The sequence below is a fragment of the Gossypium arboreum genome, chromosome 11 (assembly GCF_025698485.1).
Source record: "Gossypium arboreum isolate Shixiya-1 chromosome 11, ASM2569848v2, whole genome shotgun sequence".
NCBI classification, from domain to species: domain Eukaryota; kingdom Viridiplantae; phylum Streptophyta; class Magnoliopsida; order Malvales; family Malvaceae; genus Gossypium; species Gossypium arboreum.
In genome coordinates, this window is record NC_069080.1 from 132,692,270 (window position 1) to 132,764,358 (window position 72,089).

The window sequence follows — 72,089 nt, forward strand, 5'->3', positions numbered from 1 at the left end:
CCACCCATTCCGCAAATTCCTATAATGCGGACATCGTCTTCCCCAGTATTTATTTTCGAATACAACTCCTCCAAACGTAAACTAATTCCAACCAACTCATCATGAGCAATCGGATATGTCTGACATAACTTTGCTGATATCTTCTTAACAACGTCTCCAATAAACTCTGATTCGTGCCTACAATGAAATTAAAATCCGATATGCACTCTTTGATTTTTAGTTGAGTGAATCATGAAGGATAATATGGTTGGAAGCAAACAAAAAGCATGAATAAGACAGTAAGATATATTATAGCATCAAAATACACAACTTGCTCGTTAGTTGAAATATGGGGATTCTTAATTAAACACAAAATTATAAAAATTAACATGCAATCCAATAAAAAAACAATTTTGTAGTCTTTAAAATTAGGAAATAGAGAAGAAAAGAAAGAAATACCTATTATTTAAAGTCAATCCCCGTTTTTCAAAATAAAAATAGTTTCAACAGTGTGAAAATTGCGGGATGATAGATGAGTGATAGATGTTGTCTCCAGGAAGAATCCAAGAAAGAGTCCACAAAAAATGGACGGTTTGTGTTTTACATTATCATATTTACTTTATAATTATAAAGTATTAACTAATTGTGTTTTACATGCTTAACTAGTTTCTTATGTAACATACTTCTAATTATTTTTATTTCATTAATTATATATTTATTTTTATTAATTAGTGTATTTAATTATTATTATTTAAAGATATATGATTATTTATTTAAAATGTATATTATTTTATGTAATGTAAAATAATTAAAATATTCTATTATACTTAATATATAATCTGGTACTTGAGTTTGACACTTTTTTCTAATGTGATACTTATGTTATTTTTAGTCCAATCAAGTACCTATATTTGACAAAAGTTATATATTTTGACATCAAAAACTAATGGTGTTAACTTTTAGTGTTTAATTTGAGTTTTAGGGTTAGTTTGATGAAAATTAATTGCTAATTATGTATTTTCATCAAATCAACTCTAAAACCGAATTAAATCACATCCATTGGACTGTATTTGACAAATTAAATACAAAATTAAACAAATCCATAATTAACACTAAATTTATTCTATTAACAAAATCATGAAAAATTCAAATTTAATAATATTAACAATTAACTTTCATCAAATAAATTTCTAGACCTGAATTAATCACTAAAAAGTTAACATCGTTACTTTTGAATACCAACGTATTTTACTTTTGTCAAATACATGTAACAAATTGAAAAAAAAAAGTACCACATTAGAAAAAGTGTCAAACTCAAGTATCAAATTATGCATTAAGTCATTTTATTACAAGATATTGTTTAATTATAAATTTCAATATTTAAATTACAAAAAAGTGTAATTCAAAGACAAATATAAAGTGCAATTCAATATTTATCTAATTTTATTTACTCAAAAAGTGACATTCTTCACTCTTTTTTCTTTTTTTTTTGTGAATTACAATAACAGGGTAAAATTTAAACAACAATTGTGACTAACATGACTCGAATCCAAACTACATCTGGGGTAGTGAATATCCTGACCATCAGACCATCGTACATTAGATTTAAATTTTCTCACTTTGTTGTTTTATTCAACAAAATTATCTATGAAACATGAACCTTCATTTTTTTATTCTCGATATAATATTTATTTTTCATAATGTTTATAATATTTTATATGTAATACTATAATTTACTACAAATATTTCATACTTATAGTAACGTTATTTAATATGTGACTTTGTTTTGTTTAAAAATTAAGAATAAAATTATAAAATAAATTTTTTATAATTAAATATTTGTATTTATCAAACAATTTAATTATATTTCAAGTATAACAGCCCCATTGAAACAACACTTCCCAAGCTTTCCAAGAAATAAAAATATGATCACAAGTCTCTTCAACTTCATTGCACCGACAACATTTGATAGAACCTTAACTGTTAGAATACCTCGATCCCTTAAAAAAACATTTTGAAGGGATACCTTTCTGGAATAACAGCAGAAATATGGTTTCGTCAATATGGTATCTTTTGTTAGCAGGAATTGAAGCCATTTAACTACAAAATGTAGCTATTTAAATACCATTTAAGCAACACAAAAACAGAGTACAGGTTCCCATGGCGTTTGATGACAAAGATAAAAGATGATTATATTTCGCCCTATTACCTGCTTCTTCACGGAGCAATCCAACTTTCTCCGCACTTTTGTCTCAAAGTTGGATTATATTTTTTCAACCTATATTGAAAATATAGGTGTAAGTTTGTACATATAACAAAATATTTAAAAAATATTTTGGGAGGTAGAGGTATCCTAATTGTAGAGCCACCTATCTGTTGGCAAAACCATTCTGGGATTTCACTTCCAGGTATAATAACATCAGTCTCTTGGTAAATAAAACCATAAATTCCCAAGTACGAGAGGGAAAGAAAGAGAGATTAGTTAACCTTATGATGTTTTATCAACAATGTTAATGCATTGATGTTCTCAGTCAATCTGTAGCAGTTAATGGCTTTAATGAAAGCTAAATCCAATAAATTGCATTGTTACAAGCAGCAGCTCGAACACATGAAGCAGCTAAATCTAAATATGGGCATTGAGACATGACCCTTCAAGAACTCTTTAATACATGAAAAAAACCTTTTGAAAAAAAAAAATCACATTTTAAATATATACTCATATCTAACACGCACATTAACTTTAAATTACTTAAACCTAAAAATACTAGAATTAATATTTTCATTTATATTTTGTGCTTTGGCTATTTATAAAATTTACGCATTTTTAGTGAACCAATAAAAAAATTGAATGGCATGTCATAATCTAGTTAGTAAAGTATGAACATTTGCCGACAAAAGTTTTCCCGACACTTTTAACTCCTGTTGTAGGTAAGATTGATTTCCCATCTCTTGTATCCCACCACCCCCGTATTCGAACTTTGTTTAGGCATCGATTTTATTATTATTATTTTTCCTTTTTAGATGCTAAAACGAGCTTGAAAGAATTTTGCATGTGATTTTAGAATGTTTAAGGTGGGAAGTTGTGGTGATCTTTGTTTTTAGTGTATTACCCTAACCTATATTAGGGCCTGGGGTAGGGAGTTAGAAGATCGTCTTAGTCATATCTTTCTCGATTTTGCATGGATGTTGGTAATATCATTGCCTCTATTACACGAACCCATTCATTTTCTCTAAGTACCTACATTTAACACTTATGTTTAATACATATCTAGATATGTATATATTGAATAAGTTTGGGTCAGATAAATTGATTTGAATAGACTTTTATGCATTCCTAGTGAGGGAGGATTTAGTGATAACTTCAATTATTATGTATTAAATGGAAAAATCTAATTCAAAATAAAACTTGAGATTTAGTTATTTCGTGTAATTTGTCTTTAAGAACTGTAGCACCCCAAACCTAGCCCAGACGTTATGACCGGATCCGACATGCCACATCGAAGCGTTCAAAACATTTTATATTGTTGATCCAGAAAAAAAAAAAACTTACTTAGTGTTTTAAAAGATAATTTCCTTATAGGTTAAAGTGAATGGAAGCTGTGCACCAGGTAGGAAACCGGAAAAGAGGTGGTGAGTCCATCGGACTGCTTAAGTACCAAGCTCCCTTCGGATCCAATCCTAGACATGCATACCGCCATTGCCACACCTTAACGTCATGGATATTTCTAGGAAACCGGTTCGATTAAGTCATTCTTAGGAAAAGTGATTAATTTTGGAAAATACTTTCATTTCGGAAGCTTTGCTTGTTGTCGTGTTATTTTGAAATCAACTGTTGTTTTTGAAAACGAGCCCTAAAGCTATCCAATTTCAACAGTTAAAATAAGTATTACCTATCTTAGTAATACATATTAAAAACCACCAAAAATAAATAAGCGGCCTTATTACATTTAAAAGCCTAAAACCTCAAACATAATTAAAAGGATGTCCGGTTCACCAGAAGAAAATCAAACTTTCATAACGGGTGGCCACTCTGAATTCCCTCACAGCTCCAAACCCACTATGGTTGGGGATTACCTGCATGGATGAAAATAAAAGGGTTGAGTTTGGGGAAACTCAGTGTGTAAATTAACCCAACCATAGCCTATATCACCTTAAACCACGTAAATAGAATAAGTTGGCCTTAGCCTGCAATTCAAAAAATAAAGCCCATAGGCCCATAGCGTAACGTAATGTATATTACATGTTTATGCGAAACCCAACCATATCCAACCGTATACACCCCGCATTAACCTTACACCGTGTGGGGAGACAACTCGACCCACCCAACCGCTACACAAGATGAATTTGCAGCATGGCTGCTGAATGAATAATGTGACAGAGTCACCAGATATGATAATCGTGGCGAGCCACCGTATCAGATATATGTGGCGAGCCACCAGATCGATATTTGTGGCATAGCCACCGAATGCTTCCTCCATAATATAACCCATGTCCCCATGCAACAGATATATAATCATGGCATACATCATACAGAATCAGATCGCTATGCTTTTCAGTCAAAATTAACCCTACGGGTATAACGGTAATTTTGCACCTAGGGGTATAACAGTAATTTTCCATACATAAGGGTATTATAGTAATTTAGCTAATTTCAGGGTTTTCATGCATATCCTAACTATTTACGTACTATCGAACACTTATCACAAGATTACGAATTGGGCCCGTTGGCCCATGAACCCGATCTTTGGCCCATTAAGCCCAAATTATCAAAATGTACTAAATCGCTGCATCGCAGTTTATTACTTTAGATTACCAAATATACAAACCCAACTATCTTACGAGCATTCGCACACTCGCAAATTCCCAAAATACCGACTTTTCGACATTTTGGCTTTTCGGCTTTTGCCAATCTAGTCTATGAGAGGGTGTCGATTATACACATTGCTTATGATTTATATGTTGACGAGATCCTCACACGAACCGCCTACAATTGGATTACTAACACGTTAATCTAACTATTCAAATACAAACTACGTATTAACCCCTTACAATATTCGGCCAACCACACCTACAGATCATAGTAAGCTTATAAGAAATCAATAAGCAACTCATTAACAAATTTTTGTCAATGTTTACCACATAATCATAATTTCACTGCAAGCTGTCTTCCTGAGCAACAGTCACTAAATTATCTATAACTGGAGCTACGAAACTCGGAATCAAGTGCCGTTAATTTTCCCTGAAAATAGACTCCTATATCTTCTATCCATAAAATTTTCAGAAGTTTTGGTACGGCCAATCAATACCAGATTTTTCTTAAAGTTTCCCATGTTTCACTGTTTGACTAATCTGACCACTCTTCATTACGAATCAAATTTCTCATTGTACAGAATTCAAAATATGTTCTCGTTTATTCCATTTGAAACTAGACTCATTAATCTTTAATTACATAATTTATGCAACTTCTAACTCATCTCCCACAATTTATGGTGATTTTCCAAAGTCACGTTACTGCTGCTGTCCCAAGCGGATTTATTACCAAATCACTCTTTCACACCTAACTTGCATGCTTGTTATTTAAACATGTATATCACCAATCAATCATCACATATCTATGATTTTTCTTAAGTATAATCTCCATTTCATCATTTTAAAGCACAACATGTTATTCCCTTTAGCATCTAAGGCACATGCATGCTCATTTGTTTGGCTCAACTTCACCTATCTTCCATTTTTCATCAAAAGAACATGAAACAACAACCATTTCCTTCATTTTAATTCATGACTAAATGCTCACAACACAACTAAAAATCAAAATATACTTCAAGAGTTAAGGTAGAATCAAGAAGAACTCATGAACCTCAAAATAAAAGCAAACTACCATGAACTTACCTTCAATTTTCTTCCTCAAGTGACCGAATACTCAAGAGCTTTCTCCTCTCCTTTCTCTTCTCTAACTTTCAGCTATGATGAACAAGATGGACAAAACTTTGTTCTTTTCACCCCTTTTTCTTTTAATAAAACTTCATATTTCATTCATTTAATTCTTTAATACAAAAGACATGAAATTCTTATCATGAAACATTTACCTAACCCATTATCATGAAACATTTACCTAACCTATTATCAATTTGTATCAATTTGTACCATAAATTATGGATATCAAGTGTACATTTTGTCTACAACAACATGATGGCTGGCCACTTCATGTAAAATGGGAGGTTTGTCATGCAAATCCTCCTATTTTGCACTCCTATTTATTTAGCCACTTCAATTTAGCCTATAGCATTTTCAAACATTTTCACATAGGTTCTATTTCATAATTTCACCCCCTTTTTGTTATGGAACAAAAATTAACTATAATTGCCGGGTTCTATCTTAAGCTTGGGCTTTCTAGAGGCCCACTAACATAATTAAACCTATGCCAACATTCACAGGATTCCCGAAAATTGGGGCGTTACAAGAACACATTTGTTTCAGAATTTTATTTGTAAGGTTATAACATTCTCGCTGTAAAATAGAGGTGAACATTTCATAATTTCATTCTAATAAAGTCAGAACATTTGATAATATCATTCTAATCAAGTCAGAGGAAAATTGCGCACCAATCAAATGGAATTTCCTTCAATCTATCCTCTATTCAAGTTAGAGGAAAAGATGGTCCAAATGAGATGATACTTGAAAAGTTTAATGTTGAATTAAAATGAATTCATTATTCATCTCACGTTAATATCATTAAATTATTGGTTTAATGGACATTTGCTATAAAAAATTCATAATTTGACTCAAAATAAAATGTTGAGGGTTAAATTGTTGAAAAGAAAAAATAAGGGTCAAATTGTTAAAATTTATAAACTCTAAGAACTTGCCTAGTTTAAAAGGTTTTATTGACATTACAATTAGATTACTATTTTAATTTACATTTTGCAAATAACAAATTGAACATTATATGTAAAAAAAAAACATCTAATTATATATTAACATAATCTATATCCAATTTTAATTCTCAAAATTCATCCGACCATATAATCTCCATAAAATTTACATTTTAGACTTTTTTAATATTTAAAATTTTAAATTAGTAAAGGTGAAATTATATTTTAATCTCCCAAAATTGATAAAAATTTGATTCAATCATTAAAATTTATAAAGATATATGTTATTAAAATAGTTAAGTTATATTTTTACTATTGTAATAATTGTAATTTAATTTTGACTCCTCTAAAAATTCTCAAAATTAATCCGAGCATATAATTATGTAAGTGTCTGCTTCCATTTCAACCTGATAATCTTTGCTGGTCCTTCACTTGCACGATCCTTTGAGCAGACTTTCATGTTTTTATCGGTCTAAGGGATAAACATAAAAGACCAAGATTATTTTTGTTGCATTGAGATAATCTGTATCACTGGTATATTAATTTACTTCAAATAGAGAATTTTTGTTAATATCACGGAAAACACAATCGTTGAAAATCTTGCTCACTTTAAACAAGAACAAAAATGAATCTATTGAATTTTAAAAATATATTGGATATGAATATGTTTCTCACACAGAAAATATTTTCCAATTAATTAAAAGAATATACTTTATATTCATATTTGAATAAGTGTTAAAAATAAATGTCTAAACATAAATACTTTGTAAAAATATAAATTGAAGAGTTGAAATAATATTATTTGTACTTCAAGCCATGAAATTTAAATGGTACTTTTATTAAAAGGAATTAAACCTATTTAAGTACTAATTAAAGACTTATATTTAATCTTTCAAATATAGAAAAATAATTTTGACTAATTAAATTGAACACATAAATTGATCTCAAATAAAAATGATAGTTATTAACTCAAGTGAAATTATGATCTAATTCTCATTAGAGGATTTTCACATTTTAATTATGTGCTTTGTCGTGGAAGATATTCTTTTTCTCCACATTTGTGTCTCAAATTGATTATATTTACTTCTACTTATAAATAAAAATAGATGTAAGTGAATATATATATATATAATATGAAAATAAAAATTTAATAAAAATAAACTAATATAAATGTACACATTTCAACTGTGAATGAATGAATTAAGTGACTAAAATTTTAAATGGTATAAAAATTTATGTTATCAACATTTGCGATATGCATAGAATATGTGCTCATGTTCAATATGAGTATGAATAAAAATTTTAAAACTTTTTGATATATAATGGAAGGATCGTATCTCGTTCCTAAATAAATTTAGAATATTACTTTAAATGAAATTAAAAATACAAACAATATAAATGTGTAAAACAAAAAAAATCAATAGGAGGTTGGTTAAGTAGTTTACCACAGTAAATGCTTCTTCCCCGATTGGCCCATTATAAAATTGAAAAACTTCTGCATCCGTTTCGGTTGCGGCCCTTCTTCCTCCGCTTCATCGTAGATATTAGCTTTTCGTTTTATGTGAGAAGTGTTATCTACTGATCCATCGTTGTGAATAGAGTGTTGGTGGGTGTGTTCAAAATTTGGAGAAAATTGAGTGGTATGGCACTGCAACTCTTTTATTTCTTCCAGATCTTTCTCATACACTATTCTAACACCACACTTCTTCACCTTAGCATTGTCTTCAACATCTAGGTCTGAGAAAGACAGCTCAAGCTCATCGCATTTATGATCTAAGCAATCTGTTGCCCATAAATTATTGGTTTCACAATGACCATATTTATACTCTATGGAAATTGGATATAGTTGATCACGCGACCAATAATGAAGAAAAAGGTGATCTTTTATTATGGGCCCCACCTGCCAGCCTGTCCCACCAATCATTCTACGATTTCTACCTCGAAAAATAGATCCATCACGGCTGGCTTGTTCAGAATTTCTGAAATTGATACATGCACAACAACTGATAATCTCGTAATCTCTTGAAGAATCATTATTGATAAAAATGCAGCAAGAAGCAACTCCAATCCATTGACTATCTTTCGGAAGGGGTATCTTAATTGAAGAGTCACTTTTTTGTTGGCTAAACCATTCTGGGATGTCACTTCCGGGCATAAGAATAGCAAACATTTTTCTTGAATTTGCAAAAGCCTGCAAAATAAAACACAAGTCGTTTGGTAACTAAAACCATAAATTCTCAAGTATGACATTTTGTAAGGGAGAAAATAGATTAGTCGACCTTAAGATGTTTTCTGAGCAGTGTTAATGCATTGATATTCTCAGCCAATTTGAAGCAGTTAATGGCATAAACGAGAGCCTCATCCACTAAGTTGCATACTTTTGATGGACTTGCAACTACTTCAAGTGAAGCACAACCATCTATAATCACATCTGCTATAGTTGTTAGAAGCTCAGGCAAGGATTTAAGCTCTGTGCAGTATGATAATTCAAGCGATTTAAGCCTGCTAAGTTGAGTAAGAGCCAAAGGAATGGTGATGAAATTGTTACCCTTAAGATAAAGATGACTCAAAGAGGATAGACCATGAATATCTGCTTCACCAAGAGTGCACATGTTGCAATTTGACAAATCAAGAAACCAAAGCTTCGAGAGCCGAGTAAGAGATGCAGGTATGCTGATGAAATTGTTACCACTAAGATCAAGAATCATCAAACAGGATAGACCAGAAAAATCACGTGGAATATCTCCTTCACAAAGATTGCAGTCCCTTAGATTTAGGCTTCTTAATGAACTCAAACCTGACAACAAAGGCAACATCTGAGCCATGGGATTCGTCCTTCTTCCTTGGATTACCTTGAAAAGAGAAGGTAAATTTGGTCGTGACTTATACGATGGTCCCTTGCGCCCATTGAAAGATAGAATTTTAAGATTTTTCAAATGAAAAATGAAGGATGGTGGCTCTGTTATGCTTGTTTCACTCAAGTCAAGCTTTTCCAAAAACTCTATTTGCTGCAAGTTCACTGGCAAATATTCAATTTTATAACAACTAGAAAGATCAAGAGTTTTTAGATGTTCCATTTTCCCATCAATCTCCGGAAACCTTACAAGATTTGGGCAACCTGAAAGAATTAATGTTTCAAGAGATTCCATTCCAATTCTGGTTGGAAGATTCCTAAGACTTTTGCAGTCTCTTAAATTCAAAAGTTTAAGCATCTTAAGCACTCCGATTGATGGATGGACATTTACCAATCTGATACAACCTTCCATAATTAAAGCTTCAAGTTTTGGTGCTGTTTTGAAGTCTGGTGTCTTGATCAGGTTTTGGGACCCTTTAAGGTTGATCATTTTCAACTTATACAATGGCTGTTGAAGACAATAATAAATTAGACAGAAAACAGAATAGTGCTAATTTTTATTTTCTTTACCTTAATCAAAGTTTAATTATTTGTATTAAAATAAGCTAAAACGATGAGTTAATTCTTACTCTATTTCCCTTCCATAGTTGTTCAATGTGACTATATGGTAAAGGAAGTGCGACAAGGTTGTCTGGTTGGAAGCTTGAAGGCAAGTATCTTAAAGGACACCCTTTCCAATCTAAAAGCCGTAGTTCATTAGAAAGATATTTGAGATCATCACAATTTGATAGGCAAAGCACTTTGAGCAATCTCAAATTTTTCATCTTTGAGAATGTATCGACACTCAAATTGAGTATCTTACTCAGTTCCCTAATAACCATAAGCAAAACAATAACAAACTTCAAAATATACAAAAACATTAAATATCTAAAAGTTATGTTGCATCAATATTGTTTTTTTAAAGTAGTTGTATCAAATACTTATATCTTGTGCATAGCCGAATATGGTATTGAGATATCATTGAAAATATTAGACAACACTCTATCTAATACTTCATTAGAATTTTAGTTACCTAAGCCTAAAAAAACTAGAACTAATATTTTGATTCATGTTTGGTGCATTAACGTGTAATTCTATGCATTATCATCAACCAAATGATGACATCACTTGGATTTATTTTTGAAAACTTTTAACGACATTTTATAACCTAGTTCATTGACATATATTGTTAATACATCTAAAAATTAAGAATTAAGGGGGAATTTCGTTAAGTGGAAAAGTGAAAAGAAAATAAATTTTAACTGTGTTTTAGTCAGAAAGAAAAGTAAGAAAAATAATATAATAAATTAATTTCTATTATAATGCATAAAAATCAAACTTTCTAAATTTTATTTTCAAATGGTTTATTTTCTTACCTTCCCACTTCTCGCTATACCAAGCAACAGTGAGGAGAGAAATATATTTTCCATCTTTCCACTCTAGTTTTCCATCATTCTAGTTTTCTATCTCTTCAGTTTTTCATCCTTTTAATTTTCTTTCCACTCTATCAAGCAACGCCAAAAGGGTTTTTTTTGTCATTTTTTATTGGAATTTTTACAAAAAAATAATAACAATATTAATAGTACATATTGACAATTTTATACGTATGTTTTCTTACCTTTTATTGTCGATGATCATACCTTCAATCACTTCGGTAGCCTAAAAATAATCAAGAATAGACAATAAGAAAATAAAATAAATTATGTAATAGAACTTTTGAAAATTTATGCACATGTTCAACATTATCACAATCTTTTGGTTGAAATATACTAAATAAAATATTTTTTAACCAGAGTAATTCAATAACAATTTTGTATGTAATTTTTGTTGAATAGTTTACCGTGTTTTTTGTTAGGACATGATGGACATCTCTTTCTTTCCACAATCTACAACGTTTTCCAGGTTCATTAATACATCTTTCTTCAACAATTTTTCTTCCCATTTCTTGCACCAAGGTATGCATATGCAAATATCGGTTGTCATCACTGACTTTTATGAGAGATTTCTTAATGAGAACATCGATTCCAATATCGGGAAAAAACTCACAACCATCCAATACTTTCATTACCAAATCTTTCTCCTCCCCATTGAAAAAGCATGCTATATCTAGAAAAATATTCTTCTCCCTTTCTTCCAATCCATCAAAGCTAATTCTTAGTGTGTCAAGAATTTCTTTGTTAGAATCTTGTTCAAGTCTTTCAATTGCACTTCTCCATTGAATTGTATCTCTACCGCGGAAAAATGAACCCAAAACTTCAAGAGCTAAGGGGAGGCCATCAGCATAACGTACAACACGTTTAGAAATCTCAATAAAACTATATTTCAGCATTGTATCACTATCAAAAGCTTTCAAATTGAAAAGCCTAAGCGCATCGTCGGGATTCAATGTTGTAGGCTTATACACATCATCGATTCGATAAGATCGGAGCAAATGTTCATCTCTTGTTGTTACAATAATCCTACTCCCTAAACTAAACCAATCACGCCTTCCAACCAAGTATTTCAAGTGTTGTATGTTATCAACATCATCAAGAATAACAAGAACCTTTTTTCTAGACAATTTGCGGCTAATTATGGCATTCCCTTCATGAACATTGAAAAAATTGAAGCATTCATCCGGAAAGATTTGAGAAAGAAGTTGTTTCTGTAAAGAAACAAGTCCATGTTTGTTTGAAACTTCTCGAATATCAGCAAGAAAACATTTACCTTCGAAATGAGGTAACATTTGAGTGTAAGCAACTTTTGCAAGAGTTGTTTTACCGATGCCACCCATTCCGCAAATTCCTATAATGCGAACATCGTCTTCCCCAATGTTTATTTTCGAATACAACTCCTCCAAACGTAAACTAAATCCAACCAACTCATCATGAACAACCGGATATGTCTGACATAATTTTGCTGATATCTTCTTAACAACGTCTCCAATAAACTCTGATTCGTGCCTACAAAGAAATTAAATTCCGATATGCAATCTTTCATTTTTAGTTGAGTGAATCATGAAGGAAAATATGGTTGGAAGCAAACAAAAAGCAAGAATAAGACAGTAAGATATATTATAGCATCAAAATACACAATTTGCTCGTTAGTTGAAATATGGGAATTCTTAATTAAAAACAAAATTATAAAAAATAAGATGCAATAAAAACACAATTTTGTAGTCATTAAAATTAGGAAATAGAGAAGAAAAGAAAGAAATACCTATTATTTAAATGCCATCCCGAGATGTTAGCCACTTCAGTCAAAGCATTTCGCCACTTTTGGATCTTGTCTTTATCTTCCTTGTATCTTTCTTCCTGTTTGGCAAAGGCTTCTTCAACTTTTCCTTTTTGTTTTCTTAACTCGGATGGATCCACATGGTAGAAAATTGGAAATACTTTATGAGCCTTGCCATTTTTTTGTTTAACAATCTCCGCAAGCTCCTCCAAGCACCAACCAGAAAGGGCATAGGTCTCGGAAAAAACGATTACCGAGCACCATGATTGCTGAATTGCTTTCAAGAGTTCCGGTGCGATCTCTTCACCAGCCTCCAACTTTGGATCATCTCTAAAAGTGACGATCCCAGTTCTATTTAGAGCATCGTAGAGATGATCCGTAAAGCTCTTGCGGGTATCTTCACCTCTAAAACTCAAGAACACATCGTACTTGTTTCTAGAAACGGATGAGGAAGTCGAAAGTAATAACGACATGAGGATGTATGAGAAGAAAAAAAATATGTGGATGTAAAGTTCAAAACAGAAAATAGCTATGGAAGGGAGTAGGTGTACGTGGAAATTCAAGGGAAAAGCAAAGGACTTGTGTACGAAATTTCTGTTTTAGTTTCCGAAATGAATGTATCAGTATAATAATAGCTATGGAAGGGAGTAGGTGTGGAAATTCGGGGTTATAGATGCTCTTTCCAGGAAGACTCTAAGAAGGTGAGAGTCGACAAAATGGAGCCTACAATCATTAATCAAGACTAAACTTGTCTCTTTTAATGATATAAGTATCACCTAATCTACAATCCTACACGAAGGAGGAGAAAAACAGATCAAATTTCAAGGAAACAACGAAGATTTTTGTAAGCAATTTCTCTATACATTTCCCTTTTTTTTTTTTTTTCTCTTCCAAACGAAAACGCGTAGGTGTGCAAAATGGGGGATGATAGATGAGTGATAGATATTGTCTCCAGGAAGAATCCAAGAAAGAGTCCACAAAATGGAGCCTACAATAAGTACAAGTAATAATTCAAGTGTTTTACAAGAAAATTTGAGTGAAAAGTGGTAGATTGTAATGGAACATGAACGAGTTGTGTATGGTTAAAAGACTTCAACATTAACCGATTCCTTCAAACAAACCAATGAACCCACTGGCCTCCAATTCTATGGGAAGGATAAAAACCAAATTTATTAATAACTTCATCAGCCCTTCACCCACTAATCCGAAGCTCAAGGAAGGCACACAAGTCCTGCTGGAATTCTGTATTATACTCCTTGACAATTCCAAAATACATGACTAACATTCAACACCATAAGGGTAACTAAAAAGATACCCCTGTTCATAGAGAACTAGGATTCCCCAACTCCATCATACTAGAATCTTGGTCAGCTTCCAACATCAGTAGTTGGGACCATTATTCTCATCTGGTAACCAACCTGATTCTGCAGGCCGATGTTCTGGCCTGGTTCCCCACCATTTCCATTGTTTCCAAATGAAAGCGCGTAGGCGTGGAAATTGGGGGATGATAGATGAGTGATAGATGTTGTCTCCGGGAAGAATCCAAGAAAGAGTACACAAAATGGAGCCTACAGTAATTATAAGTGTTGGACAGTTTGTGTTTTACATTATCACATTTACTTTATAATTATAAAGTATTAACTAATTGTGTTTTACATGCTTAACTAGTTTCTTATGTAACATACTTCTAATTATTTTATTTCATTAATTATATATTTATTTTATTAATTAGTGTATTTAATTATTATTATTTAAAGATATATATATGATTATTTATTTAAAATGTATATTATTTTATGTAATGCAAAATAATTAAAATATTCTATTAGGCTTAACACATAATCTGGTACTTTAGTTTGACACTTTTTTCTAATGTGATACTTATGTTATTTTTAGTCCAATCAAAGTACCAGTATTTGACAAAAGTTATATATTTTGACACCCAAAATTAATGATGTTAATTTTTAGTGTTTAATTCGAGTTTTAGGATTAGTTTGATGAAAATTAATTGCTAATTATGTATTTTCATCAAATCAACTCTAAAATCCAAATTAAATCACATCCATTGGACTTTATTTGACAAATTAAATAAAAAATTAAACAAATCTATAATTAACACTAAATTTATTCTATACAAGCCCAATTTGCGGGCCCAAATTAAACCAAATCTACCCCAACCCACTAAACCCACTAAACCCAATAGACCAACTAAATACCCAGTAAACCCAAAATTCCCCAAGCCCAAAAGAACCCTAGCCCAATACATTAAAGAAAATCAGAAAAAAAGGGAAACCTAAGAACCCTAGCCGTTCAGCCTCCTGCTCTTTGTCCCATCACCACTTGCCCCACCGCCACTGTGCCACCGCCCATTTTCCTGCAAAATTAAGTAAAGAAAAGATAGTGTAATATAAAAAAGGATTTGTAGATGGCTATAAAAGCAAAAACAATATTGTAAGTGTATAGGCCAATTTTGGGCCCAATTTCAGACCCATTTACATCAGACCCAACACCCAATACAAATTAAACCCATCTATAACTTAAACCCACCAAACCCCAAATACCTATCAAAACCCGGAGCCCAACAACCTACCCAATTTACAACCCAAACCCAAATACATTACATCAAACCCACTCCCATCAGACCCCCAACATTAACCCAACTAACCTAAACCCTAACCCATTCAGCCCAATACAAAACAGCCCAAATACCCACCTAAACTAACCCAGTAGAGGCCCAAACCCTTACATCAACAAACCCTAACCTAACCCTAACCTGCAGCGCCATAACCACCCCCACTCACCCCAGATTAACCGGCCACCTACACTCTGACACCAACCAGTAACCCCATCCCCTGGCACCACTTGCCCGTAGTTATCTCTGCCGTTCACCCATCCCCTGCACAACAGACAAGACACAATAGCAGCAGAAGACAGAAATGGACAGTGTAACTAAAATGGCTATAAAAAGCTGATGAAAAAACTTTGTAGAGGATTTTTTTAGGAGAAATAATACAAGAATAATATCATAGCAAAGAAATAGGCAAAATCAGACTCAAACATTACGAATCGGAGAGCTGAAATTTAGAATCCAAGGTGATTTCAATTTCATTTTTGTTTCTTTTTTTTTTCTTTCATGCATATATATTGAAATAAGTAAAAATCGTTACAAACATATATAGAAAAAAATATAAAATAAATAAAAAGAAAAAAAATCAGAAATTTTACCTCTTCGGCCATCGTGTACGGTGGCCGACGCCGGCACCGGTGAGGCTCCAATGACAGGACCCCTGGCCGGAGTTCCACCGAAAATCGCTCTGCCCTCACTCTCTCTTCTTTTTTTTTCTTTCCCAGCCCCAAATGATTTTTTTCTGATTTAAAGGCTATTTATAGCCCTTCAAAACTGTGCCGTTTTGGCATTTGAGTTTAGGGCTGATATGGTGTCGTTTCACCGTGGGTCGGGTCGACCCGACCCGCTCCGAACAGGATCGGCGTGTTTTTTTAGCGGAAGGGCAATTTGCGCATTTGGCCCTTCCGCTTTTCTGAGAGTTCGCAATTAAGTCTATCGAGTTTTTTAATTTGGCCACATGATATTTTCGATTTTCAATTTAGTCCCCCTCATATGCACTGCGTTTTGACGAAGAGGGGTAATTGCTATTTTAGTTCTCTGCAATTTTATCCGTGTTCAAATAAGTCCTTCTTTTTGTTTCCATTTTAGAATTTATCCCGTGTTTTATATCTCATGTTCGATTTAGTCCTTCTTGTTAGTTTATTGTTTTATTTTTAAATTTCTTGCTTTCATTTTCTGTTATTTACTATTATTAATTATAATCTTTATATATTTATTTTATTTACTGTATTTACTATATATAGCAGTATATATATTTCATGTACATATATGTATATGTATTTAATATATTTATATGTATATATGTATGTAGTATCATTATTTGTTTTTTAATGTTTATAAATTATGTAAATATTTTAATATTTTATTATATATATATATTTCATATATTATATACTTGTGATTTTAATATTATATTTTATATATTATTATGTATACTTTAGTATATACATATATTTGTGAAGTATTATCAATAGTTATTATTATTATTATTGGTTTCAGATGTATATATTGTGTTTATATTTTCATACTACGTTATATATATATATATATTTTTACATTATGTGTATATTTTAAGTATTATAAGTATTTCTAATATCCTTATTATTTATACCTATGTACATACATATCTATGTAGTGTAGTAGTTAGTTCATTTTATATTGTTGTCATTTTAATGTATATGTATGTATATGTCATCTATGTGTTATGTATATTATTATGTATATATATTTTCAATATTATTAGTCGTATTCTATTTATGCTATTTCTTGTATACATTGTTATATCATCTTTATTACTATTGTTGTTAATTTTAGTATCGTTTTATATATATGTGTATATCTCTAGTATATGTAAGTATATATTTATGTAATAGGTTTCTTTTCCAATATGTACACATCATGTAAATATTTAAGTTTTATATTATTTTTTTACGTGTATATACTTTTTAATATTGTATTTTTTTATATATCGTATGTATATTTGAATGCTATATTATATTTTTCATATTATATCATGTATATATATATATTTTATGTTGTGTATATACCTTCTTCAATATTCATGTTATACATATATATATTATGTAATACTAGTTATAGATATTTTTTATTTTATGTATATATTTCAAATACTATGTATAGTATATATTCATGACTCTATTACTATATGTATTTTATGTATACACTTTTAATATTATTATTATGTATATATATTCGTTGTTTTTATTTCATGTTTAATATCGCATGCATGATTATTGTTTTTAATATTATTATCATATTTATTATTTGCTTTAATGTATTTCTAGCTCTTTTATTTATTTTTATTTCTCATCAATTTGCTTTACATTACTTCAAAAATATTATTCTTGTTTTCTAAATACATGAGGCACCGTATCGGTTTAACATTAAGTCGTCGATTTCACCGCTATGTTGGGTGAACATCAATCGACTCGTGTTAAAATGGTACGCCCTTCTCAAAAACCAAAAAAAAAAAACTAAAATTTCTCGTCTTTTCAATCGGATCACGACTAAATGTTATATTGAACTCGTATTTTTGAAAATCAAGACAACACATGTTTATAAGATACCAATTTTGGGCGTCGCGAGGGTGCTAATACCTTCCTCGCGGGTAACCGACTCCCGAACCCTAATTTTTCTCTGGATTTTGACGTAGACCTAAACTTAGCCTTCTTTTGTTTTTTAAAAAATAAGTTTATTAGGTGTCCGATCACACCTAGGAAAAAGGATCGGTGGCGACTCCCTTTTTTGATTTCAAAATCAAACTTCAGTTTTCAAACTTTTTTCAATAGATCGCCACAATTAGTGACCGAAAGCTAAATTTTTTTACGTCGCTACAGTAAGGATGGAATTCGGCATTTGTGAAATAAAAACAACTTTAGATTTTAAGCATATGAGTAAGAACAGAGACCTTAGCAATATCAAAAGCAGGAAATAGCCCAATATTAGAGATCGGAGAAACGAAAATAGCAAAATCTAAGGTGATTTAACTTTATTTTCGTTTTGTTTTAAAATCTAATTTTCTCATTTATACATATAAATTAAAAACATAAAAAATATATATAAAACAAAGGGAAGAAAAATATACCTTTTGGAATTGCGGTGGCCGGCGACGGCGGTCGGCGGTGACCCTACGGCGGTCCGATGACCCCTCTTGGCCGGGATCTGGGATTTTCCCAGAGAGAAAGGGAGAGCTCTCCCTCTTTTTTTCTGAAACATCAAAGAAATGGGGGATTTTAAAAAAATTTCTGGGTTTTATAGGCTGACCAAACGGCAGCGTTTCAGCCCTCCCCCTAAGGCATAAAACGACGCCGTTTTGGGGTGGAGTGGGCCGACCCGACCCGTCAGGCATGGGATCCACGTTTTTTTGAAGAGGAGGGGTTATTTGTGCTTTCGGCCCCTCCGCTTTCACATGACTTCGCAATTAAGTTTTTTTTAATTTTAATCTTACCCTAAAATTTATCACGTTTTGCAATTTAGTCCTCCATTCAGCGACGTCGTTTTAAGGGCTCAGGTAAATTACCTTTTTGCCCCTCTGCAGTTGCACGCGTGTTCAAACGGATCCCCTTTTTTATATTTCTTTTTAAATTGGCCCAAAAACTTCATTTTTGTTTCGAATTTAGTCCTTTTTCCAGATTTAGTTTGGTTTTTATATTATTTTACCATTTTAAATATTATTTATTGTTCTATTTTTATTATCATTATTATTGTTATTATTATTATTAGCATATTTTTACTACTATCGAACTATTTTTTAGTTTCAATTAATTCTTATACTTATATATATATCTTATATATATATTTATAGTTATTATTATTATTATTCCTAATATATATTTTATGTATACATATTTAAATACTCTATTCTACACATATTTTAATACCACGTTATATACATTTTATTATTATATCTATTTTTACCCCAATTATTAATATATGTTTTATTATATATCTTTAACATATATATACGTATACATTTATATATTATTATTATTAGTTTTTGATATTATTGTTTTGCTAATACATTTGTGTCATATATACATCCTTTTAATATATATTTATATATTATACTCCATATTATGCACATGTATATTAATATTATATCATGTATATTATTTTTATTATAGTTTTATATATATTATGTATATATTGTAAATATCATATTATGTTCTATCATATATATTTTTATGTATATTATGTATATGTTTAAATATATTATGTGTATATTTTGTTTTGTATTTCATGTACATATTATGTATATACATTTAATATTATCATATATTTATTTTCAATATATATTTATGTAATGTTTTTATTATTATTATCATTATCATCGTATTTTTACTATTATTATTATTATACCTTTCATTGTTATCGCTATTGTATTATTACTTTTATTACTATAACATTTTTTAATTACTTATACGCTATTACTTTTATACTAATTTAATATATATATATATATATATATATATATATATATATATATATATATATTAGCGTATTTATTTTGCTTATATATCATCACTCTTATTATTATCGTTTCATCACCTATTTATTTATATCTTTGTAAATTCTTTCAAATCTTAAATCATTCATTATTTGTATTATCATTATTATTATTACTAACATATATATATATACTATGTTAGAATTAAGATACCAAATTCTTATTTAAATAAAATACGATGGAAAATAAAATAAAAGTAAAATCCATATAGAACTAGACTTCTTTTATTTTATTTTAGAATAAGGTTTTAAACCTTATTAAACTCCATCTATTTTATATTGATTAGGATAAGGTGTTTCAATCCTACTAGAATATGGCTTTGCAAGCCTATAAATAGACATAGTCTATTCCTCTTGTATTTGAGTAAAAATTTTTTGACATAGTGAATTTTCTTCTCCTCTGCCCGTGGTTTTTTTCCCGAAAGGGTTTCCACGTAAAATTTATGTGTTCTTTATTTTTATTTATTTTATTCTATTTTATTTTTCTCAAATTGGTATCAAAGCTTCCGGGTTATTCATCTCGATCACGGTAATGGCGTCTTTGAAGTATGAAATTCATTGTTGGATCGCAACACCGATTTGCGTTGTGGCAAATTAAGATGCAAGCGCTTCTTGCAGATGGATCTAGAGGATGCCCTGCTAGGATAGATAAGATGCCTTCGACATTAATGATGAAGAGAAGAAGCGTAAGGATCGAAAGGCATTAACACAATTACATCTCGCATTTGTCCAACGAAATTTTGCGAGGATGTGATGAAAGAGAAAACCGCATTGCATTATGGAAGAGGCTAGAACAAATATGTATGTCGAAAACTCTAACAAGCAAGTTGCATATGAAGCGGCGTCTTTATGCTCATCGTTTGGAGGAAGGTGCGTCAGACACGAACACTTAACAGTGTTTAAAGAAATTCTCTCAAACTTGGAGGCCATGGAGGTTCAAGATGATAAGGAAGATCTAGGGTTGATTCTACTTTGTTCGTTGCCTCCGTCTTATTCAACCTTTAGAGACACGATTTTATATAGCGCGACTCTCTCACGCTTGATGAGGTTTATGATTCTTTAACCTCGTATGATAAGATGAAGCATCTTGTGGTTAAACCCAACTCTCGTGGAGAGGGTCTCATTGTTCGTGGGAGACAAGACCGGAATGTTGATGATGATCGTGGTAGAACACAGAACGGAATCCTCGTGGTAAATCTAAGGGTAGATCGAAATCTTCAAACAGAGGTAAAACTTGCAACTTCGCAAGAAGAAAGGGCACATTAAATCTGAGTGCTATAAGCTACAAAATAAGATTAAAAGGAGGCTGCGAATCAAAAGGAAAACACGGAAAATTCGGTGAAGGCGATGTTGTAGAAGACTACAGCGATGGTGAACTTCTAGTTGCTTCATCAATGATTCTAAAGTAAGCGAGGAATGGATATTTGATTCAGTGCACCTTCCACATGAGTCCCAATCGGGATTGGTTTACAACTTATGAAACAATGATTCAAGGTGTTGTTTTGATGGGAAATAATGCTTCATGTAAAATCGCGGTGTTGGAACAATTAAAGTTAAGATGTTTGATGGAGTTGTCGAACACTTAGTGACGTGCGGCATGTTCCGAATTGAAAAGAAATTTAATTTTGTTGAGTACTCTTGATTCAAAAGTGCAGATACACAAATGAAAGTGGGGTTTTAAAGATTTCAAAGGGTCCCTTGTTGTGATGAAAGGGCAAAGAAAGATTGCCAAGTTATATGTTTTCTGTGGTTCTATCATATCGGTGATGCAATTGTCGCTTCCTCTTCCTTGTCGATGATGATATTACTAAACTTTGGCATATGCGCCTAGGGCATATGAGTGAGAATGGCATGGCGTAATTAAGCAAAGAGGACTTCTTAATGGGCAAGGAATTTGCAAACCGAATTTCGTGAGCACTGTGTTTTGGGAAGCAAAGAGAGTTCGATTCACTAGAGGAATCCATAACACGAAGGAAACGTTGGAGTATATCCATTCGATCGTGGGGCCGTCCGAGTGCCTTCGAGAGGTGGAGCTAATTATATGCTAACCTTTATTGATGATTTTTCCAGAAAAGTTTGGGCGTTCTTCCTGAAGCAGAAAAGCGATGTGTTTTCCACATTTAAGTCTTGGAAAATTATGATTGAAAAACAGACGGAAAACAGATAAAATACCTCCGTCATGCACAATGGCTTAGAGTTCGCTCGATGAGTTTAATAGATTGTGCAAGTCGAAGGATCATGAGACACTTGACGATTCGTCATACTCCACAAACAAAAGCGGCGTTGCAGAACGAATGAACAGAACGATCATGGAGAAGGTTCGATGTATGTTGTCAAATGCCAACTTACCGAAGTCATTTTGGGCAGAAGCAGCCTCTACTGCATGTTTTTTGATCAACCGATCTCCATCCGTTGCCATTGAGAAAAAGACTCCACAAGAGGTATGGTCCGTAATCCCGCTAATTATTACGATTTAAAGATTTTTGGGTGTCCTGCGATGCTCATGTTGATAATGGAAAATTGGAACCGAGATCCATTAAATGCGTTTTCTTGGTTATAAAGCTGGTGTAAAAGGCTATAAGTTATGGTGTCCTGAAAATAGAAAAGTTGTGATTAGCAGAGATGTTGTTTTTGATGAAACTGCTATGCTACCTAACTTATCTCTTAAAGACTCTTCCAATAAAGAAAACCAAAAGCAGGTGGAGCATCAGATTAATACAGAATCAACTCCTCAAGCCAAGACAAAATTGAGAATAGAGTTGCTTCTTCACCACAATACTCTATCGCCAAAAACAGGACAAGAAGAGAAATTAAACCTCCAAAGAAGTATGCCGAGGTTGATCTAGTTGCTTATGCTTTAAATGTGGTGAAGATATAGATGCGAATCAAGAGCCATTTAATTATTCGAGGCGATTAGTGTGAAGACTCGAAAAAGTGGATGTTTGCTATGCAAGAGGAGATGGAATCACTCCACAAAAAGCAAACATGGGATCTTGTAAAACTTCCTAAAGGTAAAAAGGTCATTCGTTGTAAATGGGTGTTTAAAAGAAAGAAGGGACTCAGAGTTGAAGAACCCAGATATAAAGCAAGGCTTGTTGCAAAGGGTTACAGATCAAATTCCAGAGTGGACTTCACAGATGTGTTCTCTCCGGTTGTTAAGCATAGTTCGATTCGAGCTTTGCTTGGTATTGTTGCCATGCATGATTTGGAGCTTGAGCGGTTAGATGTAAAACGCATTTTGCATGGAGAACTTGAGGAAGATATTTACATGCAACAACCAGAGGGTTTTATAGTCTCGAAAAAGAGGACTATGTTTGCTTGCTGAAAAAGTCCCTTTACGGTTTGAAACAATCACCAAGACAAGGGTACAAGAGGTTTGATTCCTTTATGACTTCTCATGATTTCAAAAGAAGTAGTTTTGACAGTTGTGTCTACTTTAAGAAAAAGCAGATGGTTCTTTTGTGTATCTACTTCTTTATGTTGATGACATGTTGATAGCAAAAAAGATAAAAGAGAGATAAGAAAGGTTAAAGCCCAACTAAGTGAAGAATTTGAGATGAAAGATTTAGGACCAGCAAAGAAGATACTTGGTATGGAGATTCTCGGAGATAGAAAAGCAAGTAAATTGTACCTAAGTCGGAAGGGTACATTGAGAAAGTTCTTTGAGTTCAATATGCAGAGTGCTAAGCTCGTTAGTACTCCTTTAGCACCCATTTCGGACTTTCATCGGCCTTATCTCCTCAATCGATAATGAGATTGAGTACATGTCACATGTTCTATACTCTAGTGCAAGAGGATCTCTCATGTATGCTATGGTTTGTTCACGTCCGATTTATCATATCACGATCGGTCGATTAGCGATACATGGCGAATCTGGTAAAGAACACCGGAAAGCGCTTCAATGGATTTTAAGATACTTATGAGGCACTACTAATGTTTGCTTACGTTTGGAAGAACTAAAGATGGAGTTATAGGGTATGTTGATGCTGATTTTCTTGGAGACCTTGATAGAAGAAGATCTCTCACAGTTACGTCTTTACAATCGGAGGTTGTGCAATTAGTTGGAAAGCCACTTTGCAAACTACGATCGCTTTGTCTACCACCGAAGCTGAGTACATGGCGATTCTTGAGGCTTGTAAAGAAGCTATTTGGTTGAAGGGACTATTTAGTGAACTCAATGAAGACCTTCAAATCAAGACAATATTTTGTGACAATCAGTGCCATCTTTCTTACAAAAGATCAAATGTTTCATGAGAGAACAAAACACATTGATATTCGGTATCATTTTGTTCGTGATATTATTGCTCGTGGTGATATTGTTGTGAGCAAAATTAGCACTCATGAAAATCCTGCAGATATGATGACTAAGTCACTTCCTATAACCAAGTTTGAGCATTGCTTAGACTTGGTTGGTGTTCATTGTTGAAGTTAAACCCTTAAGGGTTTTTGGAAGAGGTGAAGAACTTGTTTATTGAAAGTTCGCGATGAAGAACTTGTTCATTGAGAATTTGTGTCAAGGTGGAGATTGTTAGAATTAAGTGACCCAAATTCTTATTTAAATAAAATACGATGGAAAATAAAATAAAAGTAAAATCCATATAGAACTAGACTTCTTTTATTTTATTTTAGAATAAGGTTTTAAACCTTATTAAACTCCATCTATTTTATATTGATTAGGATAAGGTGTTTCAATCCTACTAGAATATGGCTTTGCAAGCCTATAAATAGACATAGTCTATTCCTCTTGTATTTGAGTAAAAATTTTTCGACATAGTGAATTTTCTTCTCCTCTGCCCGTGGTTTTTTTCCCGAAAGGGTTTCCACGTAAAATTTATGTGTTCTTTATTTTTATTTATTTTATTTTTCTCATACTATGTAATTTTTATCATATTACGTATACACTTTTTATATATACTATGCATATGTATCTTTTAATATCGTACTATTATTGTATATATATATATATATATATTTCTTATAAACCTCTATTATTACGTATGTACCTTAACACATATATGTATATACTTTTATATCATTATTATCGTTATCATTGTCATTTTATTTTTCATTTTATATTTATTTATTTATTTACTTGCGTGTTCGATTATTTCATTTTCCCTACGCATATGATTACATTTACATGATACTTAGCCTCGTTATTGTTTCATCTTTTATAATTGTTCATATAATTGTTTTTGACACTATCATTATATTATTATACGTGTTAATACCATAATTTGCTTTTATATTTTACTATAAATCACAATCATGTTTTTTATTCGATACTTTAAAATAATCCTTTCATAAAAGTGATATTCCGTATTTGGCAATTCGAGACAATCGTGCCCTAACTTACTAGGTTTCGATTCTTCTCATTTAACCTAAGTCACGGAATATTCTTTTAAATCACTATACGATTTTAAAAAATGCTTATTTTCGAGGATACGAGGTGTGGTACCCTAAGTTACCGGGTACGACATTTTGTTACCTCGAAATAAGATTTTTTTTTGCAAATAAAGGTAATATTCGGTGTTCGAAAATTCGAGGGAACGCGCCCTAACTTACTGGGTTTCGATTTTCTTCGTTCACTCTAACTAACCGAATATTCTTTTAAAAGTTAAAATATATTAATTTTAAATAAAAGGCAAGCTCAGTCTCAAAGTTCGAGATGTTGTGTCCTAACTTACTGGGCATGATATTTTATTACTTTGAGATAAGAGAGTCCTTAACATCCTATTTAATTTATTCAATTATTTTTAAATTAGCATTAATACAAAAAAGGATCGTATTTTAAATTCTTTCAAGTTTTCAAACTTTTGACACTAAGACACTAATTAATCAATTAGGTACCAATTTTGGGCGTATCGAGGGTGCTAATCCTTCCTCGTATGTGAATCGACTCCCGAACTCATTTTTGATTTTCGAGACCAAAATTATCGTTTTAGTAACTCTTAACTTTTATTAAAATGATTAATTTAAGGTGATCCGATCACACCTCATCGAAAGGATTGGTGGCGACTCCCGTTTTTCGTTTTTAAATCCAAGTCGATTCCCGTTTTTCAAAAAAATAGTTACGACATATTCTATTAACAAAATCATGAACAATTCAAATTTAATAATATTAGAAATTAACTTTCATTAAATCAATTCCCAGACCCAAATTAAACACTAAAAAGTTAACATCGTTACTTTGGAATACCAAAATATATAACTTTTGTCAAATACATGTAACAAATTGAAAAAAAAAAGTACCGCATTAGAAAAATGTAAAACTCAAGTACCAAATTATGCATTAAGTCATTTTATTACAAGATATTGTTTAATTATAAATTTCAATATTTAAATTACAAAAAAAGTGTAATTCAAAATAATTCGATATTTATCTAAATTTATCTACTAAAAAAAAGTGACATTCTCCACTTTTTGTGAATTATAATAATAGAACAAAACCTAAACAACAAATATGACTAACATGACTCAAATCCAAACTACACCTGTGTGGTGAACATCCTAACTATTAGACCATCACACATGAGATTCAATTTTTTCTTCACTTTGTTGTTTTATTCAACAAAATTTTCTATGAAACATGAACCTTCATTTTTTATTCTCGGTATAATATTTAATTTTCATAATATTTATAATATTTTATATGTAATACTATAATTTACTACAAATATTTCATATTTAAAGTAACGTTATATGACTTTGTTTAAAATAATGTGTAATTTTTAAAAATTAAGAATAAAATTATAAAATAATTTTTATAATTTAGTATTTATATTTATTAAATAATCTAATTATATTTCAAGTATAACACCCACCATTGAAACAACACTACCCAAGCTTTCCACGAAAGAAAAACCAAGAAAGAAAAACCTATGTTTTCAATAGTTGCTTCAACTTAGAAATAAAATATAGATGTAAGTGAATATATATATAATGAAAATAAAATTTAATAAAAATAAAATTAATATAAATGTACACATTTTAATTACAAATGAATTAAGTGACTAAAATTTTAAATGGTATAAAAACATATGTTATCAATATTTGTAATATGCACTCATGTTTAACGTGAGTATGAATAAAAATTTAAAACTTTTAATATATAATGGAAGGATCATATCTCTTTCGCAAATAAATTTAGAATGATTACTTTAAATGAAATAAAAAATACAAACAAGACAGATGTGTAAAAAAAACAAATCAACAGGAGGTTGGTTAGGTAGTGTACCACAGTTAACGCTTGTCCCCCGATTGGTCCATTATGAAATTGAAAAATTTCTGCATCCGTTTTGGTTGCGGCCTTTCTTCCTCTGCTTCATTGTAGATATTAGCTTTTCGTTTTATGTGAGAAGTGCTATCTACTGATCCATGGTTGTGAGTAGAGTGTTGGTGGATGTGAGAAGATTGAGTGGTATGGCACTGCAACTCTTTTATTTCTTCCAAATCTTTCTCATACACTATTCTAACACCACACTTCTTCACTTTAACACTGCGTCCAGATGGCCATGCGAATGACACCTCAAGCTCATCGCATTTCTGATCTAAGCAATCTGTTGCCCATAAATTATTGGTTTCACAATGACCATATTTATCCTCCATGGAAATTGGATATAGTTTCTCACGCGACCAATAACGAAGAAAAAGGTGATCTTTCATTATGGGCTCATTAAATCCTTTACCCACCAACCAGCCGCTCCCATCAATCTGTCTACAATTTCTACGTCGAACAATAGATCCATCACAGCTGGCTTGTTCAGAATTTCTGCAATAGATAAATGCACTACAACCAATATCCTCGTCATCCCTTGAAGCATCATTATTGATAAAAGTGCAGCAAGAAGCAACTCCAATCCATTGACTATCTTTCCGAAGGGGTATCTTAATTGAAGAGTCACTTTTTTGTTGGCTAAACCATTCTGGGATTTCACTTCCGGGCATCATAATATCAAACTTTTTTCTTGAATTTGCAAATGCCTGCAAAATAAAACACAAGTCGTTTGGTAACTAAAATCATAATTTCTCAAGTATGAGATTTTGTAAGGGAGAAAATAGAGACCAATTGACCTTAAGATGTTTTTTCAGCAGTGTTAATGCATTGATATTCTCAGCCAATTTGAAGCAGTTAATGGCTTTAATGAAACCCCTATCCACTAAATTGCACACTTTTGATGGACTTGCAACTACTTCAAGTGAAGCACAACCATCTATACGCACCTCTGCTATACTTGTCAGAAGCTCAGGCAAGGATGTAAGCTCTATGCAGTTTGATAATCCAAGCAAATTAAGCATGCGAAGTTGAGTAAGAGCCAAAGGAATGGTGATGAAATTATTACCCTTAAGATAAAGATATCTCAAAGAGGATAGACCATGAAAATCTGTTCCACCAAAAGTGCACATGTTGCAATTTGAGAAGTCAAGAAAGTCAAGCTTTGAGAGTCGAGTAAGAGATGCAGGTATGCTGATGAAATTGTTACCACTAAGATCAAGATCTGTCAAAGAGGATAGACCAGAAATATCACGTGGAATATCTCTTTCACAAAGATTGCAGTCCCTTAGATTTAACCTTCTTAATGAACTCAAACCTGACAACAAAGGCAACATCCGAGCCATGGGATTCGTCCTTCCTTGGATTACCTTGAAAAGAGAAGGCAAATTTGGTCTTGACTTATGTGATGGCCCCTTACGCCCATTGAAAGATAGAATTTTAAGATTTTTCAATTGAAAAATGAAGGATGGTGGCTCTGTTATGCTTGTTTCACTCAAGTCAAGCTCTTCCAAAAACTCTACTTGTTGCAAATTCACTGGCAAATATTTAATTTTATAACAATTAGAAAGATGAAGAGTTTTTAGATGTTCCATCTTCCCATCAATCTTCGGAAACCTTACAAGACTTGAGCAACCTGAAAGAATTAATGTTTCAAGAGATTCCATTCCAATTCTGGTTGGAAGATTCCTAAGACTTTTGCAATCTCTTAAATTCAAAAGTTTAAGCATCTTAAGCACTCCGATTGATGAATGGACATCTACTAATCTGGTACAACCTTCCATAATCAAAGCTTCAAGTTTTGGTGCTGTTGTGAAGTCTGGTGTCTTGATAAGGTTTTGGGACCCTTTAAGGTCGATCATTTTCAACTTATACAATGGCTGTTGAAGACAATAATAAATTATAAAACAGAATAATGCTAATTTTTATTTTCTTTACCTTAATCAAAGTTTAATCATTTGTATTAAAATAAGCTAAAACGATGAGTTAATTCTTACTCTATTTCCCTTCCATAGTTGTTCAATGTGACTATATGGTAAAAGAAGTGCGACAAGGTTGTCTGGTTGGAAGCTTGAAGGCAAGTATCTTAAAGGACATACTTCCCAATCTAAAAGCCGTAGTTCATTAGAAAGATATTTGAGATTATCACAATTTGATAGGCAAAGCACTTTGAGCAATCTCAAGTTTTTCATCTTTGAGAAAGTATCGGCACTCAAATTGAGTATCTTGCTCGATTCCCTAATAACCATGAGCAAAACAATAATAAACTTCAAAATATACAAAAACATTGAATATCTAAAAGTTATGTTGCATCAATATTGTTCTTTTTAAGTAGTTGTATCAAATACCTATATCTTATGCATAGCCGAATATGGTATTGAGATATCATTGAAAATATTAGGCAACACTCTATCTAATACTTCATTAGAATTTTAATTACCTAAGCCTAAAAAACTAGAACTAATATTTTGATTCATGTTTGGTGCATTGACGTGTAATTCTATGCATTGTCATAAACCAAATGATGACATCACTTGGATTTATTTTTGAAAACTTTTTTAACGGCATGTTATAACCTAGTTCATTAATACATATTGTTATTAAATTAAGGGGTGTTTAGTTGAGTGGAAAAGTGGAGGGATATAAGAATGGAGTTACAAAAATAATAACAATATTAATATTACATATTGATAAATTTATATGTATGTTTTCTTACCTTTTATTGTCAATGATCATACCTTCAATCACTTCGGTAGCCTAAAAGTAATCAAGAATAGACAATAAGAAAAAAAAAATAAATCATCCAATAAAACTTTTGAAAATTTACGTACATGTTCAACATTATCACAATCTTCTGGTTGAAATATAGTAATTCAATAAAATTAAACACTTATATTACAAATCATTATTAATATTTATCATCAACGAAGGAAATTATTTTAAAGTTACTCAATGTCACTTAAGGATGGATAGGTAAACCAATTAAACTAAGATTTGGATTTACATCATATATTGATAAAAAGAAAATTTTGGATGTAATTTTTGTTGAATAATTTACCGTGTTTTTTGTTAGGACATGATGGACATCTCTTTCCTTCCACAATCTACAACGTTTTCCAGGTTCATTAATACATTTCTCTTCAACAATTTTTCTTCCCATTTCTTGCAACAAGGTATGCATATGCAAATGTTGGTTATTATTGACTTTTATGAGAGATTTCTTAATGAGAACATCGATTCCAATATCTGGAAAAAACTCACAACCATCCAATACATTCATTACCAAATCTTTCTCCTCCCCATTGAAAAAGCATGCTATATCTAGAAAAATATTCTTCTTCCTTTCTTCCAATCCATCAAAGCTAATTCTTAGTGTGTCAAGAATTTCTTTGTTAGAATCTTGTTCAAGTCTTTCAATTGCACTTCTCCATTGAATTGTATCTCTACCGCACAAAAATAAACCCAAAACTTCAAGAGCTAAGGGGAGGCCATCAGCATAACGTACAACACGTTCAGAAAGCTCAATAAAACTATATTTCAGCATTGTATCACTATCAAAAGCTTTCAAATTGAAAAGCCTAAGTGCATCGTCGAGATTCAATGTTGTAGGCTTATACACATCATCGATTCGATAAGATCGGAGCAAATGTTCATCTCTTGTTGTTACAATAATCCTACTCCCTAAACTAAACCAATCACGCCTTCCAACCAAGTATTTCAAGTGTTGTACGTTATCAACATCATCAAGAATAACAAGAACCTTTTTTCTAGACAATTTGCGGCTAATTATGGTATTCCCTTCATGAACATTGAAAAAATTGAAGCATTCATCTGGAAAGATTTGAGAAAGAAGTTGTTTCTGTAAAGAAACAAGTCCATGTTTGTTTGAAACTTCTCGAATATCAGCAAGAAAACATTTACCTTCAAAATGAGGTAACATTTGAGTGTAAGCAACTTTTGCAAGAGTTGTTTTACCGATGCCACCCATTCCGCAAATTCCTATAATGCGGACATCGTCTTCCCCAATGTTTATTTTCGAATACAACTCCTCCAAACGTAAACTAAATCCAACCAACTCATCATGAACAACCGGATATGTCTGACATAATTTTGCCGATATCTTCTTAACAACGTCTCCAATAAACTCTGATTCGTGCCTACAAAGAAATTAAATTCCGGTATGCAATCTTTCATTTTTAGTTGAGTGAATCATGAAGGATAATATGGTTGGAAGCAAACAAAAAGCAAGAATAAGACAGTAAGATATATTGTAGCATCAAAATACACAACTTGCTCGTTAGTTGAAATATGAGAATTCTTAATTAAAAACAAAATTATAAAAAATAACATGCAATAAAAACACAATTTTGTAGTCATTAAAATTAGGAAATAGAGAAGAAAAGAAAGAAATACCTATTATTTAAATGCCATCCCGAGATGTTAGCCACTTCAGTCAAAGCATTTCGCCACTTTTGGATCTTGTCTTTATTTTCCTTGTATCTTTCTTTGTGTTTGGCAAAGGCTTCTTCAACTTTTCCTTTTTGTTTTCTTAAATCGGATGGATCCACATGGTAGAAAATTGGAAATACTTTATGAGTCTTGCCTTTTTTTTGTTTAACAATCTCCGCAAGCTCCTCCAAGCACCAACCAGAAAGGGCATAGGTCTCGGAAAAAACGATTACCGAGCACCATGATTGCTGAATTGCTTTCAAGAGTTCCGGTGCGATCTCTTCACCAGCCTCCAACTTTGGATCATCTCTAAAAGTGACGATCCCAGTTCTATTTAGAGCATCGTAGAGATGATCCGTAAAGCTCTTGCGGGTATCTTCACCTCTAAAACTCAAGAACACATCGTACTTCTTTCTAGAAATGGATGAGGAAGTCGAAAGTAATAACGACATGAGGATGTATGAGAAGAAAAAATATGTGGATGTAATGTTCAAAACAGAAAATAGACGGCTCAATACCTCAGAAACAAAGTAGAAACAATAAGTATATGAGCATGAGAAAGGAGAAAAACAGATGAAAATTCGAGGGAAAAACAAAAAGAAATTTCTGTTTTAATTTCCGAAATGAATCTATCAGTATAATAATAGCTATGGAAGGGAGTAGGTGTGGAAATTTGGAGTTATAGATGCTCTTTCCAGGAAGACTCTAAGAAGGTGAGAGTTGACAAAATGGAGCCTATAATCATTAATGAGTAATAAGTGTTGGACGGTTTGTGTTTTACTTTTTTCTTTACATTATCATATCTATTTTTATAATTAATTGCTTCTAATACATTGTGATTTTATTAATATTAATTAAAATTTTTAGATATTATACTTTTAATTGAAGTAATTAGTATAAAATAATATTTTATTTAAATTATTAAATATAAATAAAATATATTAACTTATCAATTTAAATATTATAATAGAAAATTTTAAATAATAATTAAATCAATTTTAATATATTTAACATACGATATAGTTTTCCTTTACGTAGCTAATGTAAAGTAATATTATTCAAAATAATAACTACTTAACATAATTGTTAACAACCTCAAGTCCCTGTATTTTTATAAATTTAAAATTTAGTCCTTACACTATTAGCAACTAAATTATAATAAGTTTTCGTTTTGGTCACTTAACTAAAGAAGGTTACAATTTGGTCACTAAACTTTTCGAAATTATTTTTTTATCACCCAACTATTAAGTAACACTTTTTTTTATTGGCATAATAATAATTTTAGTCATCAATTGCTTTGACTATTGGTATCTATTGTCACATGGCAAAATTTTGTATTTATATTTCAACAAAATTAAAGTTTGCATACTTTATGATTTTTAACTTATCAGATATATGATACGTGAGCATGTAATGTTCTAATTTTGAAGATATGGTATGAATCACCTAGCTACTTTCCCATGATTGGATCATCCATACTCAAATTTCTCAAACATCTATCCAATATTTGAAAAATGTAAGTAATATTTTTGCAGATTTAAACATGAGCATACATTAGATTCTTCACTACTGAAGCATAGTGATTTTTTTTTCATTTTCTTAATCTTAAAATCAATGTTGGGGCATTAATCAAGACTAAACTTGTCTCTTTTAATGATATAAGTATCACCTAATCTACAATCCTACATGAAGAAGGATAAAAACAGATCAAATTTCAAGGGAACAACGAAGATTATTGTAAGCAATTTCTCTATACATTTCCTTTTTTTCTTCCAAACGAAAACGCGTAGGTATGGAAATTGAGGGATGATAGATGAGTGATTGATGTTGTCTCCAGGAAGAATCCAAGAAAGAGTCGACAAAATGGAGCCTACATTAATTATATGTGTTGGACGGCTTCTGTTTTAGATTATCATATTTACTTTATAATTATAAAGTATTAACTAATTGTGCTTTACATGCTTAACTAGTTTCTTATGTAACATACTTCTAATTATTTTTATTTCATTAATTATATATTTATTTTTATTAATTAGTGTATTTAATTATTATTATTTGAAGATATAAGATTATTTATTTAAAATGTATATTATTTTATGTAATGTAAAACAATTAAAATATTCTATTAGACTTAACACATAATCTAATACTTAAGTTTGACACTTTATTTCTAATATGGTACTTATGTTATTTTTTGATTTAATCATGTACTGTATTTGACAAAAGTTATATATTTTGACACCCAAAACTAATGATGTTAACTTTTTCGTGTTTAATTCGAGTTTTAGGGTTGGTTTGATGAAAATTAATTGCTAATTATGTATTTTCATCAAATCTGTAATGACCCAAAATTCGTGGGCACCATAAAAGTACATTATCGGGCCACCGTCTTAGTGAAACCGGTTCGTAAATAATTATTAAGAATAATTATGAGTCTAGTTATATGTCTAATTCAGTTTTATTTAGGTGAAACTAATTTAATTTAGAGTAATTAGTAAAAATGACTAGATTGAGTAAAGGTTAAAAGTTGAATTCTAAAACAATAGAAAGAAAAAGGAATTAAAATGGCAATTAAGCCATTTGTAATAAATTAGGCGGCAAAATGGATAGAAAAATCTAAGATTTTCTTAGATTTTATTAATTATTATTGTTAATATTATTATTATTTAATTTAAAATTTTGTTATTAGATTATAAATAAATTAAAATTTGTGTCAAATGTATGATGATAAAAGTGTACATGTGTGATATATGTATTTATACACATGTAAAATATATATATATTTGTATATTTTCTTAAATAATAAGTAAAAGATATTTTTATATATTAATAATTATTAAATTGATATTATATTATGAAATAAGACAAGTGCATAATTATTATTGGTACATGTGTAAAATATATATAATTTCTTATATAATAAGTAAATGATAATAATTAAATTATAAGATTTTTAAAAACAAATTGAATAATGACAAGTGTAATAAAATTATTGGTACATTTGTTATAAAATAATTTGTTTACTTAATATTAAAGTAATATAAAATAACTAAAAAATAAATAAATAGAATAAAAAGAAAGTAAAAGAAAGAAGAACAGAAAAGAAACAGAGAACAAAACGAAAACAGGGGAAGAAAAAGGAAAAGAAGAAAAAAAAGGGAAAATTGGGATTTTAAAGTTTCAAGTTTAATTGGTAAGCTAAATTTAGCCTTTTTCTCTTAAATTTGATGTTTTAGAAGCTTTAAAACAAAATTTTGTTGAAATTAATTTAAGGTTTTGGAAGTTCTTAGGTTTTTAAGCATGGGTTATGTTGAACAAAAAGAAGAATTAGGTATTTAATTGAATGAAATTTAAGTTAGAATTGAAAAAGGGATTAAATTGTAAAAGAAGCTATAGGTTTTGTGTTTTAGGAAATTTGTAGCACCCCAAACCCGGCCCAGAAGTTATGGCCAGATCTAACGTGCCACATCAAAAACGTAAAAAAAAAAATTCCATTCTAAGTCCAGAAAATCATACTTGATGTTCAAAAGATTAATTCATTAAGGGTTAAAGTGAATGGAAGTCATGCACCGTAGGAAACCGGAAAAGAGGTGGTGAGTCCATCGGATTGCTAAGTACCAAGCTCCTTCAATCCAATCCTAGACATGCATACGCCATTGCCACACCTTAACGTCATGGATATTTCTAGGAAACCGATTCGATTAAGTCATTTTTAGGAAAAGTGATTAATTTTGGAAAATACTTTCATTGCGGAAGCTTTGCTTATTGTCGTGTTATTTTGAAATCAACTGTTGTTTTTGAAAACGCGCCCTAAAGCTATCCAATTTCAACAGTTAAAATAAGTATTACCTATCTTAGTAATACATATTAAAACCATCAAAAATAAATAAGCGGCCTTATTACATTTAAAAGCCCAAAACCTCAAACGTAATTAAAAGGATGTCCAGTTCACCAGAAGAAAATCAAACTTTCAGAACGGGTGGCCACTCCGAATTCCCTCACAGCTCCAAGCCCACTATGGTTGGGGATTTCCTGCGTGGATGAAAATAAAAGGGGTGAGTTTGGGGAAACTCAGTGTGTAAGGAAAACCCATTCAAAGCCCAAGTCAGCTCAAGCCTATTGGGCCTAAGCCCATTCAGGTAACAGTGGTACTGGGCCAGAGCCCTTTTCAGATTACAATAAACTGGGCCTTAGCCCTTATTCAGATAATGATGGGCCCATAGGCCCATTTCAAAATACATGCAACATCAAGAACATATGCAAGCCCATTTGGGAGACTACTCAACCCACCAACCACTACACTCCACCGTACAGTCATACACTCCATGTGGGAATAGCTCAACCCATCCATTTAACACTCCACAGCTTGCGCTTAACTCGCTCGATTATCAATAAATTGAGGCAAAGCCTCCAAGACGTGGACAAGCCACTTTCAGTACTTCCTCCGTCAATATCCCATCCATGCATCGATAATAACAACATGGCATGCAATAAATAACAACGATCAAACATGCATTTAGGACAATTTAACCCTAGGGGTATTTCGGTAATTTATCTCCCAGGGGTAAAACTGTAAAATTTCCACTTTTAAAGGTATTTCAGTAATTTATCTATTTTAGGGTTTTCATGCATATTCCTACCTTTCACGTACTAACAGAATCACTACCGAGGGTTCTTACCGAATTGGGCCCGTTGTCCCATCATTCCAATTTTGGCCTATTAAGCCCAAAAATATCGAGGGCACAGAAATCATGCACTTTGCAGTCCAAACATTGCAGCTTACCAAAAACATTAATCGATTTACCTCACGAGCATTCGCACACTCGTAAATCTACAAAATACCGGTTTTCGGCATTTTGGCTTTTCGACTTTTGCCGATCTAGACTAAGAAAGAGGGTGTTAGTTACACACCTGTTTGCGACGATATGTTGACGAGATCCACACACGAACCGCCTACAATTGGATTACTAACACGTTAATCTAACTATTCAAATACAAACTACATATTAACCCCTTACAATATTCGGCCAACCACACCTACAGATCATAGTGAGCTTATAAGAAATCAATAAGCAACTCATTAACAAATTTTTGTCAATGTTTACCACATAATCATAATTTCACTGCAAGCTGTCTTCCTGAGCAACAGTCACTAAATTATTTATAACTGGAGCTACGAAACTCCAAATCAAGTGCCGTTAATTTTCCCTGAAAATAGACTCATATATATTTTATCCATAAAATTTTCAGAATTTTTGGTATGGCCAATCAATACCAGATTTTTCTCAAATTTTCCCATGTTTCACTGTTTGACTAATCTGACCACTCTTCATTACGAATCAAATTTATCATTGTACAGAATTCAAAATATGTTCTTGTTTATTTCATTAGAAACTAGACTCAATAATCTTTAATTACATAATTTATTCAGCTTCTAATTCATCTCCCACAATTTATGGTGATTTTCCAAAGTCACGTTACTGCTGCTGTCCCAAGCAGATTTATTACCAAATCACCCTTTCATACACCTATCTTGCATGCATGTTATTTAAACATGTATATCACCAATCAATCATCACATATCTATGATTTTTACTTAAGCATAATCTCCATTTCATCATTTCAAAGCACAACATGTTAGCCGATTTTTCCCTTTAGCATCTAAGGCACATGCATGCTCATTTGTTTGGCTCAACTTCACATATCTTCCATTTTCATCAAAAGAACATGAAACAACAACCATTTCCTTCATTTTAATTCATGACTAAATGCTCACAACACAACTAAAAATCAAAATATACTTCAAGAGTTAAGGTAGAATCAAGAAGAACTCATGAACCTCAAAATAGAAGCAAGATACCAAGAACTTACCTTCAATTTTCCTCCTTCTAATGACCAAATACTCAAGAGTTTTCTCCTCTCCTTTCTCTCCTCTAACTTTCAGCTATGATGAACAAAGATAGACAAAACTTTGTTCTTTTCACCCCTTTTTCTTTTAATAAAACTTCATATTTCATCCATTTAATTCTTTAATACAAAAGACATGTAATTCTTATCATGAAACATTTACCTAACCCATTATCATGAAACATTTACCTAACCCATTATCATGGAATATTTACCTAATCCATTGTCATGGAACATTTACCTAACCCATTATCAATTTGTATCAATTTGTACCATAAATTATGGATATCAAGTGTACATTTTGTCTACAACAACATGATGGTTGGCCACTTCATGTAAAATGGGAGGTTTATCATACAAATCCTCCTATTTTGCACTCCTATTTATTTGGCCACTTCAATTTAGCCTATAGCATTTTCAAACATTTTCACATAGGTCCTATTTTATAATTTCACCCCCCTTTTTCTTATGGAACAAAAATTAACTAAAATTGTTGGGTTCTATCTTAAGTTTGGGCTTTCTAGAGGCCCACTAACATAATTAAACCTATGCCAACATTCACAGAATTCCCGAAAATTGGGGCGTTACAAAATTAAATTGAAAGAAATTTTAAATTAGGGTTTATAATGAACATTAGATTGTTAGGGTGAATATGGAAGGAAATTGAGTGGAAATGAAGTATAAATTAAGTTAAACAAATAAAAGAGTTAATTAGGATTAAATTGGAATTAAGGAATAAATTGAATAAAAATTCAATTAATTATTAAATTAATGCTGTAATTAATAATGTAAACTGTTATTATTATTTTCGTAGCTAACAAGGAAAACGAGGCATCGGCATCCAAAGGAAAAGAAAAGATCGTTGAGGAGTAAACGAGTATTCCGGGTTTGTATTACTATAACTCAATCCATTTATTAAATGTTATATTAAATTTGTAGTCATGGGACATCTAAGATAAGGTAAGTAATAATATTTGAAATTAAGTAAGAATATGTGTGAATATTGAATTATATGTGAATTGAGATAATAGATGTTTTGAATTGATTGGATATTTGAAATTGTTGTGAAAATGAATTCGAAATTGGAAAAGTAAAATAATACCCTATAAACTTGTCAGACTAGATTGGATACAAATGGCATGCCACAGGATTGTGATGTGATGAGGAGATTTGTAGCTCGACCAAGAAGATGATCCTGTTATTATATGCTTCAGTTTAACTGAAGAGGCATTTAATGCCTTATTGGTGTATTTGGGAGGATATGATATACCGGTGTGTTTGGGAGGCTATATTATACTGGTGTGTTATGGAGGATTTATATTATTCTGGGTGTGTTTGGGTTGGATATTCTGGTGTGTTTGGATGGAATCCGCGTATCTATCAGAGTCCGAGCCTTGTTAATAGGGTAAATAATTGAAATGAAAATTTGAAAATGAGATTGATTGATTTGGCACTACTAAAAAGTACGAGAAAGAATGTATGAATTAAATTATGAATTGAATTAGTATGTAAAAAAAACGAAAAGAAAAAGAAATATGAATTTAAGATTTATGAAGTGATATATAATTATGTGTAATTAGTTTAAAGCTTATGGTTGATGTTGTAATTTATTAATGTGAAATAGTTTGGTTTATAGTAATACCACTGAGTATAAAATACTCAGCGTATGATTGTTTCCGTGCATAGGTCATTAGAGTTCAAGATCCAGTTCAGCATCCAAAAAGATCCCAACTCTAACAAGAAAATTTTGGTGATGTATTTCTTCTTTTTGTTTAAGTGGCATGTACTAGGTGGTTGTACATGAGTCATTTACTATATATATATATATATACAAAGTTAAATGATCTTGTTGTAATTAGATAATTATGAAATTTTAAAGTTATAAATTAGTAAATTTGGTATTAAATTTTGAAATGAAATGAAAGATATGAATTAGTTCCTTATTGTTAACACTTTAAATTTTAAATAATAAATAAATGGATTAAGCATGATCTAGTAGCGTTTAAAATGTAATATTCTTTGGTTGAAACATTGGTATTGGTTTGTTTTTGGTTTGAATTTGCAGGGGGTTTTAGGTAAAAATAAGCAGAAATACTATCAAAATTTTTGTCAAAAAGAATTTACGAAAAAATTTTCGGAATACTCGAGCAAGTCTCGTTTGTTGAATTATACAAGAATGATATCTCAAGAATAGTGTTTTAGTATTAACAGAATGACTATATTGAATGAAAAGTGAGTGAATACATCTTTATATAGCTGATTAACTACTTTAACAACTATTAACTGACTTGACCAACTTACTAACCACCTGTAGTTAATACTCTAACATTCTTCCCGTTTTCCTCTAAGTCTGTAACTTTGTCAGAAGTAGATAGAACTTTAAGAGCATTGCGAAATGCAGCAAAGTGCTTTGAAGTAATTGGTTTAGTAAGAACATCAGCTATTTGATTGGCTGATGGAGCAAAATTAACTTGAAGAGATCCATCAAGAACCTTTTCTCGGACAAAATGATGATCAATCTCCACGTGTTTGACTCGAGCATGGTGCATAGGGTTTGCTGCCATGGAAACCGTGGACGTGTTATCACACCAAACCACTGGAGTCGAGCTAACCTGTATACCAAGTTCCTCTACCAGTTGGCAAACCCATAACAGCTCTGACACACAATTTGCGAGACTTCGATACTCAGCTTTAGACGAGGACCGAGAGACAACAGCCTGTTTCTTAGAGTACCATGCAACTGGATTTAGACCAAGATACACTACGTAACCTGTAGTGGACAGATGATCTTCCAGAGATGAAGCCCAGTCAGCATCACAGTAATATTCCAACTGAAATGGCCCTTTTGAAAAACTCAGACCATGCTCTATGGTTCCAATCAGATAGTGCAGAACCCGCTTAACAGCTTTCCAATGCAGCTCACTCGGGGAATTCATGAATTGGCTCAGCTTATTGACACAGAAAGACAAATCAGGTCTGGTGATACAAAGATACTGGAGCATACCAACCACACTGCGATATAGATGAACGTCAACCATCGGAGAGCTTCCATCAGTGGTGACAAGTTTAGGCATGCTGACCATAGGTGTAGGCGTGACTGCTGCCCCAAGCATATCAGCCTTTTTAAGAATTTCTAGAACATATTTCTTCTGACAAAGAAAGACCCCCTGTTCATTATGGTGAACCTCAATGCCCAAAAAATAATTAAGCTGACCCATGTCCTTAAGAGCGAACTTGTGATGGAGTTGTTTGACAATAGTATCAACGATAGTAGACGAGTTACTAGTTATCACAATATCATCCACATATACCATAAGAAACAAGCAGTCGTTAGAGTAGATATGAATAAACAAAGAAGGATCTGCCTTTGACTCACGAAAACCCAGCCAATCCACAAGGAACTGCTTGAGAGTGTGAAACCAAGCCCGAGGTGCTTGTCAGAGACCATATAGAGCTTTATTTAGCTTACAAACAAGAGGCTGTTTAGCAGTACCGAGCACTTCAAAACCAGGTGGCTGGTCTATGTAAATGTCTTCAGTCAGCTTGCCATTAAGGAGGGCATTGTTGACATCAACCTGTCTTAAACACCACCCTTGCATTACTGCAATAGCTAAAACTGTCTGAATGGTCACTGCTCGCACAACAGGACTGAAAGTGTCTCTGAAATCCAGATCGGCGTGCTGTAAGAACCCCTTCGCAACTAACTGAGCCTTATATCTGTCTATAGTCCTATCGGCCTTCTTTTTTACTTTAAAAAGCCATTTGCATCCAATGGCCTTGCGATTGCTCAGAAGCGTGCAAAGACTCCAGGTACCATTAGAAATGAGTCTTGAAGCTCATTGTGAACTGCATCTTTCCAGTGCTCATGTTGCATGGCCTCATGTATATCAGATGGGGTTTCAGAGGAAAGTGCAGAAGATGAACTCAGAAACACCTTTGGCTTAAAGATGCCTACTTTACTCTGAGTTATCATAGGATGGGGGTTGAGAGGAAGTGAATGTGTGGAGCTAGACAAATGAGATTGTTGAGGGCTCGGCAGAGGAGAAATGTGAGTGCTAGACACAGGAGAACTGGTTGTAGAATTGGTTGACCTTATATTGGTAGGGTCGGGTATAAGTTCTGGAGAAATAGTGGGATTAGGTGAGAAATTGATGGGAACTGACTGTGATGGTATAGTTGATCTGACAGATGGAGATAAAACAAGTAGTTTATTACTGACCGATGGAACAGTAGTGGACTTTGGATTGGAACATAGGGTTTGAAAAGGAAATGTGGTTTCATGAAATGTCACATGTCGAGACACATAGATCTTTCCATCTGGAGCTAAGCATCTATATCCTTTGTGTAAAGAAGAATAGCCTAGGAACGTACAAGGGAGGGATCGAAACTGTAGTTTGTGTTTGTTATAGGGTCTCAAGTTTGGAAAACACAGACATCCAAACACCTTGAGGGAAAAATAACAAGGTTTATTATGAAACAACTTTTCATAAGGTGAGGGGGAGCCTAAGGGAGCTGAGGGTAACCGGTTGATAAGATATATTGCACTAGCAAAGGCATCATTCCAATAGCTCAATGGCATGGACGCATGAGCCAGCATGGACAAGCCAACTTCAACAATTTGCCGATGCTTGCGTTCAACAATTCCATTCTGAGCTGATCTGTGTGGACACGTAAACCTGTGTAGGACTCCTTGTTGAGACAAGTATCCTTTTAATGCGTGAAACTCACCCCCTTCATCAGATTGAAATATCTTAAGCTTGAAGCCAAGTAACCTCTCTGCCATTCGAAGAAACTGTGGAAATATGGTTGAAACTTCAGACTTTTGTCGCATGAAGTAAACCCAAGTATATCGGGTGCATGCATCAGTGAAAGCCACATAATACCGAAACCCATTTGAAGATATCGGTGCTAGACCCCAAACATCAGCAACTACTAAACTCAAAGGAGTGACATATTCAGAAGCAGAATGAGAGAATGGTAGATTTCTTTCTTTTCCAAGATGACATGCAATACAATCAAAAGACTCTTTATTCAGAACAAAAGGTACATTACAATGTGATAAAGCCTTGGTAAGAGTACTTGTACAAGGGTGGCCAAGTCGAGCGTGCCAAAGATTAACAGTACGTAAACACTTGTCAGTAAAACCATGAGTTTGAAATCGACGCTGATTGAAAATTGTCCTTCAGCTGAAGTCTGTAGAGGCCATGATGCACTGAGCCATGTAAAAAAACTTCCTTGGTATGCAGATCACGTACTTGACACTGTGTGGGAAATAACTCGAACATCACATGATTATCCATTGTAAATTGCGAGACTGAAAGCAGATTTTTCGTTATACCAGGAACATGCAACAAAGAACGCATATACAAAGGACGTGTTCTAGTGAGAAAAGAAGACTGACCAGTGGAGTGTACAGGAATAGCACTGCCGTTACCAACATAAATCTTACCTGGGCCATTATAGGGAGTACTCTCACCAATAGTAGTAGCTGAATGAGTGAGATGGTGTGTTGCGCCTGAGTCGGGGTACCAGGCATTATCACAAACAGTCTCTGGATTGGCAATATAAGCTTGTGGAGAAGAAGTTGACACTGTTGAAGTGGAACTAGATTGTGGAGTATTGGCATTCCATGACATTGGTGAAGTAGGTGGGATGAACCATCCAGGCTGAAGATAAGATGGAGGAGACGATCCCACCCAAGGTGAGAAAGGAGCCCTTTGTCCAAACATAAAAACATTCGCCTGAGAGGAAGGAGGTCTATAACCAGTATTCTTATAAGAGGAGTCAAATCGACGGTAGCACCGATCAACTAAGTGCCCTATTTTTCCACATAACTGACATTGTATGCGGGAGCCAGATGACCTACCACGGCCAAGACCACGAGACACTGTTGGTGGACGATATGCCGGAGGTGGATCACTGTTGGTAGCAGAACCAGGTGGCTGATGAGTAACCATATTAGCCAAGGAAGGAGACTCTAGAATTATTGTTTGATGTCGAGATTCTGCATCAATCAACATTGTCATGATCCCTTGAACAGTATAAGGTGTATGACTGGCAGTAATGATGGTGATAACTGAGACATATTCAGGTGGCAACCCATTGAGAATCGCCGTGACATGTTCCCGTTCACTAATGACCTCACCGCAACTAGCTAGATTGTCACAAAAACCCTTAATCTTCATTAAAAAATCTTTCATGGAAAGATCACCTTTTCGTTGATAGTGTAAAGCTCTGCGAAAGAACATTAGACGAGAGGTGGTCTTGCTACCATAAAGACTCGCAATTGCATTCTAGATTTGGGCGCTTGTGTCCATACCAATAAGATGTGGAAGGACAGTGGTACTTACAGAAGATAAGAGCCAAGACGCAAGCGCACTATCCTGCTGCTCAAAACGACTGAACTCTGAATTTTCTTGAGGAATCCCATCAGCATCCGGAAGTGTTGCAGGAGGTGGAACAGTACGAGAATCCAAGAACCGTTGAAGTTTGTAAGTCTTGATCTCAAGCAAGACTTGTTGTCGCCACAAGAGAAAATTGTCATCATCAAGAATCACACTAATCTTTTTAGTAGAAAAGAACCTAGTATCAAAGTTATCAACAGCAGAAACCATGGCTGGCGCAGTCAACTGAACTGAGTGCTGTGAAAACTCCATTAACAGACAAAAGAAAGAAACGAAAAATATCCAGGAACTCTAGACCTCTGATACCATGTTGAATTATACAAGAATGATATCTCAAGAATACTGTTTTAGTATTAACAAAATGACTATATTGAATGAAGAGTGAGTGAATACATCTTTATATAGTTGATTAACTACTTTAACAACTATTAACTGACTTGACCAACTTACTAACCACCTGTAGTTAATACTCTAACACCGTTCTACTTTTAATTCATGTTTTGGGCTTCGAGAGTCTAATATAGGGACTTAATTATTAAATTATACTATAAGTGTTATATTAATTGTGAATTACTCGTAAGTTGTTTGATATGTCCCGTAATACCTCGTAACCCTGTTCCGATGACGGTTTGGGGTTAGGGGATGTTACAAAATCAACTTTAAAACCCAAATTAAATCACATCCATTGGACTATATTTGACAAATTAAATACAAAATTAAACAAATCCATAATTAACACTAAATTTATTCTATTAACAAAATCATGGACAATTCAAATTTAATAATATTAGCAATTAACTTTCATTAAATCAATTCCCATACCCAAATTAAACACTAAAAAGTTAACATCGTTACTTTTGAATACCAAAATATATAACTTTTGTCAAATACATGTAACAAATTGAAAAAAAAAAAGAGTACCACCTTAGAAAAAGTGTCAAACTTAAATATCAAATTATGCATTAAATCATTCTATTACAAGATATTGTTTATTATAAATTTCAATATTTAAATTAAAAAAGTGTAATTCAAAGACAAATATAAAGGGCAATTCAATATTTATCTAATTTTATCTACTCAAAAAAGTGACATCCTTCATTTTTTTTTTTGTGAATTACAATAACAGGGTAAAATTTAAACAACAAATGTGACTAACATGACTCGAATCCAAACTACATCTAGGGTAGTGAACATCCTGGCCATCAGACCATCACACATTAGATTCAATTTTTTTCTCACTATGTTATTTTATTCAACAAAATTTTCTATGAAATGTGAACCTTCATTTTTTTTAATTCTCGGTATAATATTTATTTTTCATAATGTTTAAATATTTTATAAGTAATACTATAATTTACTACAAATTTTTCATATTTATAGTAATGTTATTTAATATATAACTTTATTTAAAATAATGTGCAATGTTTAAAATTAAGAATAAAATTATAAAATAAATTTTTTATAATTTGATAGTTGTATTTATCAAACAATTTAATTATATTTCAAGTATAACACCCACCATTGAAACAACACTTCTCAAGCTTTCCAAGAAATAAAAATATGATCACAAGTCTCTTCAACTTCATTGCACCGACAACATTTGATAGAACCTTAACTGTTAGAATACCTCGATCCCTTAGAAAAAACATTTTGAAGGTATACCTTTCTAGAATAACAGCAGAAATGTTGAAGTTGGCATGCATGCAGCACATGCAGTACATGAAGCAGCTAAGAAGCAGAACAAGCTGCAAAGCCATACTTATGCTGGCTAAAGTTCAAGCTGTTGTTCATTTTGTTACTTCAAGCACAAGTTTAGTTTTTTAGTTCAAAATGAACTGAGTTGGTATAGTTTTTAATGTAATTAGGTGCTGATAGATTGATAAATCAGCTTACCTATGTGTGCAAGTAATGTTTTCATAAATTCCAATGTAACTTCGTGGTGTTAGGTGGATGTTTAGGTGATGTAGTTGACTATAAATGTTTTGTTTTTCTTATTGAAAAGATGAGCTAAATGAGTTGAAGCCATAACTCCCTTGCTGCACATTTGTGAGCAAGTAAAAATACTGCATTGTTTTGTCCTGTATTTCTTCCTCTGCTTCAAAAATCCCCAACAATTGGTATCAGGGCCTTAATCTTAAGGGCCATTGATTTTTGCTTCTGTTGCTTGTTAAAAGAAAGAAGTTGTCAAAGCATGTCATCAAGGACTGCTTGAAGAGAAGACAACATCAGCTCAACCTTAAGAGACTCCCAAACAAGCTTGAATAAGCTGAAGGAATTTCAAGGAAAGAATGTGAGCTTTCCAATGTGCAAGCTGCAAGTTCAACAAAAATGTGTAAGCTGCAAGCTTAGCAAAATGTGTAAGCTGCAAGCTTAGCGAGAAGTGAGAGCTATGAGCTCATCAAAAGGTGCGAGCCCTGTATAGTTGCGAGCCTGTTGAAGACACCTTAAGAGACAGTAAGCAAAAAAAATGCGAGCCTGTCAAAGGTGCAAGCTCAGCCTAGTGCAAGCAACAAAGTGCAAACATGTCGGATTGCAAGCCAAAATGGCAGATTGAAGGCAAACAAACTATACTTGCAAGTTGTTTATGCAAGAAGAAACAGGATTGTAATGAACAAAGGAACAAGGCAAGATGTGTTTAAAGACAATGTATTTTTGTTGGATGAAGTATGAGAGATTGTCAAGTTCAAAAGCAGACCAGTAGTGTTGAAAATGGCCAACCATGTTGCTATTATATTTTTGGTTAAGTGCATGCAGCTTCTAAACATGCTGCAGCATGTATGCTTGTTGTAACAGCAAGGTTCACTGATTTGCGAGCTAAGCTAGGAGTATGTAGCATGCAAGCCAAGGAGGAGTGTTGAAGTTGGCATGCATGCAGCACATGCAGCACATGAAGCAGCCAAGAAGCAGAACAAGCTGCAAAGCCATACTTATGCTGGCTAAAGTTCAAGCTGTTGTTCATTTTGTTACTTCAAGCACTAGTTTAGTTTTTTAGTTCAAAATGAACTGAGTTGGTATAGTTTTTAATGTAATTAGGTGCTGATAGATTGATAAATCAGCTTATCTATGTGTGCAAGTAATGTTTTCATAAATTCCAATGTAACTTCGTGGTGTTAGGTGGATGTTTAGGTGATGTAGTTGACTATAAATGTTTTGTTTTTCTTATTGAAAAGATGAGCTAAATGAGCTGAGGCCATAACTCCCTTGTTGCACATTTGTGAGCAAGTAAAAATACTGCATTGTTTTGTCCTGTATTTCTTCCTCTGCTTCAAAAATCCCCAACAAGAAATATGGTTTCGTCAATATGGGATCTTTTGTTAGCAGGAATTGAAGACATTTAACTACAAAATGTAGCTATTTAAATACCATTTAAGCAACACAAAAACACAGTACAGGTTCCCATGGCGTTTGATGACAAAGATAAAAGATGATTATATTTCGCCCTATTACCTGCTTCTTCATGGAGCAATCCAACTTTCTCCGCACTTTTGTCTCAAAGTTGGATTATATTTTTTCAACCTATATTGAAAATATAGGTGTAAGTTTATATATATAACAAAATATTTAATAAATATTTTGGGAGGTAGAGGCATCCTAATTGTAGAGCCACCTCTCTGTTGGCTAAACCATTCTGGGATTTCACTTCCAGGTATAATAACATCAGTTTCTTGGTAAATATATAAAACCATAAATTCCCAAGTATGAGAGGGAAGATGGTTTATCAACAATGTTAATGCATTGATGTTCTCAGCCAATCTGTAGCAGTTAATGGCTTTAATGGAAGCTAAATCCAATAAAATGCATTGTTACAAGCAGCAGCTCGAACACATGAAGCAGCTAAATCTAAATATGGGCATTGAGACATGACCCTTCAAGAACTCTCTAATACATGAAAAAGAACTTTTTTTACACATTTCAAATACATACTCATATCTAATACGTGCATCTTACTTTAAATTACTTAAGCCTAAAAATACTAGAATTAATATTTTCATTTATTTTTGGTGCTCTGGAAATTTATAAAATTTATGCATTTTTAGTGAACCAATAAAAAAATTGAATGACATGTTATAATCTAGTTAGTATAGTATGAAAATTTGCCGACAAAAGTTTTCGCGACACTTTTAACTCCTGTCATAGGTAAGATACTTTTCAAGGCAATTTAAAAAGTCAGCGAAAGTAATGTTTACATTTACATGTTGTTAATTCGATATCATTATTAATTGCTTTAACCCAAATTCATAAAAAACTACCATAAAATCTGGATTTTTTAATCTTCACATTTATAATGTAAATATCTCTTACTAAAGTTCCACCAAATATGTACACCAAAGAATGTGATAGAACTTACAGAGTCGAAATTATGATTACAACAAAATAAAGGTTCTTACAAAACACAAAATTTAAGTTTTAAGCATTCTGAAATACATCCAAACGATCCGAATAAGCTTTCATCCTTACTGCTATAGGATGAAAGCTGAATAAGCAATCAACACCCATACATTAGGCACCAAGGATGAACATGAAGCACACAGAAATTTAAATCCCCTTCTAGCTTGTTAATAAGAAGCAGAAACCAAAATTGTTCGATACGTATCTAGGTATGTATATAAAGGGATTACATCATTTTCGGTCAAATAAGTTGGTTTGAACCGACTTTGTAAAGGGATTACACCAGTTTCGGTGAGATAAGTTGATTTTAATAGACTTTTATGCATTCCTAGAGGGAGAATTTAGTGACAATAAATCCAATTCAGAATATAACTTGAGATTTAGTTATTTTGTGCAATTTTCTTTAACAACATTTAAACGAATCAATTGTTTGAATCTTAATATTTCAGATTTTTTTTTTTGTAAGATTATGACATTTTCATTGTAAAATAGAGGTGAATATTTGATAATTTCATTCTGCTAATGTTCAATCATTTAAATCAATCATAATTGTGCACCAATTATAAGAAAAGTAAGAAGAAAACTGCGCACCAATCAAATGGAATTTCCTTCCCTTTATCCTCTATTTTAGTTAAAGATGATCCAATTGAGACGATACTTAAACAGTTTGATGTTGAATTGAAATGCTATTTATGTCACGTCAATATTATTAAATTATCTGTTTAATTAACATAATGCATTAAAAAATCTATAATTTAACTCAAAATAGAATGTTGAGGACTAAATTACTAAAAAATAAGAATATGGTCAAATTATCAAAATTTATAAGCTCCAAGAATTTTTTTTTATTATCATTTTGCCTAATTTCCTAAATTCAACCGAGCCTATAATTGTTAAACTGTCTGTTTGCATGATTCTTTGAGCAAATTTTCGTGCTTCTATTGGTTTAAGTGACAAACATAAATCACCAAGATTATTTGAATGAGTATTAAAAATAAATGTAAACATAAATACTTTATAAAAAAAAAAAAGCTGAGAAGTTGGAATAATATTATTTGTAAGTCATGAAAGTTAAATGTTACTTTTATTAGAACGAATTAAACCCAGTACTTTTAACTCAATCGAAATTGAGAAAGTATTGTATGAAACAGGGGTATTATCCCTCTCCAATAGTTTTATGCCACATCAATATTCTTATCCTGAATTTCAGGAATTTAATTTGGATTTGATTTTTTTCAAGATGAAAATACTGAAATTCAGGATGAGAATGCTGATATGGCATAAAACTATTGGAAAAGGGATACAGATAACATGACGTCACTGTTTCATACAATCCTTTCCCATCGAAATTATGATCAAATTCTCATTAAAAGATTTTCACCTTATTATTACTTGCTTCGTCATGAAAGCTATCCATTTTTCTCCATATTTGTGTCTCAAATTTATTATATTTACTTCAACCTACAAATAAGATATAGATGTAAATGAATATATATACATACATATATATATATAATGAAAATAAAACTTTAATAAATAAAAAATTGAAACCAATCAAAATGTACACATTTCAATTATGTTAAGAGGAATGAATTAAGTTATTAAAATTTTAAATGATATAAAAAACTATGTTATCGACATTTGGGATATGCTTAGGCATAGAATATGAGTTCATGTTCAATATTACTATATTAGTATGAATAAAAATTTTAAAACATTTTGATATATAATGAAAGGTTCATATCAATACGTAAATAAGTCTAGAATAATTACTTTATATGAAATAAAAGATGCAAGGTTATGTAAAAAAAACAAGGTTGGTTAAGTAGTTTACCATAGTTAATGGTTCTTCCCCGATTGGCACATTATAATTGCGGCCCTTCTTCCTCTGCTTCCTCATAGATATTACGTTTTCCTTTTATGTGAGAAGTGATACTTACTGATGGATCATCGTTGTGAGCAGAGTGTTGGTGGATGTGTTCATGATCTGGAGAAGATTGAGTGGTATGGCACTGCAACTCTTTTACTTCTTCCAAATCTTTCTCATACACTATTCTAACACCACACTTCTTCACCTTAACACTGCTTTTAATGAAAGACAACTCGAGCTCATCGCATTTCCAATCTAAACAATCTGTTGTCCATAAATTATTGGTTTCACAGTCACCATATTTATCCTCCATGGAAATTGGATATAGTTTATTACGCGGCCAATAACGAAGAAAAAGGTGATCTTTCATTATGGGCTCGTTAAATCGTTTACCCACCAACCAGCCACTCCAATCAATTTGTCGACGATTTCTACCTTGAAAAATAGATCCATTACAGCTGGCTTCTTCAGAATTTCTACAATAGATAAATGCTTCACAATCGACAACCTCGATATCGCATGAAGCATCATTATTGACAAAACTGTAGCAAGAAGCAACTCCAATCCATTGACTATCTTTCCGAAGGTTGATAGGTAGGGGTATCTTAATTGAAAAGCCACTTTTTTGTTGGCTAAACCATTCTGGTATTTCACTTCCGGGAATAATAATATCAAACGTTTTACTTGGATTTGGAAATGCCTGCAAAATAAAACACAAGTGGTTTGGTAACTAAAACCATAAATTCTCAAGTATGAGATTTTGTAAGGGAGAAAATAGAGATTAATCGACCTTAAGATGTTTTTTCAGCAGAGCTAATGCATCAGCCAATTTGAAGTGGTTAATGGCTCTAACGGTAGCCCAACCCACTAAATTGCATCCTTTTGATGGACTTGCAACTACTTCAAGTGAAGTACAACCATCGATCCACACCTTTCTATACTTGTTAGAAGCTCAGGAAAATATTTAAGCTTCTTGCAATTTATTAAGTAAAGAAACTCAAGCTTTGAGAGTTGAGTAAGAGATGCAGGTACGCTGATGAAATTGTTACCACTAAGATCAAGATCTGTCAAGGAGGATAGACCAGAAGTATCACGTGGAATATTTCCTTCACAAAGATTGCAGTCCCTTAGTTTTAGCTCTCTCAATGAATTCAAACCTGACAACAAAGGCAACATTGGAGCTATGGGATTCGTCCATCTTCCTTGGATTACCTTGAAAAGAGAAGGCAAATTTGGTCGTGACTTATATGATGGTCCCTTGCGCCCATTGAAAGATAGAATCTTAATATTTTTCAATAGAAAAATGAAGGGTGGTGGCTCTGTTATGCTTGTTTCACTCAAGTCAAGCTCTTCCAAAAACTCTACTTGCTGCAAATTCACGGGCAAATATTCAATTTTATACCAACTAGAAAGATCAAGAGTTTTTAGATGTTCCATTTTCCCATCAATCTCCGGAAACCTTATAAGATTTGAACAACCTGAAAGAATTAATGTTTCAAGAGATTCCATTCTAATTTTGGTTGGAAGACTACTAAGACTTTTGCAGTCTCTTAAATTCAAAAGTTTAAGCCTCTTAAGCACTCCGATTGATGGATGGACATCCACTAATCTGGTAGAACCTTCCATAATCAAAGCTTCAAGTTTTGGTGTTGTTGTGAAGTCTGGTGTCTGGATCAGGTTTTCGGACCCTTCAAGGTTCACTATTTTCAACTTATGCAAGGGCTGTTGAAGACCACAATAAATTAGAAACAAATGAGAAAACATAATAATGCTAATTTTTGGTTTTTTTTACCTTAATCAAAGTTTAATCATTTATATTAACATAAGCTAAAACACAAGGATCACATAAGTTAATTCTTACTCTATTTCCCTTCCATAGTTGTTCAATGCAGCTGTATGGTAAGAGAAGTGCAACAAGATTGTTTGGTTGGAAGCTTAAAGGCAACAATCTTAAAGGGTATCCTTTCCAATCTAAAAACCGTAGCTCATTAGAAAGATATTTGAGATCATCACAATTTGATAGGCAAAACACTTTCAACAATCTCAATTTTTTCATCTTGAAGAAGATTTTGCCACTCAAATTGAGCATCTTGCTTGATTTTCTAATAACCGTGAGCAAAACAAAAATGAGCTTCAAAATATACAAAAAAAAAAATTCAATATCTAAAAGTTATACTGCGTCAATATTGTTCTTTTTAAGTACCTGTATCCAATACTTATATCTAATGCATAGCGTATTGAGAAATGATTGAAAATATTAGACAACACTCTATCTAACACTTCATTCGACTTTTAATTACCTAAGCTTAAAAAACAAGAACTAATATTTTGATTTATGTTTGGTGCACTGATTTGTAATTCCTTATATTACCAATGAATCAAATAATGGCATCACTTGAATTTATTTTTGAAAACTGTTAATGATATGTCAGAACCTAGTTCGTCGATATATTTGTTTCTTTCCTTCCCACTTTTCGCGATACTGAGAAGCGAAATATAATTTCTATTTTTCTTGCCAAACACATCTATGAAAAAAAATATGTTTTCCATCATTTACTTTTCTATCCCTTCAATTTTCCATCCTTTATCTTTCTTTTCAATCTCTCAAGCCAAGCCAAAAGGTTTTTTAGTCATTGGATTTTATTGGATTTTATTACAAACAATATTAATAGTACATATTGATAAATTTATATATATATTTTCCTACCTTTTATTGTCGATGGTCATTCCTTCAATCACTTCGGTAGCCTAAAAGTAATCAAGAATAGATAATTAGAAGACAACATAAATGGTCTAAATTGTACGATAAAACTTTTGAAAATTTACATACATGCTCAACATTATTACAATCTTTGGGGTAAATATAGTAAATAAAATATTGAACAAAGTAAAACAATATCTAATGAGAGAAATTGAATAAAATTAAACACTTATATTACAAATACTTATTAATATTTATAATCAACAAATGGAAATTATCTTAAAGCTACTCAATGTTACTTAAGGATCGATATGTAAACCAATTAGATTAAGTTTTGGATTTATATCATATATTGATAAAAAGAAAATTTTGTATGTAATTTTTGTTGAATGATTTACTGTGTTTTTTGTTAGGACATGATGGACATCTCTTTCCTTCCACAATCTACAACGTTTTCCAGGTTCATCAACACATTTTTCTTCAACAACTTTTCTTTCCATTTCTTGCAACAACGCATGCATCCATAAATATTGGTTATCATCACTGACTTTTATGAGAGATTTCTTAATGAGAACATCGATTCCAATATCTGGAAAAAACTCACAACCATCTAATACTTTCATTACTAAATCTTTTTTCTCCCCATTGAAAAAGCATGCTATGTCTAGAAATATATTCTTTTCCTTATCTTCCAACCCATCAAAGCTGATTCTGAGTGTGTCAAGAATTTCTTTGTTAGAATCTTGTTTAAGTCTTTCGATTGCACTTCTCCAGTGAGCTAAATCTCTACCGTACAAAAAAGAACCCAAGACTTCAAGAGCTAAGGGGAGACCACCAGCGTAATGTACAACATGTTTAGAGAACTCAATGAAATCATCTTTCGGTACTGTATCACTATCAAAAGCTTTCAAATTGATAAGCCTACATGCATCATTTGGATTCAATGTTGTAGGTTTATACACATCATTGATTCGATAAAATCGGAGCAAATGTTCATCTCTTGTTGTTACAATGATCCTACTCCCTATATTGAACCAATCACGCCTTCCAACCAAGCATTTCAAGTGTTGTACGTTATCAACATCATCAAGAACAACAATAACATTTTTACTAGACAATCTATGGCTAATTATGGCATTCCCTTCATGAACATTGAAAAATTGAAGCATTCATCAGGAAAGATTTGAGAAAGAAGTTGTTTCTGTAAAGAAACAAGTCCATGTTTGTTTGAAACTTCTCGAATATCAGCAAGAAAGCATTTACCTTCAAAATGAGGTAACATTTGAGTGTAAGCATCCCTTGCAAGAGTTGTTTTACCGATGCCACCCATTCCGCAAATTCCTATAATGCGGACATCGTCTTCCCCAATGTTTATTTTCGAATACAACTACTCCAAACGTAAGATAATTCCAACCAACTCATCATGAATAGTTGGATATGTCTGACATAATTTCGCTAATATCTTCTTAACAATGTCTCTGATAAACTCTGATTCATGCCTACAATGAAATAAAAAATCTTTCAAATGCTGTTTTTCATTTTGAGTTCAATGAATCATGGAATATAATATAGTTGGAAGCAAACAAAAAGCAAGAATAAGACAGTAAGATGCATTATAGCATCAAAGTACGCAGCTTGCTTGTTAGTTGAAATATGGGAATTCTTAATTAAACACAAAATTATAAAAAATAACATGCAATAAAAGAACAAGTTTTTAGTCGTTAAAACTAGGAAATAGAGAAGAAAAGAAAGAAATACCTATTATTTAAATGCCATCCCGAGATGTTTGCCACTTCAGTCAAAGCATTTCGCCACTTTTGAATCTTGTCTTTATCTTCCTTGTATCTTTCTTCGTGTTTGGCGAAGGCTTCTTCAACTTTTCCTTTTTGTTTTCTTAAATCGGATGGATCCCCATCGTAGAAAATTGGAAATACTTTATGAGCCTTGTCATTTTTTTGTTTAACAATCTCCGCAAGCTCCTCCAAGCACCAACCTGAAAAGGCATAGTTCTCCGAAAAAACGATTACCGAGCACCATGATTTCTGAATTGCTTTGAAGAGTGTGCGATCTCTTCACTAGCCTCCAACTTTGGGTCATCTCTAAAAGTGACGATCCCACTTCTATTTAGAGCACCGTAGAGATGATCCGTAAAATTCTTGCGGGTATCATCACCTCTAAAACTCAAGAAAACATCGTATTTCTTTCTAGAATTAGATGAGGAAGTTGAAAGTAACGACGACATGAGGATGTATGAGAAGAAAAATATATGTGCATGTAAGGTTCAAAACCAGAAAACAGATCGCTCAATACCTCAGAAACAATAAGTATATGAGCATGAGGAAGGAGAAAAACAGATGAAAAACAATAAGTATGACCAAAGGACTTTTGTAAGAAATTTCTGTAGAATAGTACTTATGAAAGTGAGTGGTGTGGAAATTTGGGGTTATAGATATTTACGGTAAGACTCCAAGAAGGTGAGTGTTGATAAGATGGAGCCTACAATTATTATTAAGTGTTGGACGGTTTGTGTTTTCCTTTTTTTTTTTTTTCTTTTTACGGGTTCATATTTACTCGTCTAATACCAAATATTATACCTTTAATTGCAATAATTAGTATAAAATATAATTATTGCAATAGAAAAAATTTAAATAATAATTAAAGTATTTTAAACATATTTTTCCTCTATGTAACTAATGTAAAATAATGTTATTCAAAATAATAGTTATTTAACATAATTATCAACCTCTTGGCCTAGTAACAAAAGCATTATTTTGTAGACATGAGAGTTTGGGTTCGATCCCAAGCAATCCCATTCACCTCTCTCAAATATATATAAAAAATACTTAACATAACTAACTTTAATATTAAATTAGCATGCTTTTATTTATGTCAAATTACAATTATCATAATCTTTTTTCACCATATTTTATTGATAGAGTTTTATTAAAGTAATAACTCGATTTTAAAATTAGCACAAGTGTTTTTAATTAATAATTGTAAATTATAAATTGTAAATATTTTAAATGGATAATTATCACACCTTCTATTAATGTATAATTATTATTTTAAATGTATAATTCTTTCAACTTCTATTTTATTACAACTTTCTTTAACAAATAATTCTAAATATTATAATTATTTTTAAATATGAAATTAGTAATATGAAGGAAAATAAAGAGTAATTTCGTTAGTTCAAAATCACAATTTTATTAAATTATAGTTATTTTTAAGTTTATAATTATCACAACTATTTTAATTCAATTTTTGAGCCAATAATTCTAAATTAAATATTATAATTAATTTTAAATATGAATTTAGTAATATAAAGAAAAAAATAAAATTCTTCTCATGACATTCTTTTATATATATATATATATATATATATATATATATATATATATATTACCAATTAAGAATTAACATTGTGTTACTTAAACCCAATACCCTACGATAATCAGAAAAGTCTGCCAATATGGCACGTTTTCTTTCTTCGTCTGCTTGGAGTAGCACGTATTAGATTTTGTTTTTGAAACTGATTGAAACTCCTTTACGTGTAAGGGTTAGGCAGGTTTTGCAATTATTGTTGTTTGTCTTTAGGGATTCTTTGTGAGCATATTCTTCGTTTAGATTGTGTTTTGTAAGTCCCTCATCATGGAAAACGATTTAGCGGGGCTAAGTATTAATGAAGTTGAGGAGGAAGTGTGGCAGTTCCATGACGGTTCGGGGAATCAAATGCAAGTGTATGAGTTTTGTTTGGTGGGATGTTTTCTTACTGCTAGTGTGGTCCACTTCCCGACGATGAAGAATACATTGACAAATTTGTGGCATCCTTTGGGGTGTGTGCAGGTCTTGGATATGGGAGAGAATCGATATTTGTTTAGATTTTTCAATAAGGTGGACATTGATAGGGTGATAAATGGAGTACCATGGGCTTTCAACAATCATTTGTTAGTGTTCCATCGTTTGGCTATTAATGAAGATCCCATGCAAGATAGTTTGGTAATTTTATCCCTAGAATAGATGGATCTTAAATGAGAGAGCAAGCATTTGGGTTTTCGACCCTAAAAATTTGAGGATAAGCAAACTCTGATTAGTACTTGGATGGATAATTTTCACTTTGTTTGACATCGCTCATCTTCTTGCCATCGTCTCCATCCATCTCCTTTGACTTGATCTTCTTCTTTCTTCTCTTCTTCCTTTGTTTTCTTCGTCATTCACTATACAATTATGGGATTATACAAAAAAAAAAAAAAAAATTGCGCCAACGACGGATTCAATGGAATTTGTAGTGGAGATTCCGTTGAAATCTTGAGACATAAAATTTTACTGAATTTCAAATCTAAAATTTAAAATATTTGGTGGAATTTGGAAATTAACGAGTTACTAATTTTGAGCGTCCTATAACTTTCCCTATTTGTAATCATTCTCGAATTTAATTTTCTCTAAATTTAAAGGTAGACCTTAAATTTGCCAATTGTTAAAGGGATTTATAAAGTGTGATTTTATAAATAACCAATTAGACCTATCCAACAAAGATTCATTTTATTATATGTGAATACTTAAACGGATCCAAACCTAATTTTTCTCTAAATTTAAAGACGGATTAAAATTGTCAATTCTTAAAGGAATTTTAAAATTTCTCTATAAAATTTGATTTTAGGGTGACTGATCTCACCTATCAAAAAAATAGGTGATGAGTTTTTAACTTCAACCATTTATGTACTTTTAAAATAGAAAATTTTCTAACGGTAAAAATGATTCTTACAAATGTATTCATGCATTTTAATTTAATTACTAATAGATTCCCTAGATTCATTTATTCTAAAAGCATTCACGCATTACATCGCATTACTCAACCAAAGTCATCCATTCATGGGATGCCGGTAATTGATGTTGCTTTTGGTAGAAGGCCGATCGAAGCTCGAGCGCCGCTAGATGAAACCTTTCTCGCTGACTGGATAATTGATTGCTAGGATAAAGGAGATATTCTGGCCACTGTCGATGGGAGGTTGGGAAAGAGGTTTGTGTCTAACGGTCGCCATTCCTCCATTAACAAGTACAGAGTCGTCTGTGTCTTATGGAAGCCCCCATGTTCTTGTTGGAGTTGGAATCCTCATTTGTAACAGGCGCTGTATACAATATTTCAACCATTAATCAAAAGCTTCTTTTTCAGGGACATGATCTTTTGCAACTCAATCGAAGGTTTGAAAAGTTGAATTCATTGGGGTGCCCATTCAATGGACTAAGAAAGCTGAAATGATATTTTTATCTTATCATTTTTTATTTATATCAAGGATTTTATTTTACTTCCAAATGATTGAAATATTGAACTTTTAATTTCAAAATGCATTTGCCTCCTTTGATTTAGTACACTCTATATCAATTTCATGTTCGTGAAATTCATCCATTCTAAATGCATTTTGCCTTCTTTGATCATCAACTATATCAATTTCATGTTGGTATAATGAAAACCAATATATTTCTAGTTCCATCACATCAATCAATGTTCCGGATATAATGAATGCTAAATAACAATCTATTTCTACCATCAAACAATCACAGAAACTTAACTAAATAGGAGAAAAAATCTATTTGTACGAAAGGGCTAGTGAAGTAGTTTACACAATTATTGCTTCTTCCCTGATCGGCCCGTTGTAAAATTGAAAATCTTGAGGAATATCGAAGATTGATTACTTAGATACATCCCTAAAGAAGAAAACGTAGAAGTAGATTGAATGGCTAAAATAACCTTTAATAGAGAAGAAGGATTACCCTAGCTTGTAGAGGAAGCAATTTTAAAAAAGTTTTTTTCTTCTTTGCTCAAACAACTTAAAAGATTAAATTGTTCTTTTAACATCTAAACTGGTCTAAGTTGTGACAATCTTAAATAAAACTATTAACCGTACAAATATATATTTGAAGAATGACATTTCATACTCATATTATGAGTAAAGATATCTAAAATAATTATTTTATGTAAACAACGTCAATGTGTAGAAAAAAAAGGAATTAATAGGACAAAGTTGGTTAAATAGTTTACTATAGTTAATGCTTCTTCCACGACTGGCCCATTATAAAATTGAAAACTTTTTGCATCTGTTTTGGTTGCCGCCCTTCTGTTAACATTATGATTAATGGCAGACAATTTTAATGGCAAACAATCCAAGTGGTGCAAGTTTAGCACCCTAAAGTTGACTTTGAAAAAGTGGCATGGGATAATTTTTTTTTGGTCCTTGAGATAATGGGCTATTTATTGTTTGGTCCTTGAACCTCAACTATAAATAGGCCTTCTCATTTCTCATTTCAATTCATCCCAACCAATCTTTCTCTCTTAGTTTTCTCTCTTCTCCCATTTGAGAATTCTTAATGAATTCTATTTGTTTGTAATATTTTGGAGATAGTAAAGTTATCATCCGGTGTTAGTGCACGAGGACGTAGGTATAATTTACGAACCTCGTTAAAAATCTTGTGTTCTTTCTTGTCCTATTTTTCTTTCAATATTTGAGGTATAATAGTAGTATTTAATTGTGCTATTAAATTACGATAGAAGGAATATTCGACTAAGGAAAGACTTGGTATTTAAGAGATCCTTGTGATCCACCTCTCTTCCCGGAATTGAACTTTGTGTGATTTTTAGTACAATAATTTACACGCTTCCGACCTATTGGAACAACAAGTGGTATCAAGAGTCAAGGTTAATCGTAGTATGCTCTGTGGTTGCAGCTTAAACCGATCTTTCACATCGTAAAAGATTTCCTTAGGTATATTGAAAGATTATGGAGAAAACGGTCGGTGTAGGAGCTTCAACATCGCCTATGTGGACAAGACCGACAATTGCAAATGCAAGATTGGCCGTGGAGATCTTTGATGGCACGGGCCATTTTGGTATGTGGCAAAGTGAGGTTCTAGATGCCCTTTTTAGCGTGGTCTAGACATTGCCATTGATGAAGAGAAACCAGATGATGTACAGAGAAAGATTGGAAGGCGATCAATCGGTTGGCATGTGGCACAATTCGATCATGCCTTTCTCGAGAGCAGAGGTATGCTTTTTCAAAGGAGACTTCTGCAAATAAGTTGTGGGTGGCACTTGAAGAAATTTTTTGAAGAAAAACAGTCAAAATAAGCTCCACTTGAAGAAAAGACTGCTTTAAGCTTCACACACGTCCCAAGTACCAAAATGAATGATCACATCACCAAATTTAATCGTTAGTCACCGATTTGCTGAATATGGATGAGACATTCAAAGATGAAGATTTGGCTTTGATGCTGTTGGGGTCACTTCCTGAGGAGTTTGAGTTCCTAGAAACTACTCTACTTCATGGCAGGAGTGATATATCTCTGAGCGAAGTCTGTGCGGCATTATACAGTTATGAACAGAGAAAGAAGGACAAACAGAAAAACTCAATCAAAGATACAGAAGCTTTAGTAGTCCGAGGTCGTTCATACACTCGGAAGAAAACTCAAAAGGGGAGATCAAAGTCAAAGTCCAGACTCGGGAAAGATGAATGTGCCTTTTGTCATGAGAAAGGCCACTGGAAGAAAAATTGTCCAAAGTCAAGAATAAGGAAAAGTCATTTGTAGATGCTTGTGTTGCAATGCATGATACCGGTGACTCGAACTATCATGGTTGCATCATCATCGTCGTTCCATTCGGATGAGTGGATATTGGGTTCGGGTTGTACCTATCATATGTCCCCTAACCGGGAGTGGTTTTCTGATTTAGTAGAACTAAATGGATGGTTTTCTGATTTAGTAGAACTAAATGGAGGAGTTGTTTATATGGGCAATGACAATGCCTGTAAAACTGTTGGGATAGGTTCAATCCAATTAAAGAATCGAGATAGATCAACCGAGTTCGATCGATGTTGATGCGTGCCGGTTTGAAGAAAAATCTCATCTCATTGAGAGCCTTGGAATCCAATGGTTCAGTTGTTACTATGAGAGATGGGATTTTGAAAGTGACATCTGGCGCACTTGTGATATTAAAGGGCATCAGGAAAAATAACTTGTATTACTACCAAGGTAGTACAGTTATTGGAGCGATCATTGCAGCTTCCTAGAACAAAGAATTGGACTCAATGCGGTTGTGACATATGAAGTTGGGACATGCCGGTGAAAAATCCTTGCAAATTCGGCAAAGCAAGGATTGTTGAAAGGTGCAAAGGCTTGCAAATTAAAATTTTACGAGCATTGTGTTCTGGGAAAGCAAAAGAGAGTGAAATTCGGCACTGCTATCCATAAATCCATAATACAAAAGGTATTTTGGAATATGTTCACTCAGATGTGTGGGGGCTTTCCAAAACACCTTCGTTGGGAGGAAAACACTACTTTGTTACTTTTGTTGATGACTTTTCCAGAAGAGTTTGGGTGTATACCATGAAAACTAAGGATGAAGTGCTTGGAGTTTTTCTTAAATGGAAAACTATGATCGAAAACCGATGGCGGAAAATCAAGCGGCTTAGGACGAACAATGGAGGGAATATAAAGTGATCCGTTCTTCGATGTGTGCCAAGAGTATGGTATTGTTCGACGCTTCACAGTTAGGGATACACCACAGCAGAATGGAGTGGCAGAGCGTATGAATCGAACATTGTTGGAGAAAGTTCGATGTATGTTGTCCAATCTTTGGGTTGGGCAAGCAATTTTGGTGAGGTCGTGACATACCGCCATCTTGTTAATCGTTTGCCATCATCTGCATTAGAAAGAAAAACTCCTATGGAGGTATGGTCCGGAAAACCATCATGATTATGATTCCTTACATGTGTTTGGATCTCGCATATTACCATGTGAAGGAATCAAAGTTAGATCCGAGGGCAAAGAAAGCTCTCTTTATGGGAATCACTTACGGGTGAAGGATTTCCTCTTTGGTGCTTAGACACAAAGAAAATGATCTGAGAGAGATGTTACCTTTGATGAATCGCCACATTGAAAAGGTAGCGGATAAAGATATTCGACGAGCGATACTCCACAACAGGTAGAGTGTACTCCAAAACAGGTGGAGTTTGAGCAGATGGGGATTTGCCCAGTTAATAAGTCTAATTCTCCAGCCACAATGGAGGAATTAGAGGTTGAAGAGGTTCTGACCCAAGAACCATTAAGTACACCAGAACCAGTTGCAGGTTGCAAGGCCACGGAGAGAAATTCGTGAGACCGCTCGATTCTTCGATATGGTGGCCTCACGCCTTTCCGTTGTTGATGATGATATTCTGTCGCTTATCAAGAAGCAATGCAAAGCTTAGAAAGTGACAAATGGAAATGCGCCATGGATGAAGAAATGCAGTCTCTCCGGAAGAACAATACTTGGGAGTTGGCGCAATTACCGAAAGGTAAAAGGGCAATCGGATGCAAGTGGGTATTCGCAAAGAAAGATGGATCTCCTAGCAAGAAAGATATTCGCTACAAGGCAAGATTGGTAGCAAAAGGCTACGTTCAGAAGGAAGGAATTGACTACAATGATGTATTTTCCCCTGTTGTGAAGCATTCCTCCATCAGAATTTTATTGGCCTTGGTAGCGCAGTTGAATTTGGAGCTAGCTCAACTTGATGTTAAGACGGCTTTCTTACATGGTGAGTTAGAAGAAGAGATCTATATGACTCAGCCCGAAGGATACACAGATGTTGGTGGTAGAAATTGGGTTTGTAAGCTGAACAAATCACTATATGGAGTGAAGCAATCCCCAAGGCAGTGGTACAAGCTATTTGATAGCTTTATGAGAAGGCAGAAGTACACAAGAAGCAAATATGACAATTGTGTATATTTGCAGAAGCTGTATGACGGATCTTTCATTTATCTACTCTTATATGTTGATGATATGTTAATCGCTTTGAAGAGCCAAAAAGAGATAGATAAGCTGAAGGCTCAGTTGAATCAAGAGTTCGAGATGAAAGATCTAGGTGAGGCCAAGAAGATTCTCGGTATGGAGATAAGTAGAGATAGACAGAGAGGCAAGCTTTGTTTGAATCAGAAGCAATATTTGAAAATGGTATTACAATGTTTTGGTGTAAATGAAAACACAAAACATGTAAGTACCCCACTTGCTTCTCATTTGAAACTTAGTGCTCAATTATCTCCGAAGACTAAAGAAGAAAGAGAATATATGGCAAAAGTCCCATATGCTAATGCAGTTGGGAGTTTGATGTATGCGATGGTGTGTACGCGGCCTGACATTTCACAAGCTGTTGGAGTTGTGAGCAAGTATATGCATGATCCTGGAAAAGGACATTGGCAAGCTGTGAAATGGATTCTACGGTATCTTCGAAAAACCGTAGATGTTGGTTTAATTTTTGAACAGGATGAAGCACTTGGTAAGTTTGTAGTTGGATATGTTGATTCCGACTTTGCTGGTGATTTAGATAAACGTCGTTCAACTACGAGGTATCTGTTTACTCTTGCGAAAGCCCCAGTGAGTTGGAAGCCTACCTTACGATCTCTGATGGTTGTGTCTACTACTGAGGCGAATATATGGCGATTCTGAAAGTCATTAAGGAGGCTATTTGGCTTAATGGATTGTTGAAAGACTTGAGAGTTGTTCAAATCACATTAGTCTATATTGTGACAGTCAGAGCGCTATTCATTTAGCGAAAAATCAAGTCTATCATTCAAGAACCAAGCATATCGACGTAAGATATCACTTTGTGCGGGAAGTCTTTGAAAAAGGAAAAATTCTACTTCAGAAGATTTCGACAGCAAATAATCCCGCAGATATGATGACCAAGGTGGTAACAACAATCAATTTTAATCATTGTTTGAACTTGATTAACATCCTGAGAATTTGAGCACCTTCAGGTGTATGGCGCTCGAGAGCGCATTTGGAGGCACTACAAAAGATAGCTTTATATAATTTGGGGAGTTGAAGGAAGTGTGTGAAGATGTGATTATCCTAATCAAATTTTCAAGGTGGAGATTGTTAACATTATGATTAATGGCAGACAATTTTAATGGCAAACAATCCAAGTGGTGCAAGTTTAGCACCCTAAAGTTGACTTTGAAAAAGTGGCATGGGATAATTTTTTTTTGGTCCTTGAGATAATGGGCTATTTATTGTTTGGTCCTTGAACCTCAACTATAAATAGGCCTTCTCATTTCTCATTTTAATTCATCCCAACCAATCTTTCTCTCTTAGTTTTCTCTCTTCTCCCATTTGAGAATTCTTAATGAATTCTATTTGTTTGTAATATTTTGGAGATAGTAAAGTTATCATCTGGTGTTAGTGCACGAGGACGTGGGTATAATTTACGAACCTCGTTAAAAATCTTGTGTTCTTTCTTGTCCTATTTTTCTTTCAATATTTGAGGGTATAATAGTAGTATTTAATTGTGCTATTAAATTACGATAGAAGGAATATTCTGACTAAGGAAAGACTTGGTATTTAAGAGATCCTTGTGATCCACCTCTCTTCCCTGGGAATTGAACTTTGTGTGATTTTTTAGTACAATAATTTACACGCTTCCGACCCTATTGGAACAACACCTTCTTCCTCCGCTTCCTCGTAGACATACGTTTTCGTTTTATGTGAGAAGTGCTACCTACTGATCCATCGTCGTGAGCAGAGTGTTGGTGGATGTGTTCAAAATTTGGAGAAGATTGAGCACTATGGCACTGCAACTCTTTTATTTCTTCCAAATCTTTCTCATATAATATTCTAAAACCACACTTCTTTCACCTTAACACCACGTTCAGAGAAAGACACGTTAAGCTCATCACATTTTCTATCTAAGCAATCTGTTGCCCGTAACTTATTGGTTTCGCAGTCACCAAATTTATCCGCCTAGGAAAATGGATATAATTTATCACATGACCAATAACGAAGAAAAAGGTGATCTTTCATTATGGACTGGTTAAATCCTTTACCCAACAACCAGCCTCTCCAATCAATCCGTCGAGGATTTCTACCTCTAAAAATAGATCCATTACAGCTGGCTTGTTCAGAATTTCTACAATAGATATATGCTCCACAACCGATATATTCGTCATCCCTTAAAGCATCATTATTGACAAAAATGCAGCAGCAAGCAACTCCAATCCATTGACTATCTTTTCGAAGGTTGATAGGCAGGGGTATCTTAATTGAAGCGTTACTTGTTTGTTGGCTAAACCATTCTGGGATTTCACTTCCGGGCATAATAATATCAAACATTTTTCTTGAATTTGCAAATGCCTCCAAAACAAAACACAAGTCGTTTGGTAACTAAAACCATAAATCCTCAAGTATGAGATTTTGTAAGGGAGAAAAAAGAGATTAATCGACCTTAAGAAGTTTTTTCAACAGTGTTAATGCATTGATATTCTCAGCTAATTTGAAGCAGTTAATGGCTCTAATGAAAGCAGAATCCACTAAATTGCATACTTTTGATGGACTTGCAACTACTTCAAGTGAAGAACAACCTCCACACATCTTCTATACTTGTTGGTAGCTCAGGCAACGATTTAAGCATCTTGCAATCTGACAATCTAATAGAATAAAGCTTGGAAAGTCGAATAATAGTTGCAGGTATGCTGATGAAATTGTTACCCTTAAGATCAATGAGTTTCAAAGAGAATAGACCAGAAATATCACTAGGAATATCTCCTTCACAAAGATTGCAGTCCCTTAGTTTTAGCTCTATTAATGAACTCAAACCTGACAACAAAGGCAACATCCGAACCATGGGATTCGTCCTTCTGCCTTGGATTACCTTGAAAAGAGAAGGTAATTTTGATTGTAACTTAAATGATGGCCCCTTGCGCCCATTGAAACACAGAGCTTTAAGATTTTTAAATTGACAAATGAAGGATGGTGGTTCTGTTATGGCTGTTTCACTCAAGTCGAGCTCTTCCAAAAACTTCGCTTACTGCAAATTCTCTAATAAATTTTCAATTCTGTAACAACTGGAAAGATCTAGAGTTTTTAAGCACTCCATTATCCCATCAATCTCTGGAAACCTTACAAGACTTGAGCAACCCGAAAGAATTAATGTTTCAAGAGATTCCATTCTAATTTTGGTTGGAAGACTCCTAAGACTTTTGCAATCTCTTAAATTCAAAAGTTTAAGGCGCTTAAGCACTCCGATGGATGGATGAACATCCACTAATTTGGTACAACCTTCCAAAATCAAAACTTCAAGATTTGATGCTGTTGTGAAGTCTGGTGTCTTGATCAGGTTTTGAAACCCTTTGAGGTTCATCATTTTCAACTTATACAAGGGTTGTTGAAAACAATAACAAATTAGAGAAGAGAAAACATAATAATGCTCTTTTTTTTAAATCTTAATCAAAGTTTAATCATTTATATTAAAATAAGCTAAAACATAAGGATCAGATGAGTTAATTCTTACTCTATTTCCCTTCCATAGTTGTTCAATACAACTGTATGGTAAGAAAAGTGCAACAAGGTTGTCCGGTTGGAAGTTTAAAGGCAACGATCTTAGAGAGTATCCTTTCCAATCTAAAAGTCGTAGCTCATTAGAAAGATATTTGAGATCATCACAATTTGAGAGGCAAAGCACTTTGAGCAGTCTCAAATTTTTCATCTTTAAGAAGGCATCGACACTCAAGTTGAACATTTTACTCGATTCCCTAAAAACCACGAGCAAAAAAAAAAAAGAGTTTCAGAAGATACAAAAATATTCAATATCTACAAGCTATGTTGCATCGATATTGTTTTTTAAAGTACCCATACCCAACACTTATATCTAATGCATATCCGAATATCGTATTCAGATATGACTGAGCATACCCATGATAGACAATACTCTTATCTAACACTTACATTCGACTTTTAATTACCTAAGCCTAAAAAAACTAGAACTAATATTAATAGTACATATTGATAAATTTATATGTATGTTTTTTTACCTTTTATTGTCGATGATCATGCTTTCAATCACTTCGGTAGCCTAAAAGTAATCAAGAATAGACAATAAGAAAGACAAAATAAATGGTCTAAATTGTATGTATACACAATCTTTAGTTGGAAATATAGTAAATAAAATATTTTGAACAAAGTAAAACATTTTCTAATGAGAGTATTTCAATAAAATTGAATGTTTATATTACCAGTTCTTATTAATATTTATGATCAACAAATGAAAATTATCTTAAAGCTACTCAATTTCACTTAAAAATGGATATGTAAATCAATTAGACTAAGCTTTGGTTTTACATCATATATTGACAAAAAGAAAATTTTGTATGTAATTTTTGTTCAATGATTTACAGTGTTTTTTGCTAGGACATGATGGACATCTCTTTCCTTCCACAATCTACAACGTTTTCCAGGTTCATCAACGCATTTTTCTTCAACAACTTTTCTTCCCATTTCTTGCAACAAGGCATGCATCCATAAATATTGGTTATCATCACTGACTTTTATAAGAGATTTCTTAATGAGAACATCGATTCCAATATCTGGGAAAAACTCACAACCATCCAATACTTTCATTTCTAAATATTTCTTCTCCCCATTGAAAAAGCATGCTATGTCTAGAAATATATTCTTTTCCTTTTCTTCCAACCCATCAAAGCTGATTCTGAGTGTGTCAAGAATTTCTTTGTTGGAATCATGTTTAATTCTTTCGATTGCGTTTCTCCATTGAGCTAAATTTCTATCGCACAAAAAAGAACCCAAGACTTCAAGAGCTAAGGGGAGACCACCAGCGTAATTTACAATATGTTCAGAAAGCTCACTAAAATCATCTTTCAACATTGTATCACTATCAAAAGCTTTCAAATTGAAAAGCCTAAGTGCATCATTGGGATTCAATGTTGTAGGCTTATACACATCATCGATTAGATAAGATCGGAGCAAATGTTCATCTCTGGTTGTTACGATGATTCTACTCCCTAAACCGAACCAATCTTGTCTTCCAACTAAGTATTTCAAGTGTTGTACATGATCAACATCGTCAAGAACAACAACAACCTTTTTGCTAAACAACCTATGGCTAATTATGGCATTCCCTTCATGAACATTGAAAAAATTGAAGCATTCATCTGACAAGATTTGAGAAAGAAGTTGTTTCTGTAAAGAGACAAGTCCACATTTGTTTGAAACTTCTCGAATATCAGCAAGAAAGCTTTTACCTTCAAAATAAGGTGACATTTGAGTGTAAACAACCCTTGCAAGAGTTGTTTTACCGATGCCACCCATTCCACAAATTCCAATAATGCGGACATCGTCTTCTCCAATGTTTATTTTCGAATACAACTCCTCCAAATGTAAACTAATTCCAACCAACTCGTCATGAATAATTGGATATGTCTGACATAATTTTGCTGATATATTCTTAACAATGTCTTCGATAAATGCTGATTCGTGCCTACAATGAAATAAAAAATCGCTGCTATCTTTCAAATGCAATTTTTCATTTGTAATTGAGTGTATCATGAAATATAATATAATTGAAGCAAACCAAAAGCTAGAAAAAGACAGCAAGATTTGTTAGAGCATCAAAATACACAACTTGCTCATTAGTTGAAATATGGAAATTCTCAATTAAACACAAAGTTACAAAAAATTACATGCAATCCAAGAAAAAAACAATTTTTTAGTCATTAAAATTAGGAAATAGAGAAGAAAAGGAAGAAATACCGATTATGTAAATGCCATCCTTTGATGTTAGCTACTTCAGTCAAAGCATTTCGCCACTTTTGGATCTTATCTTTATCTTCCTTGTATCTTTCTTCGTGTTTGGCGAAGGCTTCTCCAACTTTTTCTTTTTGTTTTCTTAAATCGGATGGATCCACAACGTAGAAAATTGGAAATACATTACGCCCGTTAACAATTTTTTTGTTGAACAATCTCAGCAAGTTCCTCCAAGCACCATCCTGAAAAGGCATAGGTTTCCGAAAAAATGATAACCGAGCACCACGACTGCTGGATCGCTTTGAAGAGTTCCGGTGCGATCTCTTCGCCGACCTCCAGCTTTGGATCATCCCTAAAAGTGATGATGCCACTCCTCTTTAGAGCATCGTAGAGATGATCTGCGAAGTTCTTAAGATTATCTTCACCTCTAAAACTCAAGAAAACATCGTATTTCTTTCTGGAAATGGATGAGGAAGTCGAAAGTAACGATGACATAACGATGTATGAGATGATAAATATATGTGGAAGGAGAAAAACAGATGAAATTTACAGGGAGCGACAAACGACTTTTCCAAGAAATTTCGATATACGTTTCCCACCTTTTACTTTTCCAATAAATTCGTGGGCCATAGATGAGTTGGATTATCTTTCCTGGAAGACTTCAAGAAGGTGAGAGTTGACAATTGGTGTCTACTTTAATTACAACTAATAATTATAGATTTTTAAGAGTTTTCTGTTAAATTTTGCCACAAGTCCCCATCCTTTTTTATAAATTTAAAATTTAGTCCCTACACCATTGTTTATTAAATTATGGGTAAGTTTTTGTTTTGGCCACTTAATTAAAAAGTTTCAATTTGGACATTGAACTTTTCAAAATTATTTTGTCGGTTAACTGGCACTTTTTAATTAGTATAATAACAATTTTAATTCTCAAATTTTATGTTTTTCATCAATTTAACCCTGATTTTATATAAAATAACAAAATTGAAATTTCTTTTAAAAATTTAGAGAACTCTAAAAATTTAAATTAAAATAAAAGTAAATAAAATTTCAAAATTATATAAAATGAGAAAATGAGCGAAAACTATTAATAAACCTTCCAAAATTTCTCCCAAATTATTGGTTGTATGCTTTTTTTTATCTCTTTTGTTTCTTGACATGGTTGTTTCGTTATAAGAAAAAAATTCAAAATATAATTTGTTTTACTGTTTGATTTTATAAAAAATAAATAAAATTTTAAATCGAGTCTGAAAATGAAAATTTTATGGTATATTTTGAATTTTTTTCTAAAAATGGCATAAGCCTATGTATTTTGGATGTTCTTCAAGGGCATGAAACTTGACTTGGAGATATTATTAATTTGGTTTCAAAAACATTGAGGAAGCATGTAATAATCTAATAATTTTGGTTTTGTTCTATTTTTAATTTGTTCTAGGGTTCTATTGAATGATAATTTTCTATTTTTCCCATACATATTAGTTCTTCAAAAACAATATTTTCGAGATTTTATTTTTTATAATTTTCTATAATTTTCATATAGAATTTTTTACTTTTAAATAGTTTTGAGTTTTTTTTATAATGTTATACAGAACCATAGTCAAATTTACAAAATATAAAAATTGTGCACTAAAATTGTTATTTTGCGAACTAAAAAGTGACACTTAACAACGGAGTGACTAAGAAAAATAATTTCGAAAAATTTAGTGACCAAATCGTAATATTTTTTAGCTAAGCTACCAAAATAAAAACCTACCATAATTTAGAGACTAATTGTGTAGTTTACCTTAAGAACTAGTGGTTTGGACTTGGCTGTAAGTTCCATTAGAACTTACAGACCATGAGGGTAGCATTAATAAGTTAGAATTATATATAGAGAGAGAACATTATACATTAATACATAAAAGAAAAACAATAGTTCTTCGAATAAATATTAAATCCTATTCAAATTAAATTGCATTAAAGAAAAATGCCATAACTTCCCACTACTGAAAACAAAGGCATTTCTATTTCCATAGCAAACAGAGTACCTCAATCAGTTCCTTCCACAGGAAAAGTTGTTTGAGTTCCGAAGAAACTCACAGTTCTCCCATTTCCTCGTGCCCAATAGACACCATTTACTACATCTTCCCAAATATTGGACAAAGCCCTCCAGAGAAACGAGCAATTAGAAGGATGTATCGAAGATGACCATTTACTTATTACCCATACTTGTTTCGAAGGACTTTAACCCATAGCACCTTCATGTTAGAAATGACATTAAAAGCTACTTTAAGCATGAAAGCTTTATCGTGGTATCATACTTTCCTCAACTCAAATCCACCATTCTTCTAAGGCATACAACATTTATCCCAGCTGACTAAAGTTGGTTTCCAGTTACCAGACGTTGACCCCAAATGAATCCTCGAACCAGCTTCTCAATTTCATTGCATTTATCTAGGTGATCACCTTAAAAAAGACCATAAAGAGATTGACCAGTCTAAATTGAGATTGAGGGACCAGCTAGGGAATACCAAAAATCCTAAGCTACCGCAAAAAAAACCTGAAGAATTATAAAAAAATATTATGAGGGATTATCAAATATTGATTTGTCTTATAAAAATAATTTTCACTATTTTTAAATTTATATATAATATTTGTAGTACCAAATATTAGTATGCAAAGTTGACAAATTAAAAATTATCAAGTTTTTCCATCAGTTAAATCCCATTACAAATTTATTAGGATGAAGCATAAAAATAGTCACTAAAATATTACCCGTAAACTTATAAAATTTATTTTCTGATGAATGAAATCAAGTACAAAGTCGAGACTTTTGTAATGGACCAAAATAAATTGGTGGGGTTTAGTGGCCTCTTTCTCCCTTTATAACATTTGAAAATGGTCACAAATTTAGAGAGATTCGTGGACAGCTGTTCAGTAACATGTGTTGGGGTTATGAAGTCAAATGTATATGTTGCGATTTGGGCATGTTGAATTTGGCCTCCATGCAGCACATGCAGCCAAGAGCAGACCATGCAGCCCACAGCCATGCAGATGCTGCTGAAATTGATGCAGCTGTTCAATTTCGGTTTCATTTTGTTACTTTAAGTAATGTTTTGTAACTTAGTCAGATTTGAGTTAAGTAGGTAACATATTTAATGTAATTAGGTAGTGTTTGAGCTGATAAATCAATTTTGTCAAAGTGTACAAGTTTCATTTATCAAGTTTCAATGTAATTAGTGGTAGTAGGTGATGATTAGGTAATGTTTGTGACATTTTGACCAGCTCATGAACTGGTATATGCAATGGCTCAATGCCTTTATTCAGTTGTAGTTAATGAAATCATTGAATTTCATCAGAAAACTTTCTTATTTCTTTGTTTTCATTTTTGCTCTTCAAGCTAGAGGTGTGCATGGACCGGGCCGAGTTCGGGTTATTTTTA

General features: G+C 32.7%; 4 protein-coding genes, 2 long non-coding RNA genes and 2 pseudogenes across 10 annotated transcripts in view; all 8 read right to left on the minus strand.

The window, feature by feature from the left end:
• LOC108472061 (disease resistance protein Roq1) overlaps window positions 1–39 on the minus strand; it is a 616-nt gene extending 577 nt beyond the window's left edge. Inside the window, exon 1 of the mRNA XM_017773580.2 lies at window positions 1–39. This exon is cut by the window's left edge and continues 577 nt beyond it. Within this exon, the coding sequence (XP_017629069.1) occupies window positions 1–8 (8 nt within the window). The 5' untranslated portion in view covers window positions 9–39.
• A 3,754-nt stretch (window positions 40–3,793) lies between these two features.
• On the minus strand, window positions 3,794–13,897 carry LOC108472062 (TMV resistance protein N-like). Of its 4 annotated transcripts, none has more exons than XM_053021030.1 (7): window positions 12,946–13,897; window positions 11,588–12,689; window positions 11,366–11,406; window positions 10,338–10,578; window positions 9,134–10,216; window positions 8,300–9,045; window positions 3,794–4,053 (listed from the first exon to the last, which is right to left on the minus strand). In XM_053021030.1, exons 1-7 carry the CDS (start codon window positions 13,431–13,433, stop codon window positions 4,050–4,052), a joined length of 3,705 nt encoding a protein of 1,234 aa, XP_052876990.1. In that variant the 5' UTR covers window positions 13,434–13,897; the 3' UTR covers window positions 3,794–4,049. The 4 variants fall into 4 exon arrangements, with proteins under 4 accessions (XP_052876990.1, XP_052876991.1, XP_052876993.1 ...); XM_053021031.1 differs by lacking the exon at window positions 3,794–4,053 and adding an exon at window positions 7,104–7,326; XM_053021033.1 differs by lacking the exon at window positions 3,794–4,053 and having other exon boundaries at window positions 8,164–9,045; window positions 9,134–9,273; window positions 9,403–10,216; window positions 12,946–13,893.
• A 13,348-nt stretch (window positions 13,898–27,245) lies between these two features.
• LOC108472063 (TMV resistance protein N-like) lies at window positions 27,246–32,578 on the minus strand. Its single transcript, XM_017773582.2, has 6 exons — window positions 31,800–32,578; window positions 30,445–31,543; window positions 30,103–30,143; window positions 29,384–29,624; window positions 28,187–29,266; window positions 27,246–28,096 (listed from the first exon to the last, which is right to left on the minus strand). Exons 1-6 carry the CDS (start codon window positions 32,285–32,287, stop codon window positions 27,356–27,358), a joined length of 3,690 nt encoding a protein of 1,229 aa, XP_017629071.1. The 5' UTR covers window positions 32,288–32,578; the 3' UTR covers window positions 27,246–27,355.
• Window positions 32,579–35,718: 3,140 nt separating this feature from the next.
• On the minus strand, window positions 35,719–37,852 carry LOC128283625 (uncharacterized). The gene is made up of 3 exons (XR_008274018.1): window positions 37,707–37,852; window positions 36,747–36,788; window positions 35,719–35,867 (listed from the first exon to the last, which is right to left on the minus strand). It is a non-coding gene; the product is annotated as an uncharacterized LOC128283625 (long non-coding RNA).
• An 11,750-nt stretch (window positions 37,853–49,602) lies between these two features.
• Window positions 49,603–51,081, minus strand: LOC128279283 (uncharacterized). Its single transcript, XR_008274019.1, has 2 exons — window positions 50,370–51,081; window positions 49,603–49,996 (listed from the first exon to the last, which is right to left on the minus strand). It is a non-coding gene; the product is annotated as an uncharacterized LOC128279283 (long non-coding RNA).
• A 221-nt stretch (window positions 51,082–51,302) lies between these two features.
• Window positions 51,303–54,478, minus strand: LOC108472064 (TMV resistance protein N-like; annotated as a pseudogene).
• On the minus strand, window positions 53,005–55,580 carry LOC108472066 (disease resistance protein RPV1-like; annotated as a pseudogene).
• Window positions 55,581–66,338: 10,758 nt separating this feature from the next.
• On the minus strand, window positions 66,339–69,266 carry LOC108474286 (TMV resistance protein N-like). 2 transcript variants are annotated; one of them, XR_008274020.1, is made up of 3 exons: window positions 68,675–68,782; window positions 66,940–66,980; window positions 66,339–66,660 (listed from the first exon to the last, which is right to left on the minus strand). XR_008274020.1 is itself a non-coding variant. In XM_017776256.2 (2 exons), the coding sequence occupies exons 1-2, from the start codon at window positions 69,016–69,018 to the stop codon at window positions 67,289–67,291; spliced, it is 1,458 nt and encodes a 485-aa protein (XP_017631745.1). In that variant the 5' UTR covers window positions 69,019–69,266; the 3' UTR covers window positions 67,113–67,288. The 2 variants fall into 2 exon arrangements, 1 of the variants encoding a protein (XP_017631745.1); XM_017776256.2 differs by lacking the exons at window positions 66,339–66,660; window positions 66,940–66,980 and adding an exon at window positions 67,113–68,402 and having other exon boundaries at window positions 68,675–69,266.
• Between the last annotated feature and the right edge of the window lie 2,823 nt (window positions 69,267–72,089).

Bases quoted from the DNA above. Each gene is read 5' to 3' on its own strand.
- LOC108472063 (XM_017773582.2), bottom strand. From the start codon at position 32,287: ATGTCGTTATTACTTTCGACTTCCTCATCCATTTCTAGAAAGAAGTAC. The intron at 31,544-31,799 runs GTATTTCTTTCT...ATTTCTTTGTAG, and splicing joins GGATGGCATTTAAATAATAG to GCACGAATCAGAGTTTATTG. The intron at 30,144-30,444 runs GTAAATTATTCA...GATTACTTTTAG, and splicing joins ATGTCCTAACAAAAAACACG to GCTACCGAAGTGATTGAAGG.
- LOC108474286 (XM_017776256.2), bottom strand. From the start codon at position 69,018: ATGATCCAAAGCTGGAGGTCGGCGAAGAGATCGCACCGGAACTCTTCA. The intron at 68,403-68,674 runs GTATTTCTTCCT...ATTTCATTGTAG, and splicing joins GGATGGCATTTACATAATCG to GCACGAATCAGCATTTATCG.
- LOC108472062 (XM_053021030.1), bottom strand. From the start codon at position 13,433: ATGTCGTTATTACTTTCGACTTCCTCATCCGTTTCTAGAAACAAGTAC. The intron at 10,217-10,337 runs GTAAGAATTAAC...TGTCTTCAACAG, and splicing joins AACTATGGAAGGGAAATAGA to CCATTGTATAAGTTGAAAAT. The intron at 9,046-9,133 runs GTCGACTAATCT...TTTATTTTGCAG, and splicing joins TGCTCAGAAAACATCTTAAG to GCTTTTGCAAATTCAAGAAA.